The sequence below is a fragment of the Balaenoptera ricei genome, chromosome 21, assembly GCF_028023285.1.
Source record: "Balaenoptera ricei isolate mBalRic1 chromosome 21, mBalRic1.hap2, whole genome shotgun sequence".
In the NCBI taxonomy this organism is placed as follows: Eukaryota; Metazoa; Chordata; class Mammalia; order Artiodactyla; family Balaenopteridae; genus Balaenoptera; species Balaenoptera ricei.
The window spans coordinates 37,926,260-37,998,348 of record NC_082659.1 but is presented as its reverse complement, the minus strand read 5'-3'; the positions used below and the strand labels follow the sequence as shown (position 1 = coordinate 37,998,348).

Below are 72,089 nucleotides of genomic sequence, written 5' to 3'. Positions count from 1 at the left end.
TGTAGAATGGAACTGGGAAAATACCTGGTTTAAATTCTGTAAAGTACTAACTATACAACTCTGGAAAAGTTGCTTAATCTTGTTTAGTCTGATTTCATGCGGATCTCACAGGATGTTATGATGATTAATTTAATACCTTTGTATAACGTACAGTGTTATGTAATTTCTTCTTGTTGTTCTTGAGTCAATTCATATCTTTAAGCAACTCACTTTAAAAAATAGTTACTTACTTGCTTAAATTACTCTTACCTTCTATTATCAGCTGAATTGTGTCCTGCTCAAGTTAATATGTGGAAGTCTTAACCCCCAATACCTCGTAATATGACTGTATTTGGAGATAAGGCCCTTAAATAGGTAACTGAGGTCAAATGAGCGGGCTCTAGTCCAATATGACTGGGGTCCTTATTAAAAGAATATATTAGGACACAGACATGCACAGAGAGAACAAAGTGATTATTAGTAACCACGATCATGTCCTGAATGCATGGAACATGTCACCATTTGCCAACCACCCTGTCAAGTCAGCAGAAACTACAGAAATTGAGAGCTCTCTGCAGAAATTCACACACCCGTGCACCAGGTAACAGACCACAGGCAGACGTTCACTCAGCCTTTCACGTGTCCCTCACGGAGGGCACGCTCTCTCCTGGGCAGGGCGAGCACAGACACTTATGGGGAGTTTTACTACTTTTAAAATACGTTGAGTCTGGAGCCTGTGCTCTGCAACAAGAGAGGCCGCGACGGTGAGAGGCCCGCGCACCGCGATGAAGAGTGGCCCCCCCACTTGCCACAACAAGAGAAAGCCCTCACACAGAGACGAAGACCCAACACAGCGAAAAATTAATTAATTAATTAAAAATTAAATTATATAAAATTAATTAAATATAAATATAAAAAAAAATATATATAAATATAAATAAATTTATATATAAATATGTAACATTAAATTTTTAAAAATTAATTAATAAAAAAATTAACCACCGCAATTAAATTTTTTTTTTTTTTTTCTGGGTGAAGTAGAAAAGAATAGCTTTATTGCTCTGCCAGGCAAAGGGGCACACAGCGGGCTCGTGCCCCTCAAAACTGTGTGTCCCTAAACCGGGAGGATTTGGTGAAGAGTGTTATAGCAATGGTTCAAGGGCGGGTTACTGATAAAGATTATGGTGTGTGCAGGGCGTGCACTCCTTTAATCTGGCCTCAGGTGGTCTTCTCCTAATAAGCTTCTCTTGGTTCCTTTAATCTGGTCCCAGGTGGTCTCCTGATGAGCTCTCGAGACTATCAAACTGTGGTCTTCTTGGAATGAAAAATGCTAACATCTTCCATTTGTTGGGGGTTTTAGTTCGGTGATCAGAGAAAAATCACAACGCTGAAGTGCCTCTTTAAAACCATCAGGATGGCAAAAGTTTCTAGAAAGCGCTGATGAGACTTCAACTTGGCTCCAACTATGCACAACATCCACCTGGCAGAGTCCCAGGGCCATCCAAGCGCCGCGAGCGAGGAGCTGGCAGGTCCCGGGCGGACCCCGAGGGCGCGCCGCTCCCCTGGGTGGGGGTTGACAGGCAGGAACGCGCCCTCTGGGCACGGCTGCGGCTCGGGCGCCGGATGTGGAGCCCCAGCACGATGCCCCCTCGGCGCCCGGGGCTCGGCGCGTGGACCACGGCCCGGCACACCACAGTCCAACGAGGCCCCCGGGGCTTTGCTTTCGAGAACCCGATCGGAGTAGACATTTCGAAGCGGACCCGCCGCGCGGTCCATTGCACCCCGCGGACCCTGCTGGGAGGACAGGGCCTCGGAGGAGAGGGTCAGAGAAAGCGGGGGAGGGGTGGTGTTTACTGGGGTCCGCGGGAGCTCCTGGGCGCGGGGAGAGGGCCGCCCGGACAGGCGCCGGGGAGCAAGCGCCCCCGGTCCGGACAGACCGCGCGTCCGGGCGCAGAGCCGGGCCTGCGTTCGGGGAAAGTTGCACTCCTCCTCCAGCGACCGTACCCGCGCCCCCGGGACACCCGACACCCGGGCTCCGCGTGCGCGGCGCCCGCCGCCCCTAGCAAGTTTCTCCAAGCGCCCCTACGGGGGTCCCCGGCCGTGGAGGGGCCGGTTCCGCGCCGCTCCTGCAGGCACACAAAAGAGCGGGGCGGCTGCGGGGTTTGCGGGTGGCCCCCGGGCACCCGCCCGGACGTAAACAAACCCCGGGGTCCGCGCTGGGCGCCCCACGCCTGGCGGGGGAGCGGCGGCGCGGTCCCCGCCCGCTGACAGCCGGGGGCCGCGGCCGGGGCCCGGCCCGGCCGGGGAGCGCGGACGCTCGAACGGCCACCCGCCCGCCTGGCCGGAGCCGGGCCGCGCCGCCGCCGCCGCCGGTGGCCGCTCTGACCCTCCCCCGAGCCGGCGGCACCACAGCGCCACCAGCCCCGGCTCCGCCGCGCCGGTGGAAGTGGCGGCGGCGGCTCCTCCTGGAGAGGCAGGCGCTTCACCCCCACAGCAACTCCCCACAAACTTTCCCCGGGAATACGGCGGGCCGGAGGCGCGGGGCGCGCGGCCGGGCGCCGCCGCTGGGCCGCAGCCCCCTCCCGGCGCATCGTCCGCCGCCTCCGCCCGCCGCCCGCTCCCCCGCAATTAAATATTAAAAAAAAAATGCGTTGATACAACCATGTCTCACTTTCGCTTGGATCAGTCAGCAAACGCTTTTTGGAAACCCCAAATTCTCCCCACCTCCTACCTTTCCGGCTGCCCTGCTCCTCAGGCCGGGTCCCCATGGGAGGCGGGGCTGCGAGAGGACGCACGGCGAGTGCACTGACGTCCTCGAGCCCCGCCCCCACGGGGCCGCCTGCCGGTTGGAACGGCAGCTCCCCGGCCCGGAGGGCGATGAGGCCGGCGCCGAGGTGAGCGCTGCACGGAGGGGCCTGCCTAACTGGGGCCCGTGGCCCTGCGTCTTTCGGCTGCGACGCGGGTCCTGAGCACGCTGCGGGGCCGCAGCCGCCGGGCGGTGGGCGCCCGAGGGGCCGGGAGGCGAGCCGGGGCCCCCAGGCGGGTGTGGGCATCGTGTCCGCAGCCAGCGTCCCCGAGGCCGCGCTCGGGCCATGATGACTCGGTGAAGCTGCACTGAGACAGCGCGGCCGACTTCTTACCGCGCTGTGAGGACCTGTGCGCGCTGCAAGACTCGGTGCCTCTGCCCGCCTAAATAAACTAATTTAGTTTATTTCTCTTATCTTTTCTTAAGGGGGAGAAGTGGGATAGTGTGAAGGCACAGAGCTGAAGTCTGCATTTTTTTTTTTTTCATTTTACCTTCATTTATTTCTTCCTTTATACAGCTGTGAGTTTCTGATTTATATCCTTTTTTTTCTTGCTAAAGAACTTCTTTTAATATTTCTTGCAAGGCAGGTCTACTGGCAACAAATTTCCTTAGTTTTTTTTTGTCTGAGAAAGTTTTTATTTCTCCTTCATGTTTAACAGATAATTGCACTGAATACAGAATTCTAGTTTGCTGGGGTTATTTCTTGCAACACTTTAAACACTTCACTCTCTTCTTGCTTGCATGGTTTCTAACAAGAGATTTGCTTCGGTTCATATCATTGTTACTCTATAGGCAAGCTGCTTCCTAATATCTTCTGGTTCCTTTTAAGATATTCTTTGTCTTTGGTTTTCTGCTGTTTGAGTATGATGTGCCCAGGTGTCTAATTTTTGGTATTTATCCTGCTTCATGTTCCCTGAGATTCCTGTATCTGTGGATTCCACCCATTATTCAAATAGACTTCTGCTTCTTTCTTTCTTGTTATTCTGGGTTTCCCATTATGCAAGTGTTAACATCTTTTGTAATTGTCCCAGATAGGGGGGCGTTTTGTTCTTTTTTTCATTCTTTTATTCTTTGCCCTTCAGCTTCAGGAGTTTCTGTTGACAGGTTTTCAAGGTCACTGATTCTTTCCTAAGTCTTGTCCAGTCTATTAATGAGCCCATCAAAGGCATTCTTTTTTTTTTTTTAACATCTTTATTGGAGTATAATTGCTTTACAATGGTGTGTTAGTTTCTGCTGTATAACAAACTGAATCAGCTATACATACACATATATCCCCATATCCCCTCCCTCTTGCTCTCGCTCTCTGCTTTCTTGTGGAAGTGGAAATCTTACGGCTTAAGTCATAAAAGTATTATTTATGGCTTTTACTCCATGAGTGAACATGCCAGATTTTCTGGGACAGGGTCAATTTCAACGGAACAGCTAAGGTTAATTTCATCCTTGGGGCTTTGTGAGAATTTCACCTAGACAAAGGAAGGAAATAGAAAACAAATACTTTGCTACACCCCTTGTCTTATTTTTTGACTCCTAATAGAGGGTCACTCTCCTTTTAGCCGTGCTGATGTTTGGAAAGCCACTATGGAAATGACTTAATTTTTTGAGGTATATGTCTCATAAATAAAATGTGTGTCCCTCATCTTCTCATTTCCTTCCAGCGCTCGAGGGAGTAAGAAGACATGGAGTGAAGAGCTGCCTCATTTTCCAGAGAGAATAGGGGCACTGAGAGCTTGGAGGGACGTCGGTAGCTGTCACAGTATTTTGTCCTGAATTTTTACCTCCTGGAATCCAGGATGGGCCCCTTCCCCACCCCACCAGCCGGATGAGTGATCACAGTGGAACAATGATGCCAGGAGGCTCAGAGGTACACTCTTTAAGTTTTGTATTGGGTTTTCTTAGTCAGCCCACTTATTGAGTGCTACGTGCTGTCACTGGAGTTATAAAGATATACACGATACCGGCTCTGCCCCTACAGAGCTTGCAATGTGTTTAGGGAAGCCAGGCATATCCCCATGAAGCAGAAGCTCACTGAACAAGGCAGGAGGAACTTTTGCCTCCAAGGATGCAGATGGTGATAAAGATTGCAATTGTCTGAGGCTACGGGGGACGAACTGGAACCATAGCCTGCACTCAGAGACATGCGGATCCCAGAAGGAAAAGGGTGAAAGGCGAGTTCTAACTAATCTGAAATTTGATATTCCAAGAGCTTCCTTTAAAAGGCCCTTTTAAAATTCTTTTTCTTCCTCTTAAAAAATTCAGCTATCAAATGATGTCCGCTATCAAATGATGTCCTTTCTATACAGTGAAAAATATACACTAAGGAAAGAAAAAGGGCAAGACTCATGCTCTATGATTCCTTGTTGAACAAGGAAAAGCATTTGGACTCTTCTCACCCCGTGATGAGTTCCTTTTCCTCTCCTTCCTTGCTTTGGTTGATGATGTGAGTCTAAGCAATTCACTGAAGCCACGTGGGAACAAGCAAAAGTCAGGGTCCAAGCAGAATTACTAGCTTGGGGAATGCCTGTCTCTCTGGACCTCCCTGTGAGGCCAGTGAGGATTTCCAGACTTTCGCAGACTTTAAAATCAGCTCTCCTGAGACTGAATGAGGTGCAAAAGGAAACTGTCTTCTCAGGTTGGGTGGACCATGAGGGAAAGAACGGATGGATAAATCCAGGGAAGGTGCATAATCTGTCCTCCCAAATAATCTAAAATGACCTTCACATGCCCTCCAGGGTGGCCCCGGGAAATACATCACTAGATTCCTCCAGGTTTTACCTTGCTCTGCTTCCCAGAGCCTGTGTTACACAGGCAGAAACACCACCGTCATATTTCTCCCTGCCCTCAGGAACATTCACCAGTTGGGGGAAAAATAAGCCCAGAAAATTGTTGCTACGGGCTCTGTTTTGTGGAAGTTAAAATGCTGGTGCAGGAATCTGATTGCTTGATAGCTCCCTCTCTCTCTCCATCTCTCTCTCCCTTCATCCCTCTCTCCCTCCCTCTCTCTCACCCTCCACCCTTTCTCGGCTCTCCCTCTCTCCCACCCCCACTTTTTCTACTCTCCCCTCTTCCCTCCACTGGACTCCCAGGGCCGCTCCCACACCGGGTTGGAGGAGAGCCTTACAGGTTGTCAATGAAACCTGGAATTATTTCCTTTGATGGCTCAGGTAATAGTAGGAGCCAAGGCAATGAGTGAGGTCGTCTGAAACCAATGCAGTCCTGCCCGGGACCCGGGAGCCAATCGCAGGAGCAGAGGGCGGGGCGTCAGCGCCAGCATATAATTGCTAAGTGCCTCGCTCGCACAGTTGGCCCGAGCCGCCGAAAGGTCTGGTCGCAGAGACGGGGACGCGTAATCCTCAGCGTGCTCCATCCCGACAGCAGCCCTCCACGGCTCGGCAGGGCAGCGAGCCTCTGGGCACCGGCCCCTCTGCTCCACGGAGAAGGTACTCCTGCTGCATCCCGGCGGGGCTGCTCTTGCGTTTCCGTCCTCAGCGGCTTGCAGTTTAGCCTCTGTAGAGGGGTTGCAGAAAGAAAAGTTTCGGGGAGGAAATGTGACAACGGAGGGAAATCACCGTGTTTTGTTGGGAGGAAAACAAGCTGACGGTTTGGGAAACTTCTGTGCTGTCTAGAACTGGATTGGTTTACTACTCTCTCAATTAGCCGCGCTCAGGTCTGTGGAAATAGGTCTGGTCTTGGGCTAGGGTGCCTGCCTGTTGGGGTGTAGATTTGGATTTGTTGGGTGAAGGGGGTTGAACCCTGGATGTGCTGCTTCCTGGCGGACCCATTGCTGGGAGGCTGATTCTGGGAAGCGTGATGGGTTGGTTGGGTTTTCCACCATAGGGTCTGCCCCCTTGACTTTCTCCTGACCTGCTGTCCCCCAACTCTTGTGACCTTCAGTTTGAGTCCTTCCTCAAACTTCTGTCTCCTTCCTCGCCCCTCCCGCTTGCCGACTCTGTCTGCGCTCATTTAATGTGGTGGAAGGAGACATTTCCTGGGGTGTGGGCGACTGTCCTGTTTGACCTGATGGGCGTCTGCCTGTCACATAACTTGGTGAGAAAGCAACAAAACGGTTCCCAGAGGAAAAGCCGTCACTCCACTGATTAGCTCCCGAAAACTCTGGAAGACTGTCTGGGCTTGGTGTGTACTGAAATAAAGGGGATGGAGTGAAATTGCAGCCCGTGTGAAGGTTACACCCTCACCAGGGACAGGCCGTAGGGTGCTAAGGAAGCCCGAGGCTCTGGGTGCATGGGGGGCTGAGGGGCTGCTGGCACCACCATCCCTGCTGCCTGTGATGACTGTTCTTCAAGTGAAGGGCTGGCCACGGCAGGAGGCTGGGCCAGGCTTGTAGCATCCTTGTTCATTTCTGAACAGTTAGGACCACAAGGGCCCTGCTTGCTCTGAGTCCCACCTGTGGTCCTGAGGAGAAGTCCTTCTCCCCACGCTCTGCCACCCGGGAGGTATTAGGTCAGTGGGCCTCCTAGGAAGCAGGGTCCCCATGGGAGAAGGTGATGTGCTTGGTCTTAAACTTCCTTCCTGCTTTGGTGCAGGCAGCTCCTATTTGAATGTTCCACAGCACTTGGCCAGGTGTGTCCTCCCACCTGCTGGGTCCTCAGAAGCAGCTGGTCCAGGACTGATCTTCCACATCCCTGAGTCCCTCTGAAGTCTAGCCTAGACCCGAAGCTGGCAAGTTTGGTTCCCAGTCCTGGCAGGATGGGGATGTGCTGGGAGGACTCGTCCAGGACACTTGGTCCCCAGGACACCCTTCCCGCCGAGGTGTAGATGCCTCCATTCTCCGGCTCCACAAATCACATTCGCTCTTTAATTCTTGTTTTCTTTAACCTCCACAAGGGCTTCTCCTCTGCTCCCTTTACACAGCTATTTCGGGTGGGAGATGTTATTGCCGAAGCTCTACTCACAATGCTTAAAAAAAAAACCGGCTGCCCGACTTTTGTTTTTCTTGGTCAGGATATAGTCAGCTTTCTCCTCTGCACATGTTGCCTGGCAGTAAAGAAAACAAGCTTGCAGCCCCGCAGAGGAGAATGCCTTTGTGTTTGGGAGGCTGGAGTGGAGGCTGAACTTGTCTTGCCTGTTGGGGCATCTTTGGCCCAAGACCTTCTCCTCTGTGGTCTGTCTGGGGCAGGTGACCCCCAGAGAGCCCACGAGAGAAGACATCCAGCAGGTGGGAGATTTTGAAAAGGGGCACCTTGGTTTTCATGAAGGCAGTGATAACACGAGAACATGCTTTGGAGTTGGAGGGGTATCTAGAACCAGGGACAGGTAGCAAAATCGTGGGTTCCTCCCCCACCGATGCCGATCTGCTAGATTTCTATCGTGATAGAGGACGTTCAAAGTAAGGCTTTGAAACCGGCTCTATTTTGAAACCGGCTTTATTTTTAACATGGACATTCTTTCCTTTGGTCACTGTGCCCTTTTCTTTAATAATTAAAGCAGATGTACAGTGTGGGTTTGATAGGCCACAAACAGGCTGTTTTAGTTAGCATAAAATTCAAGTTAACTCCTGTGTAAGCCAGAATGACTTTCCCATACCTCAGTATGTGAAAATTTCTTTTCTCACTACCATCTGGGCACAGGGGAGGGGTCCCCGATCTCTCCTGGCAGGACGGGGCAGGACAGTGTTTCCTGGAGAAAGAGACCCTGAGCTGATTCTTGAAGGGTGGGATGTGGATGATGCCAGTGAAGAAGGGTGGGAAAGGCCTCTCCTGAGTGTGGCCTCGACATGAGTGATGTCTTCAGGGAAACAAAATTCAAAGGTATTTCTAGATGCAAAGTGCTAGCGGGTGGCTGTGTTCGTCTCCTTGGGCTGCTGTAACAAATGACCACAAACTGCTTGGTTTACAACAATAGAAATTTATTCTCTCACAGTTCTGGAGGCTTCAAATCTGAAGTCAAGGTGTAGGCAGGACCTCCCTCTGGAGGCTCTGATTGACAGTCAGGTCCCCGCTTCTCTTCTCGCTGCTGGTGGCTGCTGAGAACGCTTGTTGTTCCCTGGCTTGCAGCTGAGTCACACCAGCCTGCTTGCTTCCCCGTGTGTGTCTCTGGGTGTCCTCTCCTCTTCGAATAAAGACCCCAGTCATCCGATTTAGCACTCATTATAATCCAGTGTGACATCATCGTAATTACATCTGAAAAGACCCTATTTCCAAATAAGGTCACATGTCCGAGGTGGACCTCAATTTGGGGGGACAGTATTCTCCCACCACAGCAGTAGAGACAAAAGTGGGGATTGGATGGTAGACAAAGGTACAGACCTGTACTGTGCATAATATTGACATTTACTTTGTCAACGTTTTCCATTTTCTCGACTGGTCAGCTGCCGAATTCGTGGGGAATTCTCAAAGAGGGGTGCATCTACTGAGGATGCAGTGCCTTGGCTTCCAGTTGCACATTTAGAGCTAGAAGCGGGGATTCTGTCCCTGGCTCAGCTGCCTAGTAGTTGTACAGCATTGCTTTGGACTCTCTAAACCTTCACTGCCATGGTTTTATAATCAGGGGTTACAATGACTGCCCTGCTTGTTTAGAAGCTTCCTGTTTGCGAAGCTGTGTAATAAACGGTAAAGTGTGTGTAAAATGTTCCTTCATGGGATTCAAAAAAATTGTCTATTAGTTCCATTCTTTCATCTCTGCAGTGCAATATACAACTCCTACCTTCCAGTTAGGGGCAGGCCTGCTGTGCACATCCGGAAGACTTGAAGAGCAATTAGGAAATCCATAGATGTGACTTAATATTTATTTATGTGTCTTAAGCTGGGGTCAGAACATAGCCACCGGCCAAATGCAGCCACTACTTATTTTGTAAGGTCTGCAAGCGAAGAATGGTTTTTACGTTTTTAAATGTTTGGAAAAAATCAAAAGAAGAATAATACATCGTGACGTGAAAATTACATGGAGTTCAAAAATTAATGCTCATAAATAAAGCCTTATTGGAACACAGCCATACTCAGTCCTCTCCATACTGTCTAGAGCTCTCCTCACATCACACAGCAGAATTGAGTAGTTGCAGTGGAGGACTGTTGTCCCACAAAGCCTGCAATGTTTACTCTCTGGCCGCCACACAGGAAATGTTTGCCCACCCCTGTGTGAAGTGGATGATTCTGGTGAAGGAGGAGGTGAGTTGTCATCCCTCTGGGTGGCTGTCTCCCTACTCATAGGAATGATCCCTTTGGAACATTCCAGACTCTAAAGCTGCCTTGTCTTCTGTTCATTTCCAGGGTTTCGTTTTTTTAGGGCCCAGCAGGTTGAAGGTTGTAGGGAATAAGAAGTATCATTCCCAACCCCTGAACAGGAACTTTGTTGCTATTTTGCTTTGTTTCTTTCAATAAGAGAGATTGAAATTTACGAACATTTGATGTTGTAAGAATCAGTTTGAAGTCTGCCACACTGTGGAAACAATGAGGATGGTTTGTTTCTTCTGCCATCTTCCCACCAAACTGAATTTCTGGTAACCAGGACTCCTGAGTTTTCTGAGACAGCCCTGATGTAGAATATTTTTTCTTGTCACTACAGATCAATGATATGTCCTGAAAAATCTAGTATTTTTTCTCCAAACTGTACCCAACAGGGGAGTAACACTTTTGTTATACAAACACACAGATGATAATTTAAATGAAAAAACAGATGTGAATGTGTAGTATGGCACTTGAGCTGTATACAACTTCGTAGGCCTGCGACAAGATCTGTAGCTTGGGAGTCTGGTTCTGAAGCTCATTTATACGAAAAAATATATAGCATAGTCATTACTTCCATCTAGAATCTGATTCAGAGGAGAGGAAAGAATTCCCCAAAGTGACAGCTATGAAAGTAATTTTTTTAAGGTGGAGGTAGTATCATGGGTGTTTGATTACTGTAAGCCTTGTGGCCTCCTCCTGTACTCTGTAATCCCATTATTATATTGTTATCATTGGCTATATCCTCTCCTTAGCAGACGACTTATTAAGCCCTTTTTATGTGTCAGGCCCTTTACTAAATACTTGGTATTTATTTCATTTGAACTTTACAAGTGCAAGTAGGAATCGTCATTGCCTCCATCTTAAAAAGATGTGAAAGCTGAAGCTTAGGTCAAGTATCTCATCCAAAATCGTACACCTTGTAAGTGATACAGCCAAGGTTCAAACACAGTACAGTTTAGCTCTCGAATCTGAGCTCTGAATTACTATATATTCTTCATTTACTTAATCTTTCATATTAATTGGCTGTCTACCAAGAGTCAGGTGCTGTGTTAATTACGGAGAATTTAATAGCAAATGAAACAGATACAGTTTCTGTTTACAGTGTTTACAGGATAGTGTGGGAAATGGACACTAATTTAAAAAATCATACAAATATCTAAATGAAGGAACGTAATGGCATAGTAGAGAATGGGGAAATCACAAGGTCTTTGGCAACAGGGAAGTCTTCTCTGAGTAAGGATTAGTCAGAGCAGTGAGGGGAGACAGGAGAATTCCAGACAGATGGAACAGCATATGCAAAGCGTCTGCAGTCAGAGAAATCACAGCGTTTAAGGAATAACAAGAAAGCCAGCATGGCTAGAAGCCGTGCGGTGAGGTGCAGAGAATGGATTGATGGAAACAAGAGTGTCATCTACTTTGAACTGTCAAGTATCAGACTTTCAATTGTTTCCTGTGTCGATGAAAATCATCCATAAACAGTCTATAATAGGAGTAGAAAAGAGTTTTATTTGAGCCAAACTGAGGGCTGTAGCCCAGAAGACAGCTTCTTAGATTACTCTGAGAAACTGCTCTGGAGAAGCATGGATTTCAGCACAGTTTTATGTCTTGTCAGAACAAAGAACATCAAACAAGTCAGGGATACATTCCTTTAGATTTTCAAAAAACCAGATCAGCACGCACACAGCGAGTCAGTATGACCTTGGCACCTGGGAAGGGGGTCTTATCATGGAAGGAACACCAGCAGTGGCGTCCCAGGAAGGGGGGGCATTTCATCTTTATTTTTAACATGGACATTCTTTACTTCTGGTCAGTGCACCCTTTTCTTTAATAACTAAAGCAGATGTATAAAGTAGGTTTGATAGCCACAAACGGGCTGTTCTAGTTAGCATAAAATTCAAACTAAGCCAGAATGACTGCCCCATACCTCAGTATGTGAACATTTCTTTTATCAACTGAAAGAGTATGGCCTTGGATGAGGGTGACTGGCAGTGGAGAAAAATGAGCGATAAGTAGATCTGAGGGACAATGAAGTAGGTAAAAATGGATGAAGTGGATAATGGGTGTGAAAGAGAAGGTGGTTTCTGAATGACTTCCAAGCTTAGAACTTACACCACTGGATGGTGGCCGCTCCCACCCATCTCCACCCTACCCCCTCCCCCGCCCCCCCGCCACAATAACCTTGAGGTTGTGACCCAGAGACCAGAAAGATCTGAGAAGCAGGGAAGGATGTGACGAAACCCTTTGTCCATGTTGCTCCAGGCTGAGCAGGGCTATAGTGGCGTAGAGGTGAATTTGCCCCCAGCCAAGGGGTATGGGGCAGCAAGGGAGAGGGACCGGGGGGCTTTGTCCTCAGAGCTTCTTCCCAATCAAGCCTTTCTACCTCTCTGATGGAGGGTGAGGACACCCAGGGGCCAGCCCAGGGCGTGGAGCCCAGAGAGGCACGGGCTAGAGGTGCCCTCCTGGTGTGCTGATATCCAAAGGCAGGACAGTGCGTTGAGTGAGTTCAAGACAGTCACCAAGGGAGGGGCTGCGGACAGGACAGTTACCAGAACCCCGGTACCCTGAATGAAGGATACCAGCAGGAAGTTATTGCAGGCGTCCAGAGGGGACACGGAAGTTGGCAGTAGTTGGATGATACGCCTCTAGCAGGAGGACTGGATTATTTAAAAGGTGGGAACAGGTTTAGGTGTGGTCTCAGGACCTAGGTCCAGTGACTCCCAGGGGGGTCCATCCCGTTCTTCCTTTGTTTAAAAGGCAGAGATGGTAGGACCCAGAGAGCACGATTTTAGGCTTCTTGAGTGCATGGGCTTTGCTTACTCACCTTTGTACCTTAGCACCTCGCACAGAGGGGCTCCATAAATGATTGTTCATATCTTCATAATAAGCTATTGCCCCATTGTTTTTTCTTTAAAACAATTAAGACTTTAAACAATAGTTTTAATTTAAAAAATGATCATTTGTATAGAAAGTCTTCTAGAACATTTCCATGAAATCATAGTTTAGTTATACACCTATCAAAGTGGCCTTGTTGAAAGAATATTTTGTGAAATTGGCTTTGTTGAAGAAAATCTGAGGGTTATGGCCAGTTTGCACAAGAACCTTGACCAGGTTCTTGGTCCCATGGGGGTCACATTCAAATAGGAAAAACCCAAAGAAAGGGAGAGGCAGGTCCTTGGAGGGCGTGCTCTCATCGCACAAGCTGCTCCCTCCGGCAGTTGCTTCTGATAACCGTCTACATGTCCTGCCTCCATCCTCCCCCTTGGCAAACCCTACTGCCCTCTCACTGGACACCTCTGCTGCTAGACATTGCCTGCCTTCACCTATCTGCTTTTGGAGGCTTGATCCTATTTTACCAGGAATCAAGGCTGTGTGAGCCGGAGTTGGTGTGCGGCTCACAGAGGTAGCTGTCCTTCCCAGATCCCAACCCCCTTTCAGCCATAAGACAAAAGGGACGTGATAGTCAGGAAGTCCTTCTCTGGTGCTGCCTCAGGGGTGAAGAGGTCGAGAATGCCTCCTGGGTGACCTTAAGACTTGGAAGGGTATGGATCAGATTCCCTAGTGTGTGTCTTCTCACTTTGCACACCACTTGGGCCCTTGAAAATGAATCGAAAGATATTTTTGTTGAGGGTAGTTTGAATAAAAGAATTCTGTTGATGGGGCTTCCCTGGTGGCGCAGTGGTTGAGAATCTGCCTGCCAATGCAGGGGACACGGGTTCAAGCCCTGGTCTGGGAAGATCCCACATGCCGCGGAGCAACTGGGCCCGTGAGCCACAACTACTGAGCCTGCGCGTCTGGAGCCTGTGCTCCGCAACAAGAGAGGCCGCGATAGTGAGAGGCCCGCGCACCGCGATGAAGAGTGGCCCCTGCTTGCCACAACTAGAGAAAGCCCTCGCACAGAAACGAAGACCCAACACAGCCATAAATAAATAAAAATAAATTAAAAAAAAAAAAAAAAAAGAATTCTGTTGACCACAGATTGCCAAAGAGCTGTTGGTCTGTGATAGTCTCTCTCCAGCTGATTTCAGCTCTGAAATGTTAGTTTTTGTGTTGCTCTGAAATGTTAGTTTCTATGTTGGCTTTTTTGGGGGCAGGTAACATGGGCACACAGGAGCCTCCAGGCACAGGTGACTCGCTGGCACGTGACAGCTGGGATCTGCAGCTCTCTCCTCCCTTTCTGCTGTGTCTCCTCTTTTTAGGTGTCTGTATCTCAAACATATCTTCCCTGTCTCAATTATTTTTTCCCCTGATAGATAGATTTCCTTGGTTAACATGCTAGAATCTCACAAAACATCAGTTTGTTTTTCTCTGAAATCCCAACTCTATCCTGAAAATTTTATCACTCATGTTTAATCAGATTTCTTTCCTTCTGTGTCTGGGTCCATTTATCTTCATCTCTTCCCTAGCTGCAGGGAGGGGTGTGAGGGCATCTCGCCTCCCTTCCCTGCTTTGTCCTACAAAGCCCCGTGAGTCTGTACCCTCGTGCAGCCGTGTCATAAGTCACGCCTGCTGTCACCGTGTTACATGACCCCCAGTGCCCGTTCTGTTTCTCCTTTGTCACCTCTGGGCATTCCTCATGCTCAGAATATTATTCTTGCAGAACAAAGAAGTCCGTTTCCTTCACTACCTTCTGGCTTGCAACCGTTTGGCTCCGTTTAGGTTGATGTGTTCATTTAGGAATATATGTATATTTTTCTTCTTGCCTTAGAACCGGACAAGGGGTTGTAACATTGGAATACAAGATACATTTTAACTTCATGTGGCCTAGACTTGCTGCAGGTCATGCTGAGACAATGATGAATGTCTCCTGTTAAACACCGGAAAGCCTTGCAAAATACATTTTGAAAATAGGGATGATGCACTGAGTTCTACTAATTTGCAGTAAAATGGCTTTTTGGACTTGGATCCAGCGAACCTCACTCATGCACCTGCCCCATATCACAGACTGAGCTGGGAGCTCTGCACATGTGAGCTTATGTCAGTCTCAGAACATTTTCTCAACGTGAGCATTTACTGTGCCTGTTTTACAAATGAGATAAAGAAGGTTTTGGGGCAGGTCATCTAATTCTTTCTCATTCTCCCACTTCCCAGTGGCAGGCTTTGATGCATTGACTTTATTTTTAAGAACACACTTTCACTCCTGGCTCAGCCATTTCATATATCGGTGACATCGGTAGTGCTGTGTTCCCACAGAACATTCTTCATGGGAGTGACTCAAGGAAATCTTCCACTCAGAGCCTGCCGTGGGCTGGAGCAATGTTTGGTGGGACATCCCAGTCACGTTCTTTGTTCCCCCAGGTCCCTACTAAGGGTTGATGGCCTTACAGACCTATAGAAAATCAGGTTTTAGATGCTGAGGTGCGACCTGGTTCAGTGTAATATAAAGGAAAAGTCATAGGCTTTGGGACCTTCCCTGGCATTGAATCTGGCCTCCAACTTCTGCTAGCTGGGTGACCGTGGTCAAGTTTCTTAATTTTTCTAAGACTTAGCTTCCTCATCTGAGAAATGCTGCCAACAGCGCATATGTTCCAGGACTACTGAGAAGAATACATGTGATAATGTAAACGTGAAGTAGGGAGCCCCCCAGAGCCTGGTGGGGGAGAGATGCCCTACACCTGTTACCTTCTTCTCCTTTCTAATAGCCCAGATGATGCTGAGTGTCTTCCTGCTGCTGCATTTGATAGGGGGAGAAACACATACAGACTGGTTAGAATGACCTAGTGGTGAAATTCAGTGGTCTGTATCCAGAACTAAACGCTGCTGAGAGATACATTTTCTGTAGAAGCCCTAAGTGATGGCCAAGGAACTAGACAAACTGAGAGGAAATATTGCAGTGTCCAATAACATTCTTGTTCGAAGGAACCTAAACTAATTCAAAGAGTGAAAAATATGGTGTTGGTATTTGCACATCAGATCTTTGCTTGGAGGAACACTTTCATCTTGTCCTGACTTGGCCGCTATCCAGTCCCCATCATTGAGTCTAAGCAGGAGAGAGTGAGATGTTTGGAACAGCTGCAGTGACAGCAAGCACACCCCTAGGTCACATGCGTGGTGTGGTTGGTTGTACTGTATTCCCTTTCCTCCCGCTCACGGGTGGCATTATTCAGTCATGGCACAGCGACTTTAATAGATATTAAAAATGCAGCTGTTTAAGCATGTCATTCTTCAAACCCCATCGAAACTCTCTGGAAGCATATGTGAGCGAATGGTGCAGGACTGTTTCCTACTTGCAACAGGGATTGTTCCTCTTGATCTGTGACATTGTATAGCCAAATAGCCCTGTAATCATTTATAATTCCTCTATTAGCTTTGTCTTTTTGCCAAGTATAGTTAAAAGAAAAATTGTGTAGAAAAGGAGATGATTTTTACTGTAAATTCCTGATGGAAAAAGGCATTTTTCTTCGAAGTTATTAACTGGGTTTTACAGCTGACCTTTCAAGGAATGTCTATGGCTTCAGATACTCAAGAACTCAGCAAATATTGTCCTCTGTATAATTTAAATAGTCATTATAGTTTGGGCTGTAAGCACTGAATATGTATTGTAAGACACAATGTTGGTTTTCTTAAATTTTTGATATTTTATTGTAAAAGAAAAACGTCTGTTTCCTTTCTACACTGACTGTTGGTTGACCTTTTCTTATTAAATTTCCTCATCACAGCTGTACGTAATCCTAGAAGGTCAGTGGTTGGCATTAGCAATCCCAGAAATGAATGGTCATGATGTCACATCCTAGAATTGACAAATTAGTTTGTTTGATCTCTCATTACCCTTCTATCCATTGCTGTAATGGAGAATGGAAAAATTCAAGATGGGATTAAGGCCTGAAATTTCCTCAACACCAAAAAACAAGAGTTGTGAGGGTGTCTCTCCTGTTCTTCCCTCACTCCATACAGACTTGGCTTTTTTTGTGTGTGTGTGTGTGAGCATTGTGACATACTGTCCTGGGCAGTAGTTCTTTGCTTTCATGGCTAATGATGCAAAAAGAAGAAGGAAAGGGGAGAGAAAGAGAAAAAAACAGAACGCTATCAAGACAAAAGTAAAGTTAAATCATAACCAAAGAATATCTGAGTTTGGAAGGGATTTCAAGGCTTCTCCGTGGAAGCCTTGTCACTTAGAAATAAAAGAGAAAACCTATAGTCCTGTCTGCCTCTCACTTGGACTTCAAGAAAGGCTGAGAGATCTTGGACAAGTCACTAAACATTCCTGGACTGTTTCCTTGTCTGGATTAAATGATCACTTGTTGCTTTCCGATCTTCATCAAATGTGATTTAAATATTCTCTGGAAACCAATATTATGATTCATAAATAAACTGATTCATAAATAAATTGTTTACCATTAGAAATATTTCTTTCATTTTCTAATGCAATAATTATTCATCTGTATAACCCAGTAATAAGCACCAATTCCAGATAGAGAGTCAGTGGTGAGCAAAGCCAGACCCAGACAAGATCCCCCTGCCCTTGGCTGAAAATGGCAACCCTGATGAATGCTGTGGTGAGTGGGCATGGTGCCAGGGGAGCTCATTAGAGGAGATGGCCTGTCTGGGAGCTGGCAGAAGGTGTCTCTGAGCAGTGATTCCTACGTGGCACCTGAAGGGTGCATAGGTATTCACAGGTAAGGAGGTAAGGGGAGATCATTCCAGGGAACAGGAATCACATTTATGAAAGTTTGGGGAGGGACGGAGAGAAGGCGAGCCTGGCAAGGGCAGAACAACGCCAGGTATGGTGGTAAAAGAGGCTAGGACAGGCACTAAGTAGGAGCCAGACCGCTGATGCTTTTAGGGGAAGGCTGACGATGTAATGGACCATCCCAGCCCATCCCAACTGCGATACGTGTGCAAGTGAGAGGGCACTATTAATAATGAAACTGGAAAAATAGGTGTAACCCACTATGTATGATCAAGGGCTCTATTTAAAATCTATCAAAAGAAGTTTTCTTTTTACTTTACGTGGAATGAGAATCATCAATGGATTTTAAGCCATAAGGCTGAAATGATCACATGTGGCTTTTGAAAATCAGTCTGCTGCAAAGTGGAAGAAAGATTGAGGAGGGCCTCAGAGGGGAGCGAGGGGACCTGCCAGGAGGAGTCTGTTGTAGAGGTTTAGGGGAATTTGGACTGGGGCAGAGCAGGTGGAGATCAGAAGTGAATAATAATGAGAGAAATTAAAGTTGACATCTTCAGTGATGGAGGGTTGATTGCAGTAAGGGTTCCAATTTGTTTCCACCTCCTTGTATACATGCCCTTTGGCATCATTCTCCCAACCTGAACCGGGACTAAAATAGGCAATTTGCTTTGGTAGTGGAGTAGTAGGAAAAGCACCGCAAGTAGAGACATGAAACACACGTGGCCACTGCCCCGAGAGTTGTGACGCACTTGGATTCTGGCAACCCATCTGGGCCAGCTGACTGGAGGATGGGAGGGCACGGGGAAGGAGGTGGGGGGCATCCCAGTGGAGGCCGCCAGAAACCTGAGACCCAGCCTAACAGCCGACTACCAACGTGGAGAGCAGGCAAGCCTGGCTCAGACAAGGAGAACCGCTCGGCTGGGCCCTGCCCGAATTGCCCACCTGTGGAATCTCAGACTAGGGAAATAGTTGTTGTTGCAAGCCATTACATTTTGGTTTGGTTTGTTACATAGCAGTAGATGCAGAAGTTGTTACTGAGAGAAAACTCTGGACGAAGACCAGATTTGCATAAACCCATTTAGTTTAGACATGTTGATTTTGAGGAGCTGTTGAGATATTTTGGAGGTGATGTCAACCAGGGGTGGGGATTTGTGTCTGGAGCTCAGAGGAGAGATTTGTGTGGAGATATAGATGTCTCTGTGTGTGTGTGTGTGTGTGTGTGTGTGTGTGTGTTTGAGAACCTCCAGGGAGAGAGTGTGAAGAGAGGGGAGGAGAGGAGGGGAGGGCAGGGGAGGGCTGGGGCAGGAGCCTGGAGACCTACTGCTGGGAAGACAGTGAGGCCTCAGAGGACATGTGGAGGAAGTAGGCAGAGTAGGAGGAAGATGGGAGTGTGTTGTGTATGGGAGGCTTAGCTGGTTACCATCAAAGTCACGGTAGAGGATGAAATCAGCTATAGAACAATATCTTTTTGCATTTTACTACTTCAATATTCCATAACACAATACCAAATTGTCCATTTTCTGTTTCCTTAAGAGGGCAAGTTGAATGATGGGCACTAAGAAATATGAAATGTCCCCTTGCTTTCTTCCCTTCTGGCACATGAGGTGGAGGGACAGAGGTTTTGATGACCTGCGGGTGTAGGATAAACATTCTCTGGCTGGAAATGGAGGGGCGTTGCCTGGCAGCTCTGGCTCTGGGCACCGTGTGTAGCAAGGGATAGGCTGCCTGTAATCCTTCTTCTGCACCTTTGTTCCCTCCCAGGGCCACTGTGCTTGACTCCGAGATACTCTCCTCCAAGCCTTGGCTCGGGAAAAGCTCTTATACGCTCATTTATACTAAGGTGCAAATGACTGATATGCCTGAGTCATTTGTTTTGCTCAGAAAACTAAATTTTAAACATGAAGAAATCTCTCTCTATTCTGGGAAATGCAGTTACGTGAATGTGGGGAAAATGTTTTCATATACTACTTCCTTGCATTACTGCCCTGCGGTTTGCTTTTGTATATTGAAAATAGAGCCCCATGTTCTCAGATTGTGGACTTTTGGGTGTTTTCAGTCTGGAATAAGCATGCCTCATGGACTTATCTTTTCTCCCCACAGAAACCTGCTTCCCCTCCTATGTGTCCTTTTACGATCTAATGATACCAAACATCTTCCATTTTCTCAGGCTGCAAACTATTGAAATACATTCAGCCCCGCTCACCTGCCACATTCCGATCCTGTGATTCTGCCCTGTCTGACCCTGCTCACCCCATCTCGGTCCCTTCCTGCTGTTTCAGAATGAGATCAGGCCGTCATCAACTCCCACTCGGCCTAGTGCCTCTGCCTCCTTACCCTTGTTCTATGTCTGTCTTTGCTTCTATCCAGCCTAGAAATTTTGTTACAAGAATTGCCTTTCTTGTGTCTTGGTCTGATCTTGTCCCATCTTCTTTATCTACCTTTGATGCATTTTCTTGTAGGATAAAACCTAAACTTCTCAACAGGGCACCCGTAGCCCCTCCTAATTTAGCTGCCTAACTAGGGCTTGCCTCAATTGTTATTTTAGTTCGACGTTAGGTAGGAATTGCAAGATACCAAGGGCAAGTCCGTCCAAAGGATTTCACTCTCCCTTCATTCCCTATTCCCGGTTTACCTTTGTGAAGATGCAATTCTTGAACTGTGCCGGGGGTACCATATGCAAGGTGGGTTTGCTCAGTCACTCACGTGGAGGGACACTGGTGAGTTACAGCTGGGCGGAGCCAGGTGACTACATTCAGGAGAGGTGCTCCAGGTGACGGGGGTCTGACGGCATGTGTTTTTTCACTTAGAACAGAAATGAGGGACCACTGGATACATCTTTTCACATTTCTTTCACCTCATTTGGGACCCTGATATTACATGGAAACATACAAGGAATGAAACACACAAGCCTGATAACTAAACCAGCTGGGGGTCTGCAGCGGGGTCGTGCCCCTTGGCCTCTCCTCACCCTCACACCACTTCCCAGCTCCCTGTCTCCAGCAGGCTTGCCTTCTATCTCTACCGGCCAGGGTCCCGGAGTCCTTGTTGTGTTTCGATATAGAAATGGAGCTGGCAGACGCAATCTGTGCACCAACCCCTCCTGCTTCCTGCGAGAAAGAAACATCCAAACATGCAGTGCCAGGGAGCCTGGGCCCCAGGTAGGAGATTGTCTCCAAGGGGTCCTTTAACAAGACCTTATTATCCCACCCCGTCACCCTTGTGGACTCAGCTCCTGGCGTTGACCCAAGGGAACTCTAAGATCATGTCAGGTCAGATTCTCCTCGTTCCTGGAAGTGGTTACCATGCATCTTCTTTCTTTTTTTAAAGCTGGTCACCCTCCTAGAAATGAGTGCCCGTTCCCCCCCTTCTTTGCCTGAAGAACCCCATTTCTCACTCATGGTCCAGCTCGGAAAACACCTGCACCTCGAAGACCACCATCACCTGGGGGCCCTCTGCATTTTGTTTGGTGTGTGTGTGTCTTTCTTTTTTTTACTAAGGACTTCCCTCTCTATGGTAAGGTCCAGAAGGGCAGGGAATATGTTATTTCCTTTTACATCCAAGATACTTAGCACATGGGTGGTGAGTGAATAAATGAACAAGAAAGTAACACTTGGGTTTGAACCAGACCTCTGTCAGTGCAAAACATCGTTTCTTTGCAAGCAGATTACTTGGCCCTTAGGAAATGCTTAGTGGGACCCTCAGCCAGGGCAACCTTGGATCAGCTGTCTGTGGTGTCTGCCTGACATCTTGGGGCCATTAGGAAATACTCAGGAAGGAAGCTCCCTGTTCAGATGTCATCACAAATTACTGCTTTCAGGTGTCAACTGAAACGACCCAATTAAGCAAATGTTTTAAAGCCTTGAATTCTTGTTGAGTAGAGAAAAAGATCAATTATTCAAAGGCTCCTTTTAAAGAAGTAGGCATTTGGAGGACACAGGAACCACGTTACATTTTGCCAAACGGGAATAGCTGTGTTATTTCCCTTTCTGATTATAAAATGAGATACAGTGATTCTTATTTTCTACATAGTTTTATTTATTTACTTAGTTTAGTTGCAAACTAAAGTCCCACCCTGAGAGATGTCGTCATTAACTGTATGATAGAGATCCTTTCTGGTTTCTTTACTTTGATACACCTGGAAATATATGTATATATAGAAAATATTTTGATAGTTGCATTTCTATATACGTATATACATCTGTATATATGCATATATAATATTCATATATAAGCTATATATAATATTTACATATGAATTGTATGTTAACTATGTTATATATGTATTTTGGGGGCAAAAATGGGATGACACTATAGATAATGTCTGTGTCCTGCTTTTTTTTTTTTTTTTTTTATTAGGCATCAATTTTATACACATCAGTGTATACATGTCAATCCCAATTGCCCAATTCAGCACACCACCATCCGCACCTCACCGCAGTTTTCCCCCCTTGGTGTCCATATGTCCATTCTCTACATCTGTGTCTCAACTTCTGCCCTGCAAACTGGCTCATCTGTACCATTTTTCTAGGTTCCACATACATGCATTAATATACGATATTTGTTTTTCTCTTTCTGACTTACTTCACTCTGTATGACAGTCTCTAGATCCATCCACGTCTCAACAAATGACTCAATTTCGTTCCTTTTTATGGCTGAGTAATATTCCATTGTATATATGTACCACAACTTCTTTATCCATTCGTCTGTTGATGGGCATTTAGGTTGCTTCCATGACCTGGCTATTGTAAATAGTGCTGCAATGAACATTCGGGTGCATGTGTCTTTTTGAATTACGGTTTTCTCTGGGTATATGCCCAGTAGTGGGATTGCTGGGTCATATGGTAATTCTATTTTTAGTTTTTTAAGGAACCTCCATATTGTTCTCCATAGTGGCTGTATCCATTTACATTCCCACCAACAGTGCAAGAGGGTTCCCTTTTCTCCACACCCTCTCCAGCATTTGTTGTTTGTAGATTTTCTGATGATGCCCATTCTAACAGGAGTGAGGTGATACCTCATTGTAGTTTTGATTTGCATTTCTCTAATAATTAGTGATGTTGAGCATCTTTTGATGTGCTTCGTGGCCGTCTGTATGTCTTCTTTGTAGAAATGTCTATTTAGGTCTTCTGCCCATTTTTGGATTGGGGTGTTTGTTTCTTTGATATTGAGCTGAATGAGCTGTTTATATATTTTGGAGATTAATCCTTTGTCCGTTGATTCATTTGCAAATATTTTCTCCCGTTCTGAGGGTTGTCTTTTTGTCTTGTTTATGGTTTCCTTTGCTGTGCAAAAGCTTTGAAGTTTCATTAGGTCCCACTTGTTTATTTTTGTTTTTATTTCCATTACTCTAGGAGGTGGATCAAAAAAGATCTTGCTATGATTTATGTCAAAGAGTGTTCTTCCTATGTTTTCCTCTAAGAGTTTTATAGTGTCCAGTCTTATATTTAGGTCTCTAATCCATTTTGAGTTTATTTTTGTGTATGGTGTTAGGGAGTATTCTAATTTCATTCTTTTACATGTAGCTGTCCAGTTTTCCCAGCACCACTTATTGAAGAGACTGTCTTTTCTCCATTGTATATCTTTGCCTCCTTTGTCATAGATTAGTTGACCATAGGTGCGTGGGTTAATCTCTGGGCTTTCTATCTTGTTCCATTGATCTATGCTTCTGTTTTTGTGCCAGTACCATATTGTCTTGATTACTGTAGCTTTGTAGTATAGTCTGAAGTCTGGGAGTCTGATTCCTCCAGCTCCATTTTTTTGCCTCAAGACTGCTTTGGCTATTCGGGGTCTTTTGTGTCTCCATACAAATTTTAAGATGATTTGTTCTAGCTCCGTAAAAAATGCCATTGGTAATTTGATAAGGATTGCATTGAATCTGTAGATTGCTTTGGGTAGTATACTCATTTTCACAATGTTGATTCTTCCAATCCAAGAACATGGTATATCTCTCCATCTGTTGGTACGATCTTTAATTTCTTTCATCAGTGTCTTATAGTTTTCTGCATACAGGTCTTTTGTCTCCCTAGGTAGGTTTATTCCTAGGTATTTTATTCTTTTTGTTGCAATGGTAAATGGGAGTGTTTCCATAATTTCTCTTTCAGATTTTTCATCATTAGTGTATAGGAATGCAAGAGATTTCTGTGCATTAATTTTGTATCCTGCAACTTTACCGTATTCATTAATTAGCTCTAGCATTTTTCTGGTGGCAGTTTTAGGATTCTCTATGTATAGTATCATGTCATCCGCAAAGAGTGACAGTTTTACTTCTTCCTTTCCAATTTGTATTCCTTTTATTTCTTTTTCTTCTCTGATTGCCGTGGCTAGGACTTCCAGAACTATGTTGAATAATAGTGGTGAGACTGGACATCCTTGTCTCGTTCCTGATCTTAGAGGAAATGCTTTCAGTTTTTCACCATTGAGAATGATGTTTGCTGTGGGTTTGTCATATATGGCCTTTATTATGTTGAGGTAGGTTCCCTCTATGCCCACTTTCTGGAGAGTTTTTATCAGAAATGGGTGTTGAATTTTGTCAAAAGCTTTTTCTGCATCTATTGAGATGATCATATGGTTTTTATTCTTCAATTTGTTAATATGGTGTATCCCATTGATTGATTTGCGTATATTGAAGAATCCTTGCATCCCTGGGATAAATCCCACTTGATCGTGGTGTATGATCCTTTTAATGTGTTGTTGGATTCTGTTTGCTAGTATTTTGTTGAGGATTTTTGCATCTATATTCATCAGTGATATTGGTCTGTAATTTTCTTTTTTTGTAGTGTCTTTGTCTGGTTTTGGTATCAGGGTGATGGTGGCCTCATAGAATGAGTTTGGGAGTGTTCCTTCCTCTGCAATTTTTTGGAAGAGTTTGAGAAGGATGGGTGTTAGCTCTTCTCTAAATGTTTGATAGAATTCACCTGTGAAGCCATCTGGTCCTGGACTTTTGTTTGTTGGAAGATTTTTTTTTTTTTTAATTTATTTATTTTTTTTGTTGGAAGATTTTTAATCACAGTTTCAATTTCATTACTTGTGATTGGTCTGTTCATATTTTCTGTTTCTTCCTGATTCAGTCTTGGAAGGTTATACCTTTCTAAGAATTTGTCCATTTCTTCCAGGTTGTCCATTTTATTGGCATAAAGTTGCTTGTAGTAGTCTCTTAGGATGCTTTGTATTTCTGCGGTGTCTGTTGTAACTTCTCCTTTTTCATTTCTGATTTTATTGATTTGAGTCCTCTCCCTCTTTTTCTTGATGAGTCTGGCTAATGGCTTATCAATTTTGTTTATCTTCTCAAAGAACCAACTTTTAGTTTTATTGATCTTTGCTATTGTTTTCTTTGTTTCTATTTCATTTATTTCTCCTCTGATCTTTATGATTTCTTTCCTTCTGCTAACTTTGGGTTTTGTTTGTTCTTCTTTCTCTAGTTTCTTTAGGTGTAAGGTTAGATTGTTTACTTGAGATTTTTCTTGTTTCTTTAGGTAGGCTTGTATAGCTATAAACTTCCCTCTTAGAACCGCTTTTGCTGCATCCCATAGGTTTTGGGTCGTTGTGTTTTCATTGTCATTTGTCTCTAGGTATTTTTTTATTTCCTCTTTGATTTCTTCAGTGATCTCTTGGTTATTTAGTAACGTATTGTTTAGCCTCCATGTGTTTGTCTTTTTTACGTTTTTTTCCCTGTAATTCATTTCTAATCTCATAGCGTTGTGGTCAGAAAAGATGCTGGATATGATTTCAATTTTCTTAAATTTACTGAGGCTTGATTTGTGACCCAAGATGTGATCTATCCTGGAGAATGTTCCGTGCGCACTTGAGAAGAACGTGTAATCTGCTGTTTTTGGATGGAATGTCCTATATATATCAATTAAATCTATCTGGTCTATTGTGTCATTTAAAGCTTCTGTTTCCTTATTTATTTTCATTTTGGATGATCTGTCCATTGGTGTAAGTGGAGTGTTAAAGTCCCCCACTATTATTGTGTTACTGTCGATTTCCTCTTTTATAGCTGTTAGCAGTTGCCTTATGTATTGAGGTGCTCCTATGTTGGGTGCATATATATTTATAATTGTTATATCTTCTTCATGGATTGATCCCTGGATCATTATGTAGTGTCCTTCCTTGTCTCTTGTAACATTCTTTATTTTAAAGTCTATTTTATCTGATATGAGTATAGCTACTCCAGCTTTCTTTTGATTTCCATTTGCATGGAATATCTTTTTCCATCCCCTCACTTTCAGTCTGTATGTGTCCCTAGGTCTAAAGTGGGTCTCTTGTAGACAGCGTATATATGGGTCTTGTTTTTGTATCCATTCAGCCAGTCTATGTCTTTTGGTTGGGGCATTTAATCCATTCACGTTTAAGGTAATTATCAATATGTATGTTCCTATGACCATTTTCTTAATTGTTTTGGGTTTGTTTTTGTAGGTCCTTTTCTTCTCTTGTGTTTCCCACTTAGAGAAGTTCCTTTAGCATTTGTTGTAGAGCTGGTTTGGTGGTGCTGAATTCTCTTAGCTTTTGCTTGTCTGTAAAGCTTTTGATTTCTCCATCAAATCTAAATGAGATCCTTGCCGGGTAGAGTAATCTAATCTTGGTTGTAGGTTCTTCCCTTTCATCACTTTAAGTATATCATGCCACTCCCTTCTGGCTTGCAGAGTTTCTGCTGAGAAATCAGCTGTTAACCTTATGGGAGTTCCCTTGTATGTTATTTGTCGTTTTTCCCTTGCTGCTTTCAATAATTTTTCTTTGTCTTTAATTTTTGCCACTTTGATTACTATGTGTCTCGGCGTGTTTCTCCTTGGGTTTATTCTGTATGGGACTCTCTGCGCTTCCTGGACTTGGGTGGCTATTTCCTTTCCCATGTTAGGGAAGTTTTCGACTATAATCTCTTCAAATATTTTCTCTGGTCCTTTCTCTCTCTCTTCTCCTTCTGGGACCCCTATAATGCGAATGTTGTTGCGTTTAATATTGTCCCAGAGGTCTCTTAGGCTGTCTTCATTTCTTTTCATTCTTTTTTCTTTAGTCTGTTCCGCAGCAGTGAAATCCACCATTCTGTCTTCCAGGTCACTTATCCATTCTTCTGCCTCAGTTATTCTGCTATTGATTCCTTCTAGTGTGGTTTTCATTTCAGTTATTGTATTGGTCGTCTCTGTTTGTTTGTTCTTTAATTCTTCTAGGTCTTTGTTAATCATTTCTTGCATCTTCTCAATCTTTGCCTCCATTCTTATTCCGAGGTCCTGGATCATCTTCACTATCATTATTCTGAATTCTTTTTCTGGAAGGTTGCCTATCTCCACTTCATTTAGTTGTTTTTCTGGGGTTTTTTCTTGTTCCTTCATCTGGTACATAGCCCTCTGCCTTTTCATCTTCTCTGTCTTTCTGTAGCTGTGGTTTTTGGTCCACAGGCTGCAGGATTGTAGTTTTTCTTGCTTCTGCTGTCTGCCCTCTGGTGGTTGAGGCTACCTAAGAGGCTTGATGGGAGGCTCTGGTGGTGGGTAGAGCTGACTGTTGCTGTGGCGGTCAGAGCTCAGTAAAACCTTAATCCACTTGACTGTTGATGGGTGGGGCTGGGTTCCCTCCCTGTTGCTGTGGCGGTCAGAGCTCAGTAAAACCTTAATCCACTTGACTGTTGATGGGTGGGGCTGGGTTCCCTCCCTGTTGGTTGTTTTGCCTGAGGCAATCCAACACTGGAGCCTACCCGTGCTCTTTGGTGGGGTTAATGGCAGTCTCTGGGAGGGCTCACGCCAAGGAGAACTTCCCAGAACCTCTGCTGCCAGTGTCCTTATCCCCACGGTGAAACAGAGCCACCACTCGCCTCTGCAGGAGACCCCCCAACACCAGCAGGTAGGTCTGGTTCAGTCTCCCCCAGGGTCACTGCTCCTTCCCCTGGGTCCCGATGCACACATTACTTTGTGTGTGCCCTCCAAGAGTGGGGTCTCTGTTTCCCCCAGTCCTGTCAAAGTCCTGCAATCAATTCCCACTAGGCTTCAAAGTCTGATTCTCTAGGAATTCCTCCTCCCGTAGCCGGACCCCCAGGTTGGGAAGCCTGACGTGGGGCTCAGAACCTTCACTCCAGTGGGTGGACTTCTGTGGTATAAGTGTTCGCCAGTCTGTGAGTCACCCACCCAGCAGTTATGGGATTTGATTTTACTCTGATTGCGCCCCTCCTACCATCTCACTGTGGCTTCTCCTCTGTCCTTGGACGTGGGGTATCCTCCTTGGTGAAGTCCAGGGGCTTCCTGTCAATGATTGTCCAGCAGCCAGTTGTGATTCTGGTGCTCTCTCTGTTGTATTTCTAATGCCTTTAAAGGTATGTTAAGTTTTGGACAATTCAGATATCTTTTGGGGATTTTCAATATTGGCCTCTGGAATAGCTATCTGTAAATTATCTATTTATCAATTATCCCTAGGTACAATCATCCCATAAGGCTATTATTATTATAGCCTTGTGGGATAATTGTGTTCTGGAAAGATTGACCCATAATGTAAAGTGGATATTACTTCCCCTTTGACTTTCTTTATAAACTTGGCCATGCTTCTCTATAGAGGGTGGGGAGAATCGACTGATGAGTTTTTCTCAAGAGAGAGGGCTGATTCTTTCTAACTCAGCACCTTTCCCCCCGGGGGCACTTTCTTAGTAGTGGCAAAAGTTGGCTGGTGTTCTCAGGCAGATGCCTATAATGAATTCCACATTTCCCACACTGGGTCTTCAACCTGCGGCCAATACCTCCTCTTAGGGGCCACTGGAAAATGGGTGAGCGTGTCTGGGGTTGTTACAATGGGGTCTCCTGGCATCGAGCAGGGGAGGGTCGCCGGTCCTAACCATCTTGCAGTGTGCAGGGCCATATTTCACAGGTAAGAGTCCTATCTAAAATGCTAAAAGTGTGTCTGTTGAGAAAGAAGAATTTTACTTTGGTGTTTATTGATTGATGGATTCAGCAAATGTTTACTGAACACCCACTGTATGCCACACACTGCTGTAGGCGTTGAGGCTACAGTGAACAAACAGACAAAAGTCTCTGTCCTTGTGCAGTGGAATATTCTAGTGATATAATGCACTGTTTTTTGTTTTGTTTTTTTTGGTTTCAGGAGTTTGTTGTTCAGGTGTGTTTTGTTTTGTCTTGAGTGTAGAGATGGAAAACAATTGCACAGATGGCCTTATGTACAGAGGAGTTGGGTGGATGCCTTTCAGTGTGAACCCGTCTTATAAATTCTGTTTCTGGGGTGACTTAAGGTGATTCATTCCAATAGTCAGCACATCTGAGGGACAGTAGGGGGAAAAAATCCATAAGACAGAAACATACAACATGTATTAATTCTTCGAATTAGCATTTAGTTCTGTGTCCTTAAAAAATGATAAACACCGGTAGTGTGTTGCAAATTTTGGCTCTTTATTTATGATCAGAAGCACACCTGAAGCTCAGAATGTCTTAAAACCTCCAGTACTTCTATTAAAGATTAAATTATTAGCAAGCTTACATCCCCCAATTTTTATTACAATGATATTATTATCTCAGTAAGAGTACTGACTAATTCAAGAATGAGGGCTACACTAGAACTTTGCGGTTCCTTAAAAAGAGTTTTGTTTTTTACTTATTTCTCTAAAAATGTGTAAAATGATTGTCTATTTAATGTCAAATATACTACTAATCTAATTAAAGGTATAACTCATTTTAAGCTTTTGAGATAGTTCTAGAAAGCTGTGTGTAAACAGATAACACGTTTTAAGAGTCCCTTTTTATTGGTTTACATTTTATTTTGAGAAACGTTTGGTTTCGTGCCTTGACCTTTCTGCTGATCTCTCATCCTGCCTTTTCGGTGCCTGCATTTTGCTCTGGATTTCCCATCCCAGGTCAACACATTCTCAACTGAAATCATCATCTTAAGCAAATAACTTCCCCTTCCCAACTACTGTTACTTGACAGGAAGCATCACTGTTCTTCCAGGCTCCCAAACGCATTCATTCAGTCCCACTCAGCTCCTCTCCTTCATGTATGCAAACCTAAAGCCATGCTACTGTTCTTGAAGATACTGCAAAGTTTAGCTGCTCCTGGTGCGTACAAGACAAGCCTTGGTAACATGGGACTCTAGGGCAATCTGCCATCTTACTTGCCCTACTTCCAAACACACACTGTGGACACAGGGATCCTGACGTTAAATTTCAGAAGAGGTCTCTCAATCTAGGTAATGAATAGATACCAATACCTAGACAGGTTGTTCCTCTTGCTTCTTTATAGAGCTGATGAGAGGATACACCATGATCAATCACGTCTATACTCCAGTAGGAGCAGTATTTCGTTTCCTGTACAGCCTTTTGTGCAGCTAAACATAAGAAGAAGTAGTGGGTTTTCAGAGCAGTCTCCAGGTCCTCTGTACTAAAGAACAGATGAGTAACCTTTACCAGGAATGCCAAGAGGACGTTTCTGAACTGACCATGTCTGTAGCTTCTGCTCTGAAGCCCCCACTGCTCTTGCCCCCAAGAGTCCGGTCTGTTCTGGAATGTCCAGTACTCGCTCCTCATCAATAACCTGGTCTTGGTTTGGTCCTGAACAAAATGTGTCTCTGATGACTGTGCTTTTCTTAGCCGTGGCAGTGGTACCACAGGGCTACAGTGCCATCCCTCTAACCGGTGTGTGTGTCTGCATCTACCCCAAAGCCAGTGATGATGGGGCCATTGAAAGACTCTTGGGAGGAAGAGCCTCCTCCTGTTTGAAGCCCCAACTGAAAACGTGTGCCCAATTTGGGCAGCACTGTGACATGTCCTAGTGAGCGCAACTAAGCCTCCTTCAGACACCAGCACATGGGGCATCACCCAGCGGCACACGGGTATCACCCTGCAGCACATGGGGTCAGTCCCCCCTCACATCTCTGCCAAACTATGGTGATGTATTTGTATCTGATATCGCTGCTTTCAGTCTTCTTTCCCCATAGAAGATGCACAGCATTTCAGAAGCAAATGTTGCTCTCCTTACATAAGCATTCAACCTGTCCTTTCTCTTTGCAGACAGCTTAGTGGCTCTTGATTGCCTGACAAATCCATCACACACTCCCTACCCTGGAATTTATGTCTCTTCTTGATTTGGGTCCAAATTACTTTTTTTTTTTTTAATTAATTAGTTTTTTTGTTTGGGGAAATGGTTTTTTTAAAAATTTTTAAATTCTTTTTTAATATCTTTATTGGAGTATAATTGCTTTACAATGGTGTGTTAGTTTCTGCTTTATAACAAAGTGAATCGGCTATACATATACATATATCCCCGTATCCCCTCCCTCTTGCATGTCCCTCCCACCCTCCGTATCCCACCCATTTGGTGGTCACAAAGCACCGAGCTGATCTCCCTGTGCTATGTGGCTGCTTCCCACTAGCTATCTGTTTTACGTTTGGTAGTTTATGTATGTCAATGCCACTCTCTCACTTTGTCGCAACTTACCCTTCCCCCACCCCATGTCCTCAAGTGTGTTCTCTACGTCTGCGTCTTTATTCTTGTCCTGCCCCTAGGTTCTTCAGAACCATTTTTTTGTTTTTTTTAGATTCCATATATATGTGTTAGCATACGGGATTTGTTTTTGTCTTTCTGACTTACTTCACTCTGTATGACAGACTCTAGGTCCATCCATTTCACTACAAATAACTCAATTTTGTTTCTTTTTATGGCTGAGTAATATTATAAGAAGTATAAGAAGTGCCACATCTTCTTTATCCATTCATCTGTCGATGGACACTTAGGTTGCTTCCATGTCCTGGCTATTGTAAATAGTGCTGCAATGAACATTGTGGTACATGACTCTGTTTGAATTATGGTTTTCTCAGGGTATATGCCCAGTAGTGGGGTTGCTGGGTTATATGGTAGTTCTATTTTTAGTCTTTTAAGGAACCTCCATACTGTTCTCCATAGTGGCTCTATCAATTTGCAGTCCCACCAACAGAGCAAGAGGGTTCCCTTTTTTCCACACCCTCTCCAGCATTTATTGTTTGTAGATTTTTTGATGATGGCCATTCTGGCCGGTGTGAGGTGATACCTCGTTGTGGTTTTTATTTGCATTTTTCTAATGATTAGTGATGTTGAGCATCCCTTCATGTGTGTGTTGGCAATCTGTACATCTTCTTTGGAGAAATGTCTGTTTAGGTCTTCCACCCATTTTTGGATTAGGTTGTTTGTTTGTTTTTTTTGATATTGAGCTTCATGAGCTGCTTGTATATTTTGGAGATTAATCCTTTGTCAGTTGCTCTGTTTGCAAATATTTTCTCTCATTCTGAGGGCTGTCTTTTCATCTTGTTTATGGTTTCCTTTGCTGTGCAAAAGCTTTTAAGTTTCATTAGGTTCTATTTGTTTATTTTTGTTTTTCTTTCCATTTCTCTTAGAGGTGGGTCAAAAAGAATCTTGCTGTGATTTATGTCATAGTGTTCTGCCTATGTTTTCCTTTAAGAGTTTGATAATGTCTGGCCTTACATTTAGGTCTTTAATCCATTTTGAGTTTATTTTTGTGTATGGTGTTAGGAAGTGTTCTAATTTCATTCTTTTACATGTAGCTGTCCAGTTTTCCCAGTACCACTTATTGGAGAGGCTGTCTTTCCTCCACTGTATACTCTTGCCTCCTTTATCAAAGAGAAGGTGACCATATATGCTTGGGTTTATCTCTGGGCTTTCTATCCTGTTCCATTGATCTATATTTCTGTTTTTGTGCCAGTACCATACTGTCTTGATTACTGTAGCTTTGTAGTATAGTCTGAAGTCAGGGAGCCTGATTCCCCCAGCTCTGTTTTTCTTTCTCAAGATTGCTTTGGCTATTCGGGGTCTTTTGTGTTTCCATACAAATTGTGAAATATTTTGTTCTAGTTCTGTGAAAAATGCCATTGGTAGTTTGATAGGGATTGCATTGAATCTGTAGATTGCTTTGGGTAGTGTAGTCATTTTCACAATGTTGATTCTTCCAATCCAAGAACATGGTATATCTCTCCATCTGTTTGTATCGTCTTTAATTTCTTTCATCAGTGTCTTATATTTTTCTGCATACAGGTCTTTTGTCTCCTTAAGTAGGTTCATTCCTAGGTATTTTATTCTTTTTTGTTGCAATGGTAAATGGGAGTGTTTCCTTAATTTCTCTTTCAGATTTTTCATTATTAGTGTATAGGAATGCAAGAGATTTCTGTGCATTAATTTTGTATCCTGCTACTTTACCAAATTCATTGATTAGCTCTAATGGTTTTCTGGTAGCATCTTTAGGATTCTTATGTATAGTATCATGTCATCTGCAAAGAGTGACAGTTTTACTTCTTCTTTTCCAATTGGGATTCCTTTTACTTCTTTTTCTCCTCTGACTGCTGTCACAAAAACTTCCAAAACTGTAGTGGTGAGAGTGGGCAACCTTGTCTTGTTCCTGATCTTAGTGGAAATGCTTTCAGTTTTTCACCATTGAGAACGATGTTGGCATATGGGTTTGTTATATATGGCCTTTATTGTGGTGAGGTATGTTCCCTCTATGCCTACTTTCTGGAGGCTTTTAATCATAAATTGGTGTTGAATTTTGTCAAAAGCTTTTTCTGCATCTATTGAGATTATCATATGGTTTTTATCCTTCAATTTGTTAATACGGTGTATCACATTGATTGATTTACGTATATTCCTTTATGCCTGTCTAGATGGTTCCTCTTTTCTACTTACAATCACTAACTACTAAAACCCTGCTAGCTCTGAGTCTCACCTAGGCTACCATCTTCTTTGAGAAGCTTTCCTTAAATTCCCTGCTGGAAATGGCATCTCCATCATTTTAATGTTCATAGCATCTTGTTTTCACCTGTCACCTCCTAGAACTAGCTAATTATTAATATGTGTCTTCAGGGGTGTCAGCTCCTCCAGGGCAAGGATCGTGAGTTACTCATGGTCCAGAGTTCCCCACTCATGGGGAGGCTTGGGAAACGTTTTCTGAATGAGTGAATGAATGAATGAATGAATAATAGCTGATGAGTAAATAGAAAATTCTTTATCAAAATGAATAACTTCCTCCTCATGTAGACACGCTCTCAGATTGCTTTTCACAACTAACAGTTCTTCAAATGGAGCCCACCTGTAATAGTTATCTGCAATCCACGTATATGTCATTGTTAATGAAATCTGAAAGTTGTGCCTAAAGCTCCCCAGAAAGTAACAATCCTTTTTTGCCTGCCCCTGAAATTGCCTTGACATAGCTTGTAATAAGCTTTGACTGCCCAACAAACCCCAAAGCTTCTGCATTTCAGCAACTTGTTAACAGGCCCCTGAACAATTCTAGTTAATTCTGTGGAATACACAGGATTCACTTTGAAGTGTATCTTATTAACACAAGTCCTGTGAATTAACATGATGCCTAGGCATGCATTGCAAATTAGATGCATTTACCCTCTTTCCCCGCAACAAGTTTAAAATGTGCAACATAGTAGCGTTTCAAGGCACTTTTAAGTTGAAAGTGAAATACTCCAGTTTTGATTTTTCCAAAGACAATAGTGAACCGACTGAAGGTCCAAAAATAGGGTCTATTTTGCCCATTGACCCCCTTGTAATAATTTTCCCTGCAAAGGTGCGTTCGGGACTCTTCTAAAAGAATGTCAATGTACTTCAACTCTGGGAAGAATTTTTTTTTTAAGTTAAGAGCATGAAGGTCACGCTCAGCCTCTGCCTGCCAGCTGTCCCTGGTCCCCGAATTCCGCATCCCTCTTCTTCCCACAACCAAGGCAACTGGAGCCCATTTTGGGAAGAGATGGTGAAGATCCATCCCACAACTCTTTTTATTTTTTTTTACAAGTTAATATTTTATTTTTTTTATATAGCAGGATCTTATTAGTTATCTATTTATGCATATTAGTGTATATATGTCAATCCCAATCTCCCAGTTCATCCCACCACCCCTTCCCCGCCCCACCCCGATATTTTTTTTTTTAATAAATTTATTTATTTATTTTTGGCTGTGTTGGGTCTTCGTTTCTGTGCGAGGGCTTTCTCTAGTTGCAGCGAGCGGGGGCCACTCCTCATCGCGGTGCGCGGGCCTCTCACTATCACGGCCTCTCTTGTTGCGGAGCATAGGCTCCAGACGCGCAGGCTCAGTCGTTGTGGCTCACAGGCCCAGTTGCTCCGCGGCATGTGGGATCTTCCCAGACCAGGGCTCGAACCCGTGTCCCCTGCATTGGCAGGCGGATTCTCAACCACTGCACCACCAGGGAAGGCCCCCCACCCCGATAGTTTTAAAACCAGCCTCAGTCATGCTTGCTTCAAGACTTATCCTGGCATCATGGACCACTGGATACTTTGGCTAGGTGTTAAACTCTCTTGTCCTTTGCCCGAGTCCCATCGTGGTGACTTAGTTGCCATCTAGGGCACTCTTGGCATGAGTCCTAGACATGAATCCAGCTCAATGGCTTGGGCCCTGCTCCCTGCTGGCTGACTGTCCTAATGCCCAGTGCCTCCTTTCTGCTAGGACTTCTGAGGGCCACAGCCCCAGGACCCTCATTCTGTGTTCCCGGCTCTATTCAATGCCAACTGTATGTCTTTTGCTCGCTGTATGTCCCCTGCCCCAGTACCTCCTACTGGCTTTGACCTTCCTGTTTCAGGTCCTCTTATTGCGACCCTTTGTGTATAAGCCAGATCTGTTTGCCCTTCCTTCAAGGGGAGCTATTTCCCTGGTGTTTCCCTAGATGCTTATGATGAGACCCCTGCCAGAACGACACCAATCAGACCCTCCATGTACACACTTGGGTCTGAACCTTTCAGCGAGAGCAGGTTGGAAACCCATATATACATAAATATACAATGTGTACAAATCAAGTATTTTAAAGATTGTAAAGAATTCTTGTGAACGTATTAGGTTAGGGAAGTCAAGCAGGATCATCATATGATGGCATATTCATGCACATGTATATAAAATTTTCTATTTTTATATGATGCCATTTTAATAGATGTGCCCATCTTTTCAAATGAGACATGCCTATATATGCATACATATATCTCAATTCATCCTTAATCACAGTTTTATTTCTATATATATATATATATTTTAATTTCTATATATTGATGATACCATATCTTTTTGAACCTGTGTTTTCTGAGGCAGCTGCTGAATGGTAACAATGTGTCACCCCAAAATATGACTGTAGGGAATTCAGGACAAAATATGCCACTTTAGCATATTGGTTATTGAGCTGCAGGAGCTTGAAAAACTGCAAATGCAGGGGAAAGGCTTTCCTTGGACCCTCCTTATCTGCCTAAAGATAGATCCTCCAAAAGGAACTCAGTTGTCCTAAATCACCTCACTGGGTGTTTCATCCACCAGGGAAGATGGACTCTTGTCACTGGAGAAAAGACTAGAAATCAACACCATACTCAAACTTTGTCACAAACTATTATATCTCCCCTCTGTTCTTCGAAGGGCCCATTCATCTTCCCTAAAAATCACTTAGTCTCCCTGAAGAGGTCTACATCCTGCCTTTCTTTTCCCTATGAAGATGGCATTTAAGCCTGAATTTTAAACCACCTCAGAGAGTTACTCATTTTCTCTGGGTGTCTCCCATGTATACATGGAGTATACATGTTAATAAACTTCTGTTTGTTTTTCTCTTGTTAATCTGTCATTTATTACAGGGGTCCTAGCTAAGAATTCAGAAGGGTAGAGGCAAAATTATTCTCCCCCGACCCCCACCTGCTCCACTGTGATACAAATAAAGTATCATTTGAAAAAAATCAATGGCGAACAGGAAATGAGGGTGGTGGTACCCCGAAACAGGTGCACCCAGGGCACACATCCCAGTAGTAATTAGTTTTGGTTAAGAATAATTTTTTTTTCAATTTATGTGTCTATTTTTTCAACTGGTTATTGAGTTAGAATATAAATATGTATTAAGTTATTTGGGACCCAACTACTTAATAATAAACTTCTTTTGGCCTGGAATGCTAAAACACATTACTGAGACACTGAGAATACCAAGAACCAAGAAAATTTGGGAACCTCTTGGGTATATCCCTCAGTTTCAGGGTTTTCTTTGAAAAAAGCACATGTGCATGAAATAGGGCAGGGCCTACAGTTCAACAAGCCTGTGGAGGTTGATGAAAGCCTGTGAAAATTGCGTGTGGAGGTGAAGCTTTGCAAACTTAAATTTATCTGGTGTACACATCCTTTGATAGTCCAAAGAAAGGCAACACAGTTGATAGAGGTGGGGAAATCAGATTTTCCATAATAAACTAGATGCGGTCCCTTTGAAGTCTGTTCCCTTTTGGCTTCTTGAAAGTTTCTCTGCACTAACAATTTGTACTGATTTTAGCTGCTGATGGACAACATTGTTTTGTGAGTTCTGATTAGCACATGAATACCTCCGGGACTGTGGGCCTGGCGGAGTGCACAGCAAAAACATTTGCAGTTGAATGTGTACTTCATCAGGGTCTGGACTTTGAAGTCTCAGTCAGTTTCCACATCCCCTCCAGGCTCTACTGGGACTCTTGCCCAGGTATGAGTCCCCTGGGATGTATACGTTTCAGGCTCACAGTTTTGGGCTACATCCGTGGAAGGCCTGGGGGATGGTGAGGAGAGAAGCTTGACTCCGTGGAGTGTGTGAAAGTGTCCACACCTGTCCTCAGGCATTACTTTCCTCTGCTTTCACTACTTTCATTTTCTTTTTATCAAAGTATTATTATGTGCGCACCAAGAAATCAGATATCAATGGAAAAGTTCATAACGCAAAACAAATGACTTGCCCGTCCTCTCCCTTCCAAACCCCATTTCCAGTTCCCCCAAGACAATCTCTTGCACCTATTTTCTGAGGTCTTCTATTGGTTACCTTTGTAACTACAGACAATACACTTATAATGCACTTCCCTGTTTCTTTGACTTGTCAATTTTAGACAATGATTTTTGACATCTTTGGTAGGAGGAGAACTTTCTCTACCCCAGCAGTTCTCAAACTTTTTGGCACTAGGGACCGGTTTCGTGGAAGACAATTTTTGCACAGATGGGAGGTTGGGGGGGATGGTTCAGGCAGTAGGTAATGCAAGCAATGGGCAGTGATGGGCAGTGATGGGAAGCGGCAGATGAAGCTTCGCTCGCTCGCCTGTGCTCACCTCCTGCTGTGTGGCCTGGTTCCTAACAGGCCGCAGACCGCTACCAGTCTGCAGCCTGGGGGGTTGGAGACCCCTGCTCTACCCACTTCATGTCTGTATAATTGGTGCCTGTGAATTAACTGGCAATGGACAGATTAACAGGAGTAAAGCTTATTATGCCACGGGAATATTTAGTAGCAGGTAACCTGCTGAGTAGCCGGAGGTAAAGGTTTATATACCAACTTAACAAAAAAGGGGGAGGCTAGGACTTTAATGGGAAAGTACGAAAGGGTCTGTTGGTTGTTTTGATGCTAAAGGGTCACTGAATTCTCACTTCCCAAAGCTAAGGGCCAGTCTTCTCCCAAACAGGGAGCAGGGGAGGAGGGGTCAATGGCAGCTGTATTTTGGGGCGGCTCAGCTTGAGTTTAGATGCTGTTTCTTTCTGTGGGGGCGGATTGCCCCCAGTTTAAAGTAACCGAAAAAAGTTTTCATGCCACTTTGGTAAGCTGTTAACTCCTTCGTTTCCCCCTTTTGAAGTTTCTCAAGAAGTTTCACAGACAAAAAGCTGTGTTGATTGCTATGAAGAGAAGACTCAGTTTAGAAATTGGGACATGAGCAATCTTCAAAGGGAAAGAAGAACAGATTAGAATGAAGAAAAGTAAAGATGAATGGTTGGAGCAGACTATAAGCCCAGTTTCTGAATCTAGAGGGTTAAACATTGGGTTCAAAGCATGTTCAGATGGTGGGGTGAGGATGCCAGTGGCAATCCAATGGATTTTCTGGTTTTCAGTTTGAATGTCTTTATTCATGGCCTCCCACACATGACCTGATGGGTCGATCAGTCCTTGGAAGTTTTTATCAAGTCAACCAGCTTCAGCTTGAAGGACTTTTTCAGATCCTTGGGGAAAAGGGCAATTACAAGACAATCTAGAGACTTCCAGGAAGATCTGGGCAATCAGGTCTGATTTCAGTGACACCAAGTCAGTAGGGTGGGAGAGAAATTGAAAATGTTCATTTTGAGGGTCATAACTCAATATCAAAGTAAGCTAGAAGAGTAGAGAATTTGGGAAAGACCAACAAAATGTGTAAGATGGCATGATCTAGTCCAGTTTACAGGTAGATAATAAAACCTCAAAGAAAACAAACAGGACTAGAATCTGATAACCCACAAGGGTGTGTTATACTTTTCTATTGAAACATCTCTCTACATTTACCTTCTTCTTTAATCATAGATAAACAAAGTAAGATTATTCTTGCTTACAAAAATAAGTCTTATCACATTAAATTTGGCCTGATTATTCATAAGGGCAGCAAGAGGAGTAACTGACCACACAGGCCTTTTCAAGTTTGCTTTGCTGGAAGCTAAGGAGTCTCAGATTGCACTTCTAAAGCCTCTTGAGACCAGGAAGCCAAACCAAGAACTTGTCATTAGACTTCACATGCAGAACCTATAAATTTGTGTGAATCCTCTTCTTGCTGTCCGCTGAGTATCTTATAGTTCTTGGGCTTGCCAGGAAGTTACCTTCCTTAATTACCTGTAAGGTTGGGAACCCTGAAAGTCAGGCACCAGGCTGGTATTTCCAAGAGGACTTTGTAAGCATTGGCTCCATAAACGCAACCTTACTTCCATAGAACTGAGTGGTCATGCCTAATTATACGCACATCATTCTCAAATATGACTTTCCAGTCAAAGCCTCAATTATGTAACTAATGTTTCTAGTCATGTCTTAATACCAGGAGGATAGATTCTTACTGAAACTGTAAATAATGGTACTGACATGAAAATAAGAATACTCAATAAGAGTTTCTGAATTCTGGAGGAATCAGGCAGAAAGAAAAAAATCATGTTTTATTTCTGTTTACAAAAGTGTAATCTACTAAATTGTTATGACTTATGGATAGCTTAAGAGAAAAGAGAAAGGAGTTCCTTACATCTAGAAAATAGAACATTGAAGAACATGCAATGTTCCAAACGAAATCCATAAAAAATCATAATTATTCTCCATCACTTCATTCACTCCCATGTAATTAGTTCTTGTTCTGCTTGTTCTTGGGTTAGCAATTTCATGAACTCATTGGCTTTTCCACTAGAGTTCTTGTAAAACCTGACTTGGTCCAGTGGTATGATCTCAAAGTGAATTAAATAATGCTACCAAAAACCCGTACCCCAGACCGGGCATTGTCTTTTTCCTGGGTTTCTGAGACAGTTCATTTTTGCTGAAGTTTCACTTTGGTCTGTAGCTGATTGCAAGTGCTTTCAGAGAAGAACAAGGGTAAACCCATAACTATCTGTGAATGACGAAAAACTTAGAAAGGGCGTGGTTTATGATCTAATGAGAGTTCATTATAAACATAATGCAACTGACTAAGAAATTTGGTTGTTTCTGTGACATACAACATTTTCAATAGTTTCTGGAATTATGACTGATAGCATTATACCATTGTTTTCTACTATCAGGCAAAACAGCATAAGGACCTGTCATGAACAGCAAGGTCATTGACAAATTTCTAGGAATTGCATATAATTCCTGAAATATTTACATTAACAACATTTACCCATATAAAAATAACCTAGGGAAGATTCAGTATCTCTTCTTATTTGACAATGCTTTTTATACAATTAAACTTATCAAGTAAACCTAATTATGTTCTAACATTTCTTTTTTTTAGAAAGTGAAACAAATCCCTTGAGATTTTACAGATTCCCTCTGGGAAATCTCTAAGTCAGCTTGAGGTAAAAATTTCATTTAGAATTTGCTTTGGGGGAAGGCAAAATATCAAAAGTTGTCAAAAATGTCAAAAAGTTTGAACACTTGATTAAATAAGACCATAGGTCACTGTGAAAAAATACTTTGTTATTTATTTAACCAAAGTGATGATAAAAGATTTTAAAGGTAAATATAGGAGGCAACAGTTTTGATCAAGAAAAAACCTTAACTAATAAGAAAATTTGTTTCTCTTAAATTATTGAGAACATGATAAAGACAACATAGGAGATTATTCTGATTAGTCACAGAATCTGTTTCCTAGATGGATTATTTTAAGAGCTAAAGAAAAACCTTTTACAATCTTTCATGAAGAGCAGATTAATAACCCAAGAATTTTAGTCATTTTAAGAGACAGAAAATTCTAGTTTTACATCAGTAACCTACTGATATTATTTTTTCATAAAGGTGTGTGGGCTTCAGTAGTTGCGGCGCATGGGCTCAGTAGTTGTGGCTCGCGGGCTCCAGAGCACAGGCTCAGTAGTTGTGGCACTCGGGCTTAGTTACTCCGCGGCATGTGGGATCATCCCGGACCAGGGCTCAAACCCGTGTCCCCTGCACTGGCAGGTGGATTCTTTACCACTGTGACACTAGGGAAGTCCCTAACCTACTGATATTAAAGCTCATTTTAAACCCTCACAGATAAATCTATTTGGTCTAAGCCAGCTTGAGCACTTTTTTTCCCCCGCATACTTTTTATAGCTTTCTATGTCCATTCAGGTTTTTGCCCTATTCTTTTGTCTTTCTCATTGTGAAACAACCTTTAAACAACCTCTAAACAATTACTTTAGGACAAAATTACTTTCTTTTTCCCTTAACAAAGATACATCTTACATTCCTTGCATACAAAATTGTTTCCCTCCACTCTTATTATTTCTAGTAGTTTCATTTTACATATATTAATTATAAGTTTTAACTATGAGTAACCTTTATTATGCAGAGAAAACTAGGAAGTAGACCATTGTGAATTGTCTGTCATGTATCAGCATTTTATAGCGATTAGCAAATTTTATGAATATATATACCATTTCACAATTTCTACAGATATATGCTTCTTTAAAGTAAAAAAAACAACAATTTCAGTGTGGGAAAAGAACATGTTTATTAACAAATCCAAATATCTGTAGTTACTTTTAAAAGTGTAGAAACTTATACTCAGAATAAATGTTTTAGTAGTTTCTTATTTAGAACTGATTTATATCTTTAATGAATATCTGTTACTTCATGAAGTATAACTCTAAGTTTGCAAGTCACCAAAAAGGTTTTGGAAACTATTTTTAGGCAGATATGAAAAAATATAATTATTTTTCAAATAAAGTGTGTTGGAACAATGACTCAATTTGATTAAATTCAAATCTATAAATTTTATAATCTTAAACATACAGTAGATATACTATAAGCTTATTTGACTAGTTAACCCAGGTAGAATAAAGATGTTTGCTTGGACTGTATTTAATGCTGACAACTCTGAAGAAATACCTGTTTTTATTAAATCAATTATATCGAACTAGCCTTATTTGCCCAAATCATATGAACTTGAAAAGCATTTGGACTAATTTCTATATTTCTGAGAATTTTAGGAATATTTTATTTATATAAGTGCTTATTTTTCTCTAAGCCAATTAGAATACAGCTCCTTTAAAAGATTTTATAAATTAATTTGGCATACCATCTGGAGGTAGGAAAATACCTCATAAACGTAATTACATAAACATACAAACAGATGCAAGTAGAGATCTTTGGCTTTCATTCTAAAAGTTTAGCCGAGTTAGGCATAAACAGTAACACAAAACTCACTGGTTTATATCAGAATTCATTCTCATCTTTGCATCTCTTTATATTTTCATCCAAGTTGTGCTTCTGGCAGATGAAAGAAGTTAAGGTTATCTGCTCAATATGAGGGCTAAAGCTTTTTTTTTTTTTTTTTAATTATTTATTTATTTATTTATTTTTGGCTGTGTTGGGTCTTCGTTTCTGTGCGTGGGCTTTCTCAAGTTGTGGCAAGTGGGGGCCACTCTTCATCGTGGTGCGCGGGCCTCTCACTTTCGTGGCCTCTCTTGTTGAGGAGCACAAGCTCCAGACGCGCGGGCTCAGTAGTTGTGGCTCACGGGCCTAGTTGCTCCGTGGCATGTGGGATCTTCCCAGACCAGGGCTCGAACCCGTGTCCCCTGCATTGGCAGGCAGATTCTCAACCACTGCGCCACCAGGGAAGCCCAGGGCTAAAGCTTTTTAACGAATATTTGTAGCGGAGATTTTTAAGATTTTCATTTGCCCTGATACGTAATCTTAAGGAGGCTGTGGACTAAATTTTGGAGAAGGGGCTGAGGAGGCGTCACACAGCTGTGTAGGTGTCTCCCAAGCTCATCTGAGTGGATGAAATATTCAGTCTATTTGCGATTAACCTCTTTAGTTTAGGGTGGCTGCTTTTGGGGGTCCCTGAGTCCCTTGAGCGCCCTTGATGGAGCAGGGAGCCTAAAGCTTAAGTGACTATAGGGATTTTAAGGGCAGAATGAGAAGAGAAAGGTGTTAGAGGATCCAGTTTGAGAGATATTAAGTTTTCTCAAAGAAGCCATTGAAATTCTAAATTATCCTCAGTAAGTCACGTCAATGAGAAAGGAAACAGCTGGTGCTGGAGTGGCTGAGCATATAGTCAGCAGGAGTTCAAGAAGCGGGGAGGGCAGTAATCGGCACTTACTCAGAGGAGACCCTGAGAAGATAGTTCCGGGTGGTAGGAGATTACATCTCATAGGCAAAGAGGAAGGGATTGTGATTGCAAGCTTTTTTAGAGCAGATGGTCAAGAAAGTTGCCCCAGTATCAACTGAAAAAAATCCAGCTCCTGATCTTCTATTTTAATTTCAGTGGTAGGTTCTGGGGGTGTAACTGAGAATTGCTGACCCTATCAATTGCCTTCAGTCATGGACCCACCAATCCATGATACCAGATGGGTGATACTGAGATGGCAGTTCTCAGCACCACAAAGGCAATTTGATAGAAAAGAATTTGAATTTAGACAATCACAGGGGAGCTGGACAGTCAGTAAGAAAGCTCGGGCCCTCAAACTGGCAATTGGCTGCCTCTAGACATAGACCCAACAGTTTGTGCCCCTTAGCAGGGAAAAGCCAGAAAGAACACTCTGGCTTCCAAAGCCAAGCTCGCAGGACGCAAAACACTTTTAGTTGGGACAATACAAAGTGCTAACACGCAAGGCAGAGAGAATGGCTATATGTGGGAGGGGCTGGTCCAACTCTAAGAATCAAATATGCAAAGAACTAGTTTTAAGCATAAATTTTATCCTGTAAATGTAAATTTTAGAAAATCCCCCTTTAAAAATAGAGAGAGAAACAGAGGCTCTTCTTGCCTTCCCTTGACCAGACCTTGAGCAGGGATCTGGGAGTCTGATTGGTAAGAAAGCTTACTCTTACCTGTGCTGGCTTGTCAGAGACCCTAATAGCTGAGCTGTAGGCTGGGGGTGTCCCAGCCATCCCCATCCTTGTTACCAAAACTATTGGGAGGAAAACTTTTCCTCTATCCATTTAGGTCTATTTTCTGAGGGCCTGCAAATTAACTGGCAATAGACAGATCAACAGGAGAAAAGTTTACTATGCATGTGGGAGTACTCAGTAGAGAGTAACTCACTGAATAGACAGAGGTAAACCTTTATAACCAACTTAACAAAAGAGGGGTGTGGTTTAGAGCTTCAGTGTCAAAGTATAGAAGATTTAATTGATCTTTTTGGTACTATTGGGAAGCTGAGCTTTCACTTCCCAGTGCTAAGGGTCAGTCCTCTCCCAAACAGGAGACTCTTGGAGGGGAGTCAACGGCACCTGTATTTTTTGTGTGGCTCTGCTGAAGTTCAGATAATGTTTTTTTCTGTGGCTGCTGATGGTTGAGATGTTTTCAGTTCAAAGTAATTTTCATACCACTTTGGTGGACTGTTAATGCTGTCACCCAATGCACACTAGGAGGTTTTAGCTAATGAACTCTCCATCTTCTCTCTCCTGACATCTTCTATTGTTTAATATTTGTGCGATTGTTTTTTGTTCTTTTACTGGTTAGCCTTACAACTTTGAATAATGCATTTAATCATTAATTCTTGTTTCAGCAACTTTCAACTCCATTTTTATGATTAAGATATCAGGATTCCTACCCCCATCCTTTCCCCATTTCCACTTCCCACCTTCTGTCACTTACACTGAAGTTTACCATCTTCAGGTTGATCACATTTCTTTCTTTCCTGTAACCACAATAAAAGTTGATTCTAAAAGTTCAAAACCAGCAAACAGTTCTAAGTAAATGCTACTAAATTCTGGCTAAGTGATGTGAATCTCTTCGCAATGGTGATGGGGTCTCTAGGGAGAAAATACATCCCTACCTGCAGATCCCTTTGTCACTCAAAGGAGAATGTTGTTAAAGCAAGATACAGTTTTTTTTTTTTTTTTTAATTTGATCATTGCTTCAAATTATGCTATAATTCATCTCGCCTCTTATTTGGACCATGTTTGCATTTAGATTTTTTCCCTAAAGTTTCTAACTATTTTTCTTTCTTTCTCTTTTTCTTTCCCCTTTCCTCTCTCCCTCCCTCCCTGCCTCTCTCCCTCCCTGCCTCCCTCCCTTCCTTCCTTCCTTCCTTCCTTCCACTGTTATCTCCTAACCCTTTCCTAAGTTCTCCATAATATTTTTTATTTTATTGAATCTCCATCTTCTCCCTTTCCCTTTATTTCCTGGAGAACTCCCAGAACTTCCAAAGAAACAATGCATGGGATATAAACCTCTGAGTCCTTGAACATCTCAAATTACTTTTATTCTCTCTTCACAGTTGGTCACTTATTTCCTGGTAGATACATTTTAGGATTAAAGTTATTTCCATTAGAAATCAAAAGGCATCGCTCTGCTATCTTCTAGTCACCAGTGATGCTGAAGAGTATCTGATTTTTGTTTCTTTGCAGGTAATTTATTTTTCTTCAGTGGAAGTTCTCAGGGCGTTCTCTTTATCTTTCATACTCTATAATTTCACAAGAATAGGTCTAGGTCTTTTTCATTTGTTGAGTTGTACCCTCAGTAGGCCCCTGTAACCTTCATCTGGAGAAAATTTTATTTTTTATTACTTCTTTGATTGTTTCTTAAACTCTTGCTCTCTTTCTAGGACATTTATTAGATGAACTTCCTGAATTAGTCCCCATGTCTCTTTATTCGTATTTCTATTTTTTTCCTCTACGTTTTGAGAGATTTCTTCTATTTTGTTCTCTGGTACTTTTATTGAACTGTCTCAGCCCTCATCAGCCATACTTAAAGTCTCTGACTTTCTGATTATGTATTTTTTAATGGCATGTTTTCATTGTTTGGGGATGGAAAATATCTTTTTGAATAGGATGCTTTAAAAGTGCTTCCTTGCTCCCTGAGTTTTTTCTGTTTCTTCTGGTTCTTCTTCTTTTTAAAAAATCTCTTTTAAAATCTTGTTCAGAATGAAGATACTTGATTCTCTTTGTACACCTGACGACCTCTGGTTTCCTGTTCACATTTAATGTAAAAGGACTGTGCAGCCTGGCAGGCTTCCTCTGGTGCTGTGTAAGCAGCCTGGTTCCCAGAGAGGCCTCTCCCCCCAGGAGGGATTCTTACCAGGCCTGTTGCATGAGGCAAAGCAGGGCTTGTGAACTGGCAGATTTTACATCACCTGAGAGAGGAGTCAGCTGGGAGATTGGGGGCCTCCTCCATCTCTAGCCCTGAAAAAAGGCCTTATTCTGGGTCATCAGTATTCCCACTAGAAACCTAACTTCCCCCCAGATTTCTCTGATTTATATAGAGAAGATTTGGATAGTGCTGTATTGGTGATAATGGTAGGGTAATCAATTTTTTTAGAGCCTCAATTTGGGACACAGTTGCACCAGACTAAAAACAAAAGAAAACCAAAAAACAGGCCCCCAAAACCCGTAATAGTATAATATAAAATAATTATACCTAAGTGTGTTATAATTTAACACAAAAATACGAAAAACAGGTGTTTATTTGCAACTCTAGGTCATTCCGTAATATTTACTTTTCTGTTACATACATGCTATTACTTAAAATAACAGTAGGACTAGAGAACAGTGGCAATGAGTAGTATTTAATAGTAAAAGAATTAATAATAAATAAAAAATTAAAATTAATTGATAGTAATTAAACAAATACTGTGTAAGAAAATGTAATTATATTTTTATAATGTTTCTCTCTTTTGATACAACAATTTATCTTACCCCTTTTTGGAAACTATTTATTGTATATTTTCATTTTTTAGGCTATATTATTGTGTATTCCTAAGGTGCATAAATGTGAGAGTTTTTTTTAAAAAAGGGAAACACAATAGGAATAATTAAATAGTTATTACCTATATTTAATAAAAATGACAATGACATATGTTTTCCGTCCCTTGATACAGTTGGATATTTTTACTCTTTCTGTTTCCTTTTCCAATAATGCTTCTTTGAATTGCTTACAGCTTTTTCTTTTTCTTTTTTTTTTTTTTGGCCATGCCACGTGGCTTGTGGAATCTTAGTTCCCCAACCAGGGATTGAACCTGGGCTCTCGGTAGTGAGAGTGCGGAGTCCTAACCACTGGACCACCTGGGAATTCCTTGAATTGCTTACAGCTTTAAATAAAAAGCCTTCTTTTCTTTTATGTAGTAGTAAAACTGAATACTGTCAAAATTCACTGCCTCGCAGTGCTCTTATTAAGCCCACATTATACTGATTTCTGGAGTCAGGCCAATGTGATGGCCTCAAGCTAAATAACCCCTCAACAAAGGCATTTGGCCATAGGATAGTTAGGATTTTTACTTACCAGCACTAGCAGGTTTGTAGACTTCTATGCAGCTCTCCCAAAATGTTCATTCACTTTGTAGCTATGGACTTTTCCTGTTGGACCAGCTCTCTGCTAATCAGGTCCTTTGCATTTATAATTTCATCATATAGGCTGGCCATCTCCAAAATGTCCATCATTTTAAAACACTCTGAAGCACGTCGGGTGTCATCATAAATTAAATCCCTCTCTGTGGGGGAAAAATACTTTAAAAACACAGAAGTAATTTGAACTTCTGAAATCAAAGCTGGATTTCAAATAAGTTATGGTTTTAGTAAACAAAATAAGAAACTCCTATTTAACTTGGCTGCTCCTTTCCAGTAACAGATTTTTGAGTTTGGAAGTAGTCTTATTTCCCAAAACGGAGTCATTTCTTTTTTCTGTTTGACTTTTTACTGCAACCTACATTTCACATCAAACAACTCAGATGCGGTGAGTCTCACCTTTTCTAGGAGGCTTATGGGCTCTTTACAGATCATCAAACTGTTTTGCAGAAACAGCGCATACATTTCTGTTTTACTGTAATCCTTTTCTCCATTCTCATCCCCAGTGTGTTTCCAAGCACTCTTGTGTTTCCACGTTCTTCTTGTCCCACATTTAGAGAACATGATTATATGGGAGGACAATCTTTTAATTTAATTTCTGTGGCTGGCAACAAAAATAGCCGTCTTGTAGCAAGAAGAGACCTCCTAACAAAATATCAGAAATCTAAGTGCTTCCGCATGTTTTGAAGAACCTGGAAAGTGATCAAAAACTTTTCATTACGAAAGCCTCAGTATCACACAGGTAAGCAAATCACATCTTTTTTTTTTAAGCAGTGTTCTGTACGAGGTGTGAAGGACATTTGACAGCTGAGATCTTTCATTTTCTTTGGTAAGAACTTGACGCAGGAAATGGAATTTGCCAAAATTTACATTTGTGTTGTCTGCCAAATATGCAGCTAGAGGAGGGAAGCTGAGGTTTTTTTGGGACAGGATTGTTGATTAAAATGATTTGAAATTCCATTTTTCAAATCAAAGTGCCTAAGAACTAGGGGGAGAATTTTTTAGTTGCGACAATTTGATGCTTCATTTGATACACAGTAAAAAGCATAATCCCTGGTAAGATTTTACAGAATGAGTGAAGTGCTACAGCATTAGGGGCCAACACAAAATTTATCAAAATATTCCCTATTGTTTGCCCACAGGTCATTTCAGTTGCATCTTCTTAATCAGAAAATGTGAGAGGGAGGGGCAAGATGGTGGAAGAGTAAGACGCGGAGATCACCTTCCTTCCCACAGATACAGTAGAAATACATCTACACGTGGAACTGGTCCTACAGAACACCCACTGAACGCTGGCAGAAGACGTCAGACCTCGCAAAAGGCAAGAAACTCCCCACGTACTTGGGTAGGGCAAAAGAAAAAAGAAATAACAGAGACAAAAGAATAGGGACGGGACCTGCACCAGTGGGAGGGAGCCGTGAAGGAGGAAAGGTTTCCACACACTAGGAAGCCCCTTCGTGGGCAGAGACTGCGGGTGGCAGAGGGGGGAATCTTCGGAGCCATGGAGGAGAGCGCAGCCACAGGGGTGCAGAGGGCAAAGCGGAGAGATTCCCGCACGGAGGATCGGTGCTGAGTAGCACTCACCAGCCCGAGAGGCTTGTCTGCTCAGCCGCCGGGGTGGGCGGGGGCTGGGAGCTGAGGCTTGGGCTTCGGTGCTAGCCGGGAGGGAGTCCGGGAAAAAGTCTGCAGCTGCTGAAGAGGCAAGAGACTTTTTCTTGCCTCTTTGTTTCGCAGCGCGCAAGGAGAGGGGATTCAGAGCGCCGCCTAAACGAACTCCAGAGACGGGGGCGAGCCGCGGCGATCAGCGTGGACCCCAGAGGCGGGCACGAGCCACGGCTAACAGCGCGGACCCCAGAGACGGGCGCGAGCCGCGGTTATCAGCGCCGACCCCAGAGACGGGCAGGAGACGCTAAGGCTGCTGCTGCCGCCACCAAGAAGCCTGTGTGTGAGCACAGGTCACTCTCCACACCGCCCCTCCTGGGAGCCTGTGCAGCTTGCCACTGCCAGGGTCCTGTGATCCAGGGACAACTTCGCCGGGAGAACGCACGGCGCGCCTCAGGCTGCTGCAACGTCACGCCGGCCTCTGCCGCCACAGGCTCGTCCTGCATCCGTGCTGCTCCCTCCCCCCGTCCTGAGTGAGCCAGAGCCCCCGAAGCAGCTGCTCCTTTAACCCCGTACTGTCTGGGCGGGAAACAGACGCCCTCAGGCGACCTACACGCAGAGGCGGGTCCAAGTCCAAAGCTGAACCCCGGAAGCTGTACGAACAAAGAAGAGAAAGGGAAATCTCTCCCAGCAGCCTCAGAAGCAGCGGATTAAAGCTCCACAAACAACTTGATGTGCCTGCATCTGCTGAATACCTGAATAGACAACGAATCATCCCAAATTCAAGAGGTGGACTTTGGGAGCAGGATATATTAATTTTTCCCCTTTTCCTTTTTTTGTGAGTGTATATGTGTATGCTTCTGGGTGAGATTTTGTCTGTATAGCTTTGCTTTCACCATTAGTCCTAGGGTTAGGTCCGTGGTTTTTTTTTTTTGTTTTTTTTTTTACTTAAAAAAATTTTTTTCCTAATAAATGTTTTCTTAATAATTTTTTCCTTATTTTCTATTTTTAGAAATTAAAAAAAGTTTTAATAAGTTTTTTCATATTTTTTATTTTAAAAAATTAAAAAAATTTTTTTCTTAATAAATTTTTTTCTTAATAATTTTTTTCTTATTTTTTACTATAAAAAATTAATAAATCTATTTTTAAAAATTAAATAAAATTTTCTGAATACATTTATTCTTAATAATTTTTTTCTTACTTTTTATTATAATAGCTTTATTTTATTTTATTTTATCCTCTTTCTTTCTTTCTTTCATTTTTTTCTCCCTTTTATTCTGAGCCGTGTGGATGAAAGGCTCTTGGTGCTCCAGCCAGGCGTCAAGGCTGTGCCTCTGAGGTGGGAGAGCCAACTTCTGGAGACTGGTCCACAAGAGACCTCCCAGCTCCACGTAATACCAAATGGCGAAAATCTCTCAGAGATCTCCATCTCAACATCAAGACCCAGCTTCATTCAACAACCAGCAAGCTACAGTGCTGGACACCCTATGCCAAACAACTAGCAAGACAGGAACACAGCCCCATCCATTAGCAGAGAGGCTGCCTAAAATCATAATAAGGCCACAGACACCCCAAAACACACCACCAGACGTGGACGTGCCCACCAGAAAGACAAGATCCAACCTCATCCACCAGAACACAGGCACTAGTCCCCTCCACCAGGAAGCCTACACAACCCACTGAACCAACCTTAGCCACTGGGGACAGATACCAAAAACAACGGGAACTACGAACCTGCAGCCTGTGAAAAGGAGACCCCAAACACAGTAAGATAAGCAAAATGAGACGACAGAAAAACACACAGCAGATGAAGGAGCAGGGTCAAAACACACCAGACCTAACAAATGAAGAGGAAATAGGTAGTCTACCTGAAAAAGAATTCAGAATAATGATAGTAAGGATGATCCAAAATCTTGGAAATAGAATAGACAAAATGCAAGAAACATTTAACAAGGACGTAGAAGAACTAAAGAGGAACCAGGCAATGATGAAAAACACAATAAATGAAATTAAAAATACTCTAGATGGGATCAATGGCAGAATAACTGAGGCAGAAGAATGGATAAGTGACCTGGAAGATAAAATGGTGGAAATAACTACTGCAGAGCAGGATAAAGAAAAAAGAATGAAAAGAACTGAGGACAGTCTCAGAGACCTCTGGGACAACATTAAATGCACCAAATTCGAATTATAGGGGTCCCAGAAGAAGAAGAGAAAAAGAAAGGGACTGAGAAAATATTTGAAGAGATTATAGTTGAAAACTTCCCTAATATGGGAAAGGAAATTGTTAATCAAGTCCTGGAAGCACAGAGAGTCCCATACAGGATAAATCCAAGGAGAAACACACCAAGACACATATTAATCAAACTGTCAAAAATTAAATGTAAAGAAAACATATTAAAAGCAGCAAGGGAAAAACAACAAATAAAACATAAGGGAATCCCCATAAGGTTAACAGCTGAGCTTTCAGCAGAAACTCTGCAAGCCAGAAGGGAGTGGCAGGATATATTTAAAGTGATGAAGGAGAAAAACCTACAACCAAGATTAATCTACCCAGCAAGGATCTCATTCAGATTTGATGGAGAAATTAAAACCTTTACAGACAAGCAAAAGTTGAGAGAGTTCAGCACCACCAAACCAGCTTTACAACAAATGCTAAAGGAACTTCTCTAGGCAAGAAACACAAGAGAAGGAAAACACCTACAATAACAAACCCAAAACATTTAAGAAAATGGGAATAGGAACATACATATCGATAATTACCTTAAATGTAAATGGATTAAATGCTCCCACCAAAAGACACAGACTGGCTGAATGGATACAAAAACAAGGCCCATATATATGCTGTCTACAAGAGACCCACTTCAGACCTAGAGACACATACAGACTGAAAGTGAGGGGATGGAAAAAGATATTCCATGCAAATGGAAATCAAAAGAAAGCTGGAGTAGCACTTCTCATATCAGACAAAATAGACTTTAAAATAAAGACTATTACAAGAGACAAAGAAGGACACTATATAATGATCAAGGGATCGATCCAAGAGGAAGGTATAACAATTGTAAATATTTATGCACCCAACATTGGAGCACCTCAATACATAAGGCAAATACTAACAGCCATAAAAGGGGACATCGACAGTAACACAATCATAGTAGGGGACTTTAACACCCCACTTTCACCAATGGACAGATCATCCAAAATGAAAATAAATAAGGAAACACAAGCTTTAAATGATACATTAAACAAGATGGACTTAATGGATATTTATAGGACATTCCACCCAAAAACAACAGAATACACATTTTTCTCAAGTGCTCATGGAACATTCTCCAGGATAGATCATATCTTGGGTCACAAATCAAGCCTTGGTAAATTTAAGAAAATTGAAATCGTATCAAGTATCTTTTCTGACCACAACGCTATGAGACCTAGATATCAATTACAGGAAAAGATCTGTAAAAAATACAAACACATGGAGGCTACACAATACACTACTTAATAACGAAGTGATCACTGAAGAAATCAAAGGGGAAATCAAAAAATACCTAGAAACAAATGACAATGGAGACACGACGACCCAAAACCTATGGGATGCAGCAAAAGCAGTGCCAAGAGGGAAGTTTATAGCAATACAAGCCTACATCAAGAAACAGGAAACATCTCGAATAAACAACCTAACCTTGCACCTAAAGCAATTAGAGAAAGAAGAGCAAAAAAACCCCAAAGCTACCAGAAGGAAAGAAATCATACAGATCAGATCAGAAATAAATGAAAAAGAAATGAAGGAAACAATAGCAAAAATCAATGAAACTAAAAGCTGGTTCTTTGAGAAGATAAACAAAATTGATAAACCATTAGCCAGACTCATCAAGAGAAAAAGGGAGAAGACTCAAATCAATAGAATTAGAAATGAAAAAGGAGAAGTAACCACTGACACTGCAGAAATACAAACGATCATGAGAGATTACTACAAGCAACTATATGCCAATAAAATGGACAACCTGGAAGAAATGGACAGATTCTTAGAAATGCACAACCTACTGAGACTGAACCAGGAAGAAATAGAAAATATGAACAGACCAATCACAAGCACTGAAATTGAAACTGTGATTAAAAATCTTCCAACAAACAAAAGCCCAGAACCAGACGGCTTCACAGGCGAATTCTATCAAACATTTAGAGAAGAGCTAACACCTATCCTTCTCAAACTCTTCCAAAATATTGCAGAGGGAGGAACACTCCCAAACTCATTCTACGAGGCCACCATCACCCTGATACGAAAACCAGACAAAGATGTCACAAAGAAACAAAACTACAGGCCAATATCACTGATGAACATAGATGCAAAAATACTCAACAAAATACTAGCAAACAGAATCCAACAGCACATTAAAAGGATTATACACCATGATCAAGTGGGGTTTATTCCAGGAATGCAAGGATTCTTCAATATACGCAAATCAATCAACGTGATACATCATATTAACAAATTGAAGGAGAAAAACCATATGATCATCTCAATAGATGCAGAGAAAGCTTTCGACAAAATTCAACACCCATTTATGATAAAAGCCCTGCAGAAAGTAGGCATAGAGGGAACTTTCCTCAACATAATAAAGGCCATATATGACAAACCCACAGCCAACATTGTCCTCAATGGTGAAAAACTGAAACCATTTCCACTAAAATTAGGAACAAGACAAGGTTGCCCACTCTCACCACTATTATTCAACATAGTTTTGGAAGTGTTAGCCACAGCAATCAGAGAAGAAAAAGAAATAAAAGGAATCCAAATTGGAAAAGAAGAAGTAAAGCTGTCACTGTTTGCAGATGACATGATACTATACATAGAGAATCCTAAAACTGCCACCAGAAAACTACTAGAGCTAATCAATGAATTTGGTAAAGTAGCAGGATACAAAATTATTGCACAGAAATCTCTTGCATTCCTATATACTAATGATGAAAAATCTGAAAGTGAAATTAAGAAAACACTCCCGTTTACCATTGCAACAAATGAATAAAATATCTAGGAATAAACCTACCTAAGGAGACAAAAGACCTGTATGCAGAAAATTATAGGACACTGATGAAAGAAATTAAAGATATTACAAATAGATGGAGAGATATACCATGTTCTTGGATTGGAAGAATCAACATTGTGAAAATGACTATACTACCCAAAGCAATCTACAGATTCAGTGCAATCCCTATCAAACTACCACTGTCATTTTTCACAGAACTAGAACAAAAAATTTCACAATTTGTATGGAGACACAAAAGACCCCGAATAGCCAAAGCAATCTTGAGAACAAAAAATGGAGCTGGAGGAATCAGGCTCCCTGACTTCAGACTATATTACAAAGCTACAGTAATCAAGACAGTTTGGTACTGGCACAAAAACAGAAATATAGATCAATGGAACAGGATAGAAAGCCCAGAGATAAACCCACGCACATATGGTCACCTTATCTTTGATAAAGGAGGCAAGCATATACAGTGGAGAAAAGACAGCCTCTTCAGTAAGTGGTGCTGGGAAAATTGGACAGGTACATGTAAAAGTATGAAATTAGAACACTCCCTGACACCATACACAAAAATAAATTCAAAACGGATTAAAGACCTAAGTGTAGGGCCAGACACTATCAAACTCTTAGAGGAAAACATAGGCAGAACACTCTATGACATAAATCACAGCAAGATCCTTTTTGACCCAGCGCCTAGAGAAATGGAAATAAAAACACAAATAAACAAATGGGACCTAATGAAACTTAAAAGCTTTTGCACAGCAAAGGAAACCATAAACAAGACCAAAAGACAACCCTCAGAATGGGAGAAAATAATTGCAAATGAAGCAACTGACAAAGGATTAATCTCCAAGATTTACAAGCAGCTCATGCAGCTCAATAACAAAAAAACAAACAACCCAATCCAAAAATGGGCAGAAGACCTAAATAGACATTTCTCCAAAGAAGATATACAGATGGCCAACAGACACATGAAAGAATGCTCAACATCATTAATCATTAGAGAAATGCAAATCAAAACTACAATGAGGTATCATCTCACACCGGTCAGAATGGCCATCATGAAAATATCTAGAAACAATAAATGCTGGAGAGGATGTGGAGAAAAGGGAACACTCTTGCACTGTTGGTGGGAATGTAAATTGATACAGCCACTATGGAGAACAGTATGGAGGTTCCTTAAAAAACTACAAATAGAACTACCATACGACCCAGCAATCCCACTACTGGGCATATACCCTGAGAAAACCATAATTCAAAAAGAGTCATGTACCAAAAGGTTCATTGCAGCTCTATTTACAATAGCCTGGACATGGAAGCAACCAAAGTGTCCATCATCGGATGAATGGATAAAGAAGATGTGGCACATATATACAATGGAATATTACTCAGCCATAAAAAGAAATGAAATGGAGGTATTTGTAATGAGGTGGATGGAGTCAGAGTCTGTCATACAAAGTGAAGTAAGTCAGAAAGAGAAAAACAAATACAGTATGCTAACACATATATATGGAATCTAAGGAAAAAAAAAAAAAGTCATGAAGAACCTAGTGGCAAGATGGGAATAAAGACAGAGACCTACTAAAGAATGGACTTGAGGATATGGGGAGGGGGAGGGGTGAGATGTGACAGGGTGAGAGAGTGTCATGGACATATATACACTACCAAATGTAAAATAGATAGCTAGTGGGAAGCAGCCGCATAGCACAGGGAGATCAGCTCGGTGCTCTGTGACCACCTATAGGGGTGGGATGGGGAGGGTGGGAGTGAGGGAGATGCAAGAGGGAAGAGATATGGGAACATATGTATATGTATAACTGATTCACTTTGTTATAAAGCAGAAACTAACACACCATTGTGAAGCAATTATACTTCAATAAAGATGTTTAAAAAAAAAAGAAAATGTAATTTTACTACTTTACTCAATTTCATAGAGCAATCAAAAGAAGAATACAACACTATTAGCTTTTTTGCATGGTGTACTCAAGATAATTCAGCAGTCACTATTTTTGACTGAGCATTGGTGTCTTTGGGGAAGCAAAAAACTGGATGGATTTAGAAGTACTTGCCTGTCTCATCCCAGATGTTTGAGGTGCAGTCTCTAGGAGTACTTTCGTGCCCTCTTCTCCACAATGACCAAACTCTTTCTGGCACGTCATGCAGTGTGCCCTGCTTTGGTTATTTATTTCCCTGATCCAGTTGTATGCGTCCTTCTGTCTGTCATTAAAATAACACAGCTGTTCAGTCTCATTCAGTGATGTCTGGGTCGTGCGGGTGTGAGTTCATTGTTCTTATTTTGATGGCATGAACTGTTAGAAAACACGATCACAGTATTCACAGTGTGAAAAGTTAAACAAGCACTATCCCAATACAAAGCACAGCCATTACTTCAAGGGCAAAGTCAAAGTTCCAGTGCATTTGAATTGCACACTGGAATCTCATCGCTCGGGGGATGAAACCACAGAGGATCTAATGAGTGAACCACAAATGGTGGTCACCAACATCAGCGGTCAGGAGAGGTGAATGACAATGACAACATCTATGAAGGCAAATAATCTCTGCCACGTCCACTTGACATTAAACATAGTGCTGCTTCAGTCCCTATTTTGGGGGTCACTGTATGGGTTTTATACTTTCCCCCCAATCTCCTGCACTCGCAATGGAAAACCAGAACTTTCCACATCTGGGAGGGATTTCCCAAATGGTGGGACTTTCAGTAAAAATCCAGGATAGTCCTGGGCAGAGTGAGGCAGTGGTTCTAGAAAGATCTGTCTGTGCTCCATGGGGAAGGAGTGGGTGGGATACAACCATCCCCCATATAGACCTGTTTTTAATCCTCAGCTTTCAGCTTCATTTCTCAGTCTTACCCCTCGAGGTGACTCAGCCCTCAAGATCTCCAGGTAGACTGACAGACAGACAGACAGAAGCATGATCTAGACTAGACGTTCTCAAACATGTTGGTCTCTGGACTCTACAGTCTTAAATATTATTGAGGATGCCAACGAGCTTTTACTTATCTGGATTGTATCTGTCAATGTTTACTGAATCAGAAATTAAAACCGAGAAATTTAAAAAATAATTATGTATTCACTGATTTAAAAATAACAATAATAAAATCATTGCATGTTAACAGAAAAAAGCATATTTTTTCATGAACAATAACTACATTTTCCAAATCAAAACAGTTTAGTGAGAAGGGTGGCTTTGTTTCATTTTTCTGCAAATCTCTTTAATGTCTGGGTTAATAAAAGGCCCCTGGGTTTTCATTTCTACTTCTGCATTCAATCTTGGTTGAAGTAGTAGAGAAAATGTGACGTCACACAGATATGTAGCTGGAAAAGGGAGGAGTATTTTAGTAGCCTTTCTAGATAATTCTGTATACATATTCTATTCTACACCAAAACTTAAAGGTCAAAATTAATACAATTAGTAACTTTACTGTTTCAACCTGTAACAATTGTTGTAACATCCTTAGGTGAAATTGACTTTTTTCCTGCAGGTGCATGGGAGTGAATAATACAATGACTTCTGGGACAGTATGGTACCTCTGCCTGGATTCATGATGAGACCTCTGCAGTTTTACCCACCATTGCTTTTGGACCATCAATGCAAATGTCAACAAATGAAAATGGCCAATAGGATCTTAGTATTATCATGAAAATATAATAATGACATTACCGACAGCCCACACTTTGAGAACTGCTCATCCAGGCCATCTCTTTCTTGGCTTACTTTATCCATCCACTAACTCCCATTCACTTTCTTTCAGAGGTATTTTGAATTCTCTTTTTGATCTAGGTTATTCCATTTTATGTTTTCAACCCTTATTACGTGGAATCCCGCTGTATTTAGAGAAAGCAAGTATGTCTGGCGTACAGAAACATAGGGCTCACATAAGTCCTTTTTACTGTTTGCCCAAGAATCATGAAATTCATAGGTAAAAACTTCAACAAAGGTGAGAGATGTTGTTTTGCAAACATGCTCATTTCTTAAACAGAATCTTTTAGAAAGTTCAACATGAGGAAGCTCTCTGTTCTCATTTAGGTAGACTTCAGCCTCAGCCAGAATTGGTTCTCATTTGTAAGCCTAGGTGGGCCTGCTTAGAAACCCCCTGTGATTGGTCAGAACATGAACCTGTGGTGAAGAGTTTATCTTCCTTTGATCCTGTACAATAAAAGGTTGACTCAGCAGGTCCAGATTGTCCAAACCCTACACATTCCAGAGAAGTTCTGCCCCTTGACAACTGCTGGGAGATATACTCTAAACACTTGAAATATCCTGCCTGATCTCAGGTATCTCTGTTTACCTGGGGCCCTGATCCATGGCCAGATTCTTTATGCTAACAATGTGATTTATGGTGGGGACCTTATCAGTCTGACTTCTGGAGTGACCAGAGATTAAGAAACCAAATTCAACTCTGTGGACACTCCATGCCTACATGACTGACCCCCAATAAAAATGCTGGACACCAAGGCTCAGGTGAGCTTCCCAGATGGCAATGCTCCATGGTGTTGTCACACATTGTTTGCTGGGAGAATTCCACACTGTGTAAATGCATGGGGAGAGGACAACTACAAGGTCATGTGTGGTCTCTTTTCTGGGCTCTGCCTTATGTGTCTTTTACCTGTCTGATTGTAACCTGTATCCTTTTGCTATCATAAACCACAACTGTGAATATCATTGCTTTTCTGAGTTCTGTGAGTCCTTCTAGAGAATCATGGAACCTAAGAGTGGTCCTGGGTCCTGGGGATCCCTGAGAACAGATCCCTCCTGCCCATTCTGCTGTACCCCAAATTATCTAAAAGACAGAAGCTAGGCACAGATGCTGTCTGCCTGCAAGGAGTTCATGGTTTAGTAAGAGAGGAGGTTAATATGCCCAAAGTAAAGTACAAGGTACACAGCAAGGAACACTGTCAGATAGATCCACAGGGTCTCATGGCTTAGAAAGGAAAAGGAATCCATCAGGCTGGGGGTATTTTGACACAAAGGTAGTGAGGCTAGAAATACATGAAAACTCACAGAACAAAAACATTCAAATTGCCTTTGGAAATAGAATCAGTTGTTAGCCAAATGCTGAATCAGAAAATCCAATGTCTGTAATTCTTCCTCCCTGAACTTTTCTTCCTCTTTGTTTTGTTCTTGCTTGAATTCTTTGCCATCTGGCTGGCTCTATCCAAAAAGATATCTAATCTTTCTTGCACTTTGACAGAAACTCATTCACATCAGGAAATTCTGCCTCCCAGGTATTTGCTCATAAGAGTCTTTTATCTGTAACTGGGGTCTGGGACTGCTCTGTCTCTGGTTAGAGTAACATCTGGCAACAGCAAGATAATATTTTTAGACAGGTGGAGAGAGAATTCTCCTGGCTACGGAGTTAACTGTTGCCAAGGCTGCCTGGGAATGTATATCTGCTTTAGTTCGTTTGGGGCCAGAGATGGGTTAGAAGGAAGAGTAGGGTATCAAGACATCTCTTTTCTTCTTCCTCTCCCCCGCCCCCAGTTCTAAACATCTCATCTTATTTCTCAAATCCAAGATTCTCCCCCAAAGGTTTCTCCCTGTAACATTTCCCCTCCCCTTCATTTCCTCTCCCTGTAGGTGAGCATGACCTTGGGAGCAGGTACCCACAGCCAGAGACCTGGAGTTTCTGACATCTGGGCTCTCTCCTAGGGCATCTAACCTGGGGGAAGTGAGCTGGTGGCAGCTGCTTGATGACAGTGTGTGTGTGTGTGTGTGTGTGTGTGTGTGTATTGTGGGGTTTAATTTTCTGTGTTAAGTAGACGCTCAAATAGAACACTTCTAATTTTCCAGTTCTACTTCAAGATGCTATGGATATTTGATTAAATGAGAGATGGGAAATACAGAGAAACGAGTCATCATTGATGTCAGTTTTAAGTAATGCAGAACAGCAAGCAAACAAAACTCTGAAACTTGGTGTTCTGGGTAAGACCATTACCAATAGAAGTCATCTATGAACATGACTGACTATTGCAGCTCATTCACCCTGCAATATAATAACACTTATGGCAACATGCCATTTTCTTGGTTATGTTTTACTTGATCAATAAAATCTACATGATGCTCACTTTTCATTCATTTTCCCTTTGGATACAGTGGTTGTCTGCTCACACCTTCAAGTGAAAAGGAACATAGCCTGGGAAGACTCCGTTGATGGATGTGCCATTTTGGTGCTTTTGTGGTTTTCGCATTCTAGATGGTTTGCAAATTGCACGCCATCATCCATTCAGTGGATGCCTGCTCTGTGCCTGCCTGCTCAGTGCTGTTCCCCTCTGCAGGGAAGTCAGGGCAGGTGAGGACAGATGGGGAGGAGGTGTTTACAGCTCTTGCCAGAGGGAAGTCCTCTTGGATGGTGAGGAAGTGGCCGCCGGGATTGTCCCCCAGGGCAGCCACCCAGCATGGGCATGGCTGTTAAAGCCAGCGCAGGCTCCCAGCAGCTGGCAGGGACGGCTGAGGACCCTCCTGCCCTTGCCTTTGTGGGGTCCCAGTCTAATCCCCACTCCACCTTACTCTATCCTCATTTCACCCCACTCTTGGTTTCTGTATTTGGGAAAAAAAACACTTTTCCATGAGCTCATTCTTTAGACATGCGCCTTCCTCATCACTTCAGGGGAGCTCCTGTACACAGCCCTACTTCTTTTTTTTAGGAGTATTTTATTTATTTATTTTTAAAATTTTTATTGGTGTATCGTTGAGTTACAATGTTGTGTTACTTTCTGCTGTACAGCAAAGTGAATCATTTGTACATATACAAATATCCACTCTTTTAAGGTTCTTTTCCCATTTAGGTCATTACAGAGTATTGAGTAGAGTTCCCTGTGCTATACAGTAGGTCCTTATTAGTTATCTATTTTACATATAGTAGTGTGTATTTGTCAATCCCTTCTTTAGGACCAAATTCCATGCTGGTCCCCCTAGGGGAGGCCCTGGAGGCTAGTGATTTGCAGGGAACATTGTTGACTTGGTTTTTAAGTTCTGAGTTTAACCCCATTTTGACCTTGTCTTTAAAAGAATATTCCCTTGGAATGACTGTCACAGTAAATGTCCTGATTCTGTACTTCATTCCCAAATGAAATTGGGTCAAGTGTCGTACTGAAGATCTCCTTTTATATGAGCAGGAAGGAGTAGCTCATCAGATGGGAATATGCTCTATGGAGGCACTGACCTCTGAGAAGGATCTCTTTATGCTAGGCTGCAGAATCATGATGGAAATGATGAATTGGGTCTACATGGGCCTGGTTAAACATGGCTGGGAAACATCTTTTTCTTGAGATGAACAACACACTTTCATAGTAGAGTGGAAGAAAGATTTGGAGAAATAAGACTGTATTTCAAATAGCAATAGTGGCCCTTCCTGCCTGGGTGAACCTGGACAATTTACAGAATATCACTCCACCTCAATTTTTTTCTCCTTAACATGGTGTATTAGTTTCTGCGGGCTGCTGTAGCAAAGTACCCAAAAGTAGGTGGTTTAAGACAACAGAATTTATTGCCTCACAGTTCTGGAGGCTGGAAGTCTGAAATCAAGGTGTGTCAGGGCGATGCTCCCTCCGAAGGCTCTCGGGAAAATCCTTCCTCGCCTCTCCCAGCTTCTGGAGGTTGCTAGCTGTCCTTGGGGTTCCTTGTCTTGTAGCTGCTTCACTCCACTCACATGGCCTGTGGGTCTTCACATCATCTTCCCTCTGTGTGTATCAGTTTCTGTGACCAAATTTCTTTTTACAAGGACACCAATCATATTGGATTAAGGCCCATCTTAATGACCTCATTTTAACTTGATGACCTCTGCAAAGACCCTGTTTCCAAATCAGCTCACATTCTGAGGTCCTGGGGGTTAGAACATCAACATCTCTTTTTGAGGGGTCACGATTCAGCCCATAATATATGGGAATAATATTTACCCTATAGGCAACCATCTAGCACGGATGTGAACCCCATAAAGGAGAGATGTTATATGATGATGATCACAGGAAGGGTGATTTGAAGTGATTAAATCTTCAAAGTCATTCACTTCTTCACTCATTATTTCCACAGACACTTACTGAAAGCTGTGTGCCAGGCGCCAGGGACCAACCTTTTTTTTTTGGTTCCCACCTGGCTCCTGCCTTGGTCCCAGTTTCCCCCAGTCCCTGGCATTGGCTCCCTCTCCGCTGTGTAATCTCCTTCCTGCCTGGGTGGCCCAAGGGCTGGACCAGGCCTCCAGTTACAGACCCTCGGCTCTGCCACCAGCACCAAGGCTGCCTTGCTTCCCCAGCCCTGTTCTTCCTGCTCTGTCTTCCTAACCTCCCAGGCTCGAAGCCCTGACTTCATTCTCCCCACCAGGGCCTTGCTTCTGCATGTTATCCCTACCAAGGGGGTGATTTGACAGGAACTGATGAAGCCCTTAGCTGGAAACAGCCCTGGGGACTTTCTCTAGTCTGGGAGAATTTGCATCCTCTCCCTTCTCCATCCACGTTTTGTCCTCCTCTCCTTCTCTTCTGGCTCCCAGCCTAAGCTTTCCACATGCCCTGCAGAGCACCTGGCCATACTCAACCCCTGTGCAGATCTCAGGTGTTTAAGGATTGCAAGAAGGAGGCTGCAGACACACACACACACACACACACACACACACACACACACACACACACACACTATACGTTCCCAACCTAATTAGGAATCTTCCTCTTAAAGCAAGTAAGGCAGTTTATGTAGGAGCAGAGGCAACACACCTTGGGGTGGTTTTTCCTTGGAGCTGGGGTTTTAACAGGACATGCAGCTGCTGGTGACACTTTCCCCTCCAGAATTAAGAAAGCAGGTGGGGGCTTCCCTGGTGGCGCAGTGGTTGAGAATCTGCCTGCTAATGCAGTGGACACGGGTTCGAGCCCTGGTCTGGGAGGATCCCACATGCCGTGGAGCAACTGGGCCCGTGAACCACAACTGCTGAGCCTGCGCGTCTGGAGCCTGTGCTCCGCAACAAGAGAGGCCGCGATAGTGAGAGGCCCACGCACCACGATGAAGAGTGGCCCCCACTTGCCACAGCTAGAGAAAGCCCTCGCACAGAAACGAAGACCCAACATAGCAATCAATCAATCAATAAATCTTTTTTTTTTTTTTTAAAAAAAAAGCAGGTGGATTCTTCTTCAGCCGCTGCCCTTTTATATACAGGGCTTACATTACCTTCCCAGAGGAACTTATATTAACAATGCACACACTGGCTACATATCAGAATCACCTGGGGGTGGGAGGTAAATACCCCAATTACCCAGGTTTCTGGGTATATAGAGTCAACAGGTCTTTGACAAAAGAGCAAATGTAATTCAGCTGAGGAAGGATAGTCTTCAATAAATGGTGTTGGGACACCTGGATATACACATGCAAAAAAAAAAAATTAAGGAAAAGAATCTACACACAGACCTTGTATCCTTCACAAAAATTAACTGAAAATGGATCATCGTCCCAAATGTAAAATGCAACACTATAAAAGTCCTAGAAGGCAACACAGGAGAAAACTCTAGGTGATCTTAGGTTCAGTGATGACTTTTAGATACAATACCAAAAGCAAAATCCATGAAAGGAAAAAATGATAAGTTGGACTTCATTAAAATGAAAAACTTCTGTTCTGCAAAAGATACTGTTCAGAGAATGAAACAACAAACCACAGACTGGGAGAAAATGCTTGCAAAACACGTATCTGATAATGGGCTAGTATCCAAAATACACAAAGAACTTTCAAAACTCAGCAATAAGAAACAAGCAACCCAATTTAAAAATGGGCAAATGACCTGAACACACACTTCACCAAAGAAGACTTACGTACTTATGGGAAATAAGAACATGAAAAGATGCTCAACATCCTATGTCACGAGGAAACTGCAAATTAAAACAACAATGAGATGCATATATACCTACTGGAATGGCCAAAATCCAAAACCCTGACAACATCAAATGCTGGCAAGGATGTGGAGCAACAGGAACTCTCATTCATTGCTGGTGGGAATGCAACATGGTGCAGCCACTTTGGAAAACAGTTTGGCAGTTTCGTACAAAATGAGACATACTCTTAGCACACAATCCAGCAGTCATACTCCTTGCAATTCACCCAAATGCATTCAAAACTTATGTCCACACAAAAACCTGTACACAGATGTTTATAACAGCTTTCTTCATAGTTGCCAAAACTTGGAAGCAACCAAGATGTCCTTCAATAGGTGAATGGGTAAACAAACTGCTCTACAGCCATACAACAGGATATTATTCAACTAGACAAAGAAATGAGCTATCAAGCCATGAAAAGGTGTGGAAGAATCTTAAACGCATATTGCTAAGTGTAAGAAGACAATCTGAAAAGGCTACAGACTGTATGATTCCAAGGATATGACTTTCTGGAAAAGACAAAATTATGAAGACAATAAAAAGATCTATGGTTGCCAGGGGTGAGGGGGCAGGGAATGATGAATAGGTGAAGCACAGGGGATGTTTACAGCAGTGGAACTATTCTGTGTGACACTGGAATGGTGGCTACATGTCATTAATACACTTGTTAAAATCCATGAAATGTACAACACCAGGAGTGAACCCTAATGTAAACTATGGACTTTAGCTAATAGTAACATGTCAATATTGGCACATCAATTGTAACACATGTACCACACTAGTGCAAGATGTTACCAAGAGCGGAAACTTTTTAAAAAGCAAGGAGGGTCAAGGCATATAGATAACACAGCAAAAGCAAGGTGGGGAACAGTGCATGCTACACTTTCATTTTATGTGTAAATATATATGATTTCTTGTCTGTTTTAAAATGATCTCTGGAAGTTGCCTCTGAGAGAAGTGAGTGGCTGAGGACAGGGCTTGGATGGAGACTTACTGTACTGTCCTTGTGTACATTTTAAAATCTGTGCCTTACACATGTAATCTCTCTTCAAAAATAAATAAGATTAACAAAAAAATGAAGACAGAAGAAAACAACAGAGATACCCAGACTGTATCCCAGATTAGTGTAATCGGTATCTCTGGGAGTGAAGTCAACGCATGAATAGTTTCTAAAGCCCCTCCAGGTATTCAGGAGAGAACCATGGCTTTAGAGGACCGTTTGCAAACATGGGGCTCCCCCGGTTCTTGCACCAAACTCATCAGCAGGGCCAAACTCTCATGGGTGTGGACAGATAAAGCAGGGTCAGTGCCCAGGTTTCTCTCAACCTTAGCTCACCCCCAGCGTCTAGTTGTCTGGAAGCCCATTTCCCCAGGGATACCAGCCAGCGCCCTCTCCCTGGTTTAATTCAAGTTTACCAGATGAATTTCAAAAGCAATGCACATGCTTTCCTTGCAGCTAGCTATGTTAATTACAGAGAATTGTGAGTCTCTGGGGAGGCAATTGCTCAGAGTTCCGCTCTTGAGTCTGTCAATTTCATCTTTCATTTCCTTTGCTCTCTCCCAAGGGGCTGGGAGCTGTGACCTCCAGGCACTGGCAATGGAAGCAGCACAGCATGGCTGGTAGGAGCATCGCTCAGACTGCCTCAGATTTGCATCCCAGCCTCCGCTCGCCAGCTTGTCTTTAAGGAGCCCAGCTTGCTCACTGGGGTTAAGCTGGCAGCACCACCATGCTAAATTCAGCAAGAGTTCTAGGGCAGTATGGGCAATAACTGCATTTCCCATAATCTGAGATATTGTATGTGAAAGCTCACTAACAATTGTGTTTTTTAATTAAAAAATAAAAGTAAACTCTTGCCCCGCGGACCAGGCTCCAGGCCAGGCAGTGAGGGTACAAAGAGAAGAAAAACTCCATCCCTCCCCTTCCCTCCCTCTACCTCCTTTCAGTCTATTCCCACGGTGAAAAGCCAACATGGAACCAAAGTTGACGAAGAGCTGAAGAACTAATTCGGCAGGTTTCAAAGAAAAATTGGGGGAATTATGATGTCTCTTTGCTCCTTTTCTGTTCCCACCCTCAGCTTGTTTACCTTCTGCCCACCCTTCCCTTCCTTCCTCCCCCTGTTTATACAAGTGCTTCCTTATTGGGCTGACATTCCCCATCTCAAAGATGATGAGAGGAATTGATTGGGAAATCTGTTCTGCATTTTGTGTGCATCCTGTCCAAACTATTGTGTTTGAAAACGCTTGTGCTGTTTAATCTAATTTGCCGTTCCTAGGAGCGAGGAGGTTTACTAAAGTCAGGAGGCAAAAACCACATGCAAATCTATTCAGACTGTGCACAGTCATTACTGTGACATGCTGTACTCTGGTTATATTTTTGCTCTTATACATCCTTTTGTTTTGTTTTTCCTAGAGTTAGAAATTCTTTTCTTTTACTTTAGTATTGATCAGGATTTGCTCAGAAAAGCAAACCAACGGTTTTGTTTTTTGTTTTTTTCACCATGGCAGTGAAGGCCCAGAATACTAACCACTAGGCCACCAGGGGACTCCCTGAACTGTAACAGTTGTTTTGTTGTTGTTGTTCTACTTTTACTCCTGGATCTCTTTCTCCAGAAGCTTTCTGTTTTTCTGCTCCCTTCTTTGTGCATGGCACTTGACTGTTGTCTTGGGGCTTTTTTTCAGTTTTTCTGATGTCTCACTGGTTTCCTGGATCTGGTCTTCTTTCTTGGTTTACTCCCTGCCTCCCTCTTCCCCTGAGTTTGTTTTATGTATATATGTATGTGTGTGTGTGTGTGTGTGTGTGTGTGTGCACATATGCTTTATTCCTGAAACTCCTCTTCTGGTACCTCCTAGGAAATAATGCATGGGAGACGGAACACTTACTCTCATGCCTGAAAATGTCTCAAACTTGGTTGATGGTTACGTGTTTAATTTTGATTGACAATTGAAAATCATATTTTCCCCCAGAACTTCCAAGGCCTTCGAACATCTGGTATTGTTCTTGAGAAATCCAATGACATTCGGATCCTCATTTCATCATATATAACCTTCCTTTCTCCCTCCCTCTCCCTCCTCCTCTGCTTCCTCCTCATTCTTTTCCTTTCTCTCTATCTCTCCCTTTCTTTCAACTATCATTTTTATCCTGATTGTGAAATTTCATAATTAGGGTTTCCTGCTCTGGGCCTTTTTTTGTACATTGCATTGGTTATTAAATGGGCCCTGTTAATCTGTCCAGATTGAAATTTTCCTATAGTATTTACTTTATGTCTTTATGTTATTACCTTCCCATCCATTTCCTCCCTGTTTTCGTTTTATGGAACTTCTTCTACTAGTTAAGCATTGGACGCCCTGAACTGCTCATTGAATTCTCCTATCAGCTTATCTATAGTTCATTTGTTTGTTTCTTCACTTCCTGTTGCTTTTTAAAAGTACTTTCTGGGCTATTTACTTGATTTAATTGAAACTTCCACTAATTTTTTAACATTTTAACATTCATTATTTTAATTTTGTTTCTTTTTAATTTTTTATTTTTTTTATTTTTGACTTATGGCTGTGTTGGGTCTTCGTTTCTGTGCGAGGGCTTTCTCTAGTTGTGGCAAGTGGGGGCCACTCCTCATCGCGGTGCGCGGGCCTCTCATCATCGCGGCCTCTCTCGTTGCGGAGCACAGGCTCCAGACGCGCAGGCTCAGTAATTGTGGCTCACGGGCCTAGTTGCTCTGCGGCATGTGGGATCTTCCCAGACCAGGGCTTGAACCCGTGTCCCCTGCATTGGCAGGCAGATTCTCAACCACTGCGCCACCAGGGAAGCCCTTTAATTTTGTTTCTTAAAGAGCTTTCTTATTCTCTAATTGCCCCATCTTGGTATTAGAGCATTCTGTTCTTGTTTCATGAGAATAGTATCGTTCTATGTCTCTAAAGATACTGATGGTCTTTGGAAATTTTCTTCTGTTCTCCATATTTTCTCTATTTCCTGATTTTTAAAAAATCTTTTTTTGTTTTCTTTTGATCTTTATGTTGAATGCTTTCTTTAAAAACCTATTGATACTTTGCTGTCTGTCAATGTTTCAGAATAGAGGACTTGAGCTGATGTGAAGCTCTCTGACTGTGATGGGGCAATGCCTCCCAGGCTGTGCTATTACAGGATGGGGGTGGTCATGGGCTTTTTCATGGGGAGACTCTCCATTTACTCTGGGCTATCTGCTTGTTAACAGAGAATTCTGTTTCTTGAGAGAATATTGTCTGACCTCCTGCCTTGGGATATGTATCTATCTGGTTGCTGGCATTTGGAGTCTGCGACTGGAAGAGGGTGACGGGGAGTGAGGAGGGGTGAAGGTTTCTTTGCTCTGTAGACAGACATCATTCATTTTCTTTCCTTAGCCTCATAGCTCAGCCACGCCTGCCAATGTGCCTCAAGTGCCTTTTTCTGAAGTCCATCCTGCAGGGTGGGAGGGGTACTACAGACTGAACATTTGTGTCCCCACCAGACTCATAGGCTGAAGCCCGATGCCAGTGTGATGATATTTGGAGGTTGGGCCTTTGGGAGTTGATTAGTATTAGATGAGGTGATGCAGGTGGACCCCCATGATGGGATTAGTGACCTTATAAGATCAGAGAGCCTCCCTCCCTCCTGGCATGTGAGGATAGAGCAAGAAGGTAGCCATCTGCAACAGGACCATGAAGTGGCCACACCTTGATCTTGGGCTTCCCAGCCTCCAGAAATGAGAGATAAATGTTTGCCATTGAAGCGCCCAGTCTAGGGTATTTTGTGATAGAAGCCTGAGCTGACTAGGAAAAGGAGTTGTTCTTTGCCTGTGCAAGGTACGAGAAGGGGACCTGGGGGCTTGATTATTCTGTAGAAAGTGTCCAGACAGTTCTGTTTTCAGCCTCTGCCCTTGCCTATCTTCTCCAGAACGCAACGCCTGCACCCCGGGACTGCGGGTCCTTCATCGGCCCCGCGAGCTAATGGTCCACCCTCTCCCCACCCTCTGACTTCCAGAATCGTGTTGATGCTGTGGCTTCCCCTCCTCTCCCTGTCTTTGCGGAGCGACCCTTTTGTTATTCCTTTACGTAACATTTCTGGTATTTCAGGCGGGAGCAGATATAAGTGTTTATGCTCATTCCCCATATTTACCTGAAGGTTCTCCTCTTTTGCTGGGCTGGTTGCACCGGGCTTTGGTGGCTACTGCATTGTCCACACCTCAGACTGCCCTCCTGGAGACTGTGCGCAGGGATGTAGGGATGCAGGGATACTAGTTGTGGCAGGAACGAGGCGACGTTTAAGCATGAGCCCTGGTCTGAGCTACAGTTGTTGAGCATTTGCTCTAACGCGTATTAGCTGTGTGTCCTTGGACAAGTCACAACCTCTCTGTGTTTCACCTGTGAAATGGGGGTTATAACAACACTTACCTGAAAGGTCAGCTAGATAGTGCCTGTAAAACACTTTGCTGCTTCCAGCACAGAGTAAGGGCTCAATAAATTGGAGCAATCGTTATTATTATTAATATAATTAACATACTATCATATTTCTCAGAGATAAGAACATCTCTGTATTATCATCATTACATCTGATATTAGACCAGATAAAAACAAGACCCAATTATAATAATTTCTACCATGGGTCTTCTACCAAGACCCACGGTAGAAATTAGAGAAAAGTCCAAATGATTTCCACCAAGTTATGTATTAAATCGTTTATTTATAATTATTTTATTATTTATCATTTTATTATGTTATTTTATTCTTTGCTATTTATTTATGTATCTAGTTATTTATGAAGCACCTACTACGTAGCTGGTGCTATATACTGTAAGCCCCATGGGAACCAGACCACAGAAGTGTGAAAGTGCAGACTCTGTCTTTAGGGAGCTTACATTTCAGCCAGAGAGAATAGTTAAAGAACAGCTAAATACTGTGTCATTAATTACTGGCTGAAGTGAAACAGGGATGAGCAAGGAGATGGTATGGGGGTTAGATGAGGGGAAACGTGGCTTGGGGGAAGATGTGGAATTGGTCTGGGCTTGGAGGATGAGGCAGGGCCAGATGCACCAAAGGAAGGACAGGGTCAGAAGCAATAGGAACCCCTTTCCCCACCCAGAGAGGGAGGGGAAGCTTTGTGTTTGCAGATCACAGTGAGAAGGGGGGTGCCAGGGGCCGCAGAGGTGGGGTGTAAGGTTGGACGTTGAGGTGTAATCAGACTGTGAGCAGCTTAGAAAGAGGGGCGGAGGGGCTGGCAGTTAACGTGGCAGACACTGGCTCTCTGGGCAGGAGGATGGCGGGGCTGATGGTGCAGCAGGTCCCTGGGGCTTTACTCCGGTCCCCATCTCACCCTCAGCAGAAGGAGAACTCAGAGGGAAAGTTTCCAAACTCGCCCGAGAAGCTGAGTGATGGGATGAATGAAAAATTGATGTGGGTCATAAATATTGTAGGAGAGAATGCACCAGATTCCCTTAAGGGTAAAGTTCAGGGAGAAACCTACTGCTGCGGAGGGAAAGGGTTCCGTGGGGGAGGGAGGGGGATGCCCATCGGGGGTTCCGCGGTGCCACTCCCAGTATCCGGGGCCCCTGGGTCCTTGGAGAAGCTGCTGCTGCTCAGCGGTGCTCCTGATGGAACAGAACGGCCAGTGTCCATTTGGTGAAGGGCGTGGGGGCAGAGATGCTCCGTCTCCCTCAGCCTCAAGGCTGCTGCTCTGGATTCCTTTCAGCTTCCTCAAGGGGCGATGCAGATGTGACCCCAGAGAAGCTGAGGTCTCTGCTGAGCTCGCTGATGCTGGCTGACACTGGATAGCCCTCCTTTTCCACCAGCCCCACAAGCTCTTCCTCACACGGCTCTCCATGGGGTCTGGGCGGAGTCCACAAGTCTCTGTGACCCTAGGTGGTCCCCTAGAGGTCAGAGTTCCGGGGCTCTGAGTCATTTTTCTGGTTTCCTCTTTGCTCCACATGCACCTCGGAGCACTGGTGCAAAAGTCTTGGTGATGAGTCTTTGCATCCAAATACCTGCTGGTGAACTTTCTTCCGAGAAGGAGCACAGACAGTAAAAGGAGGGAGGCGGAGCCTTAATGCTGGCTCAGGGGGTCAGCCCCCCTGCCCGCATCCCCAGTGGCTTCTCATCACCTGTCTCCGGCGGTTTATTTCAGGAACACTTGAGATGGGTGTGTAGTGTGAGGGGAATAGTTACAAGCAACCAAGGCAGGGGTGGGGAGCTAGAACAGTCCTGCTGGGTGGTGGGCTGATAAACGTTCACCAGCTCTTGGGGGTAGGGGTAGGGGAGGCACCTTGACTGGCAACGTCTGCTGATTTCTGTGTGTTAACACTCTCACTGTGACCCAGGTCATGTCACCAACAGGATGCCAGGCAGCTAACACAGTTCCCCAAGACGTAGCAATAGACTCGCCCAAGCTGGTAGGCACATGCCTGGTCCCACTGTCTTTGGAAGCTTAGAAACCTGAGTGGCCATCATGCTTTCTACCATCAGCCACAGCGAGACTGGGTATCTTGCCTCCCTGTCCCTCGGGTGACCAAGAGTTTGCCTTTCTCTGGACCCACGGTCGGTTATCATGGTAGAAATTAGAAACTGGAAACCCAGGGGAGCTTTGGAGAGTCCCTCTGGGCTCACTGACTGCTGATGACATCAGAATCAGATGCAGGAAGGAGGGAGGGTCTGGTAGGAACCCCTGCAGTTGCCCCAGAGACTGAGGGATGGGCTGGCTGGCAACTGGTCCAGCTCTCCCTGCCTACCAGGGGTGTAGTTGGCAGTGCCTCCCACTGGCTGAAAGGTTTCTGATACCCCTGCCAGCCCTCTGAGTCTGTGTTGATGACAGCTACCACCTCCCCAGCTCCATTGCGGGTCAAGCACTGTGCTGGCTGCGATGTAGACCTCGTCTTGGTGAGTCTCACAGCCGCCCTGGGAGGTCAGCGTGACCTTGATCCCACTTCACACACAGAAACCGAGGCTTGGATTAAATAACGTGCCCGAGGTGATACAGTTGGTAAGTAGCAGAGCTGGTTCTGTTTGACAAGAACTTGCCTTCCCAGCCATAATACATCTCACCAAATGCAAGGTCCAGGCCTTTTTTGGAGCTCTGGACAGTCAGGTAACGTGGACATATCCCCCGCCAATTCTTATGTCTGGTTCTCTGCAGCAGAAACTCACAAGACCTCGTCGAACTGCCACCGCGGGGCCAGATTGCCATGTTCAACCCACCCAAGGTCATTTCCATCTCCAGTCCTGTGGCAGTCAGGGAGGCTTGTGGACCCTGAAGATGGAGACAAAGTCAGGCAGTGTCTCCCTCTTGTCACAGGAGCAAATTAAGTTCTGCCAA

The 72,089-nt window shown here is 43.2% G+C and overlaps 2 protein-coding genes across 3 annotated transcripts in view; one reads left to right on the top strand and one right to left on the bottom strand.

Moving 5' to 3' along the window:
* Positions 1–2,795, bottom strand: part of LOC132356601 (THAP domain-containing protein 1-like) — a 16,618-nt gene extending 13,823 nt beyond the window's left edge. The window contains exon 1 of one of the 2 annotated variants that reach the window (XM_059909487.1): positions 2,711–2,795. The gene's annotated coding sequence lies outside the window, so the exon portion shown is untranslated. The remainder of the gene's footprint in view (positions 1–2,710) is intronic. The other variant, XM_059909488.1, reaches the window with a different exon arrangement.
* Positions 2,796–17,469: 14,674 nt separating this feature from the next.
* On the top strand, positions 17,470–49,821 carry LOC132356574 (uncharacterized). Its single transcript, XM_059909433.1, has 3 exons — positions 17,470–17,569; positions 48,422–48,600; positions 49,014–49,821. Exons 1-3 carry the CDS (start codon positions 17,470–17,472, stop codon positions 49,416–49,418), a joined length of 684 nt encoding a protein of 227 aa, XP_059765416.1. The 3' UTR covers positions 49,419–49,821.
* Positions 49,822–72,089: the final 22,268 nt, after the last annotated feature.

Bases quoted from the DNA above. Each gene is read 5' to 3' on its own strand.
- LOC132356574 (XM_059909433.1), top strand. From the start codon at position 17,470: ATGGTGCCAGGGGAGCTCATTAGAGGAGATGGCCTGTCTGGGAGCTGG. The intron at 17,570-48,421 runs GTATTCACAGGT...GTTTGCCCACAG, and splicing joins GGCACCTGAAGGGTGCATAG to GTCATTTCAGTTGCATCTTC. The intron at 48,601-49,013 runs GCAAGAAACTCC...TTTGTTTCGCAG, and splicing joins GACGTCAGACCTCGCAAAAG to CGCGCAAGGAGAGGGGATTC.